We start from the raw sequence: 72,089 nt of genomic DNA on the forward strand, positions 1-72,089 counted from the left end.
CGGGTATAAAGTAAATGATGTCATGTCAAAAATATGATTTAAGTATGAGAAGGGATTGTAACAGGAGGTGTGAAAAGGAGGAAGCAGAAAATGGCAAATTACATCACAGGAAGAAGTACAAAACTATAGTAGAGAGAAAGAGGGGAGGGAGATGAGCATTGTTTGGAGGTACTCTCATCTGATTTGTTTAAAGGAGGGAACAATAATCTTAAGTAGATAATCCTAACTAGCTCTACAGGTAGTAGGAGGGGAAGGGGGAAGAAAGGGGAGGGAAGCTAAAAGGGAGGGAAGAAGCAATAACAGTAAAGGGGAGTAAAAGAGAGGGGGGCTAAAAGAAGGAGGGGAAGGCTGTAGGAGGAGGGGGTGAAAAGTGAATACTGTTGAGGAGGGGAAGGGAGACGGGAGAGCTTAAAGCACAAATGGTGGGAAAGAGGATGGAGGGAAATACACAGAGTGTAATCATAACTGTGAATGTGAATGGAATGAATTCTCGCATAAAACAGAGACGGATAGCAGAATGGATTAAAAGCCATAATCCAACAATATGCTGCTTACAAGAAACACATTTGAAACGGGGGGATACACATAGGATAAAGGTCAAAGGATGGAGCAGAATATATTGTGCTTCAGCTCATGTAAGAAAGGCAGGAGTAGCAATCCTAATCTCAGACAAAGCAAAAGCAGAAATAGATCTAATCAAAAGGAATAAGGATGGAAACTACATCCTGCTAAAAGGCACCATAGACAATGAAGCAATATCATTACTAAACATGTATGCTCCAAGTCGTATAGCATCCAGATTCTTAGAGCAGAGGTTCGGGGAGTTGAAGGAAGAAATTGACAGCAAAACAATACTAGTGGGGGACCTCAACCTCCCCCTCTCTGAACTCAATAAATCTAACCTCAAAATAAACAAGAAAGAGGTTAAGGAGGTAAATAAAAATCTGGATAAGGTAGATATGATAAATCTTTGGAAAAAATTGAATGGGAATAGAAAGGAATATACCTTTTTCTCAGCGGTACATGGAACATTTACAAAAATTGACCATGTACTAGGACATAAAAATCTCACAATCCAATGCAGAAAGGTAGAGATAATCAATGCATCCTTCTCAGATCATAATGCATTAAAAATTACATGTAATAAAAGGCCATGGAAAGATAAACCAAAAATCAATTGGAAACTAAATAATCTAATCCTAAAGAAGGAATGGGTTAAAGAAGAAATCATAGAAACAATCAACAATTTCTTTCAAGAGAATGACAATAGTGAGACAACATACCAAATCTTATGGGATACTACAAAAGCAGTTATTAGGGGAAGTTTTATATCTTTGAATGCTTACATAAATAAAATAGAGAAAGAGGAGATCAATGACTTGGGCTTGTAGTTGAAAAAGCTAGAAAAAGAACAAATTGAAAATCCCCAAGTAAATACCAAATTAGAAACACTGAAAACCAAAGGAGAGACTAATAAAATAGATATTAAGAAAACTATTGAATTAATAAATAAAACCAATAGTTGGTTTTATGTAAAAACTAATAAAATTGATAAACTTTTGGTCAATCTGATTAAAAAAAAGAAAGAAGAAAATCAAATTACTAATATTAAAAATGAAAGGGGTGAACTCACCTCCAATGAGGAGGAAATTAAAGCAATAATTAGAAACTACTTTGCCCAACTTTATGCCCACAAATTCAATAATCTAAATGAGATGGATGAATATTTTAAAAAATACAAATTGCCCACATTAACAGAAGAGGAAGTTGAATACTTAAACAACCCCATCTGGAAAAAGAAATTGAACAAACCATCAATGAACTCCCTAGGAAAAAATCTCCAGGGCCAGATGGATTCACAAGTGAATTCTATCAAACATTTAAAGAACAGTTAATTCCAATACTATATAGACTATTTTTGAAAATCGGGGAAGAAGGAGTCCTCCCAAATTCTTTCTATGATACAAATATGGTTTTGATACCCAAACCAGGAAGAGACAAAACAGAGAAAGAAAATTATAGACCAATTTCCCTAATGAATATAGATGCAAAAACTTTAAATAAGATTTTAGCAAAACGAATACAGCATCTTATCACGAGATTAATACATTATGATCATACCAGGCCTACAGGGCTGGTTCAATATTAGGAAAACTATTAGCATTGTTGATCACATCAACAACAAAACTAACAAAAAACACATGATTATCTCAATAGATGCAGAAAAAGCTTTTGACAAAATACAACACCCATTCCTACTAAAAACATTGAAGAACGTAGGAATAAAGGGAACTTTCCATAAAATAATAAGCAATATCTATCTAAAACCTTTAGCAAGCATTATATGCAATGTGGATAAGCTAGATGCATTCCCAATAAGATCAGGGGTGAAACAAGGATGTCCATTATCACCACTATTATTCAATATGGTACTAGAAATGTTAGCTGTAGCAATTAGACAAGATAAAGACATTCAAGGAATAAGAATAGCCAAAGAAGAAACTAAGTTATCACTCTTTGCAGTTGATATGATGATTTACTTAGAGAATCCCAGAGATTCAAGTAAAAAATTACTTGAAATAATAAACAACTTTGGCAAAGTTGCAGGTTACAAAATAAACCCACACAAATCTTCTGCATTCCTATATGTTAGCAACAAAGTCCAACAGCAAGAGATAGAAAGAGAAATCCCATTTCAAGCTAGGGTAGACAGTATAAAATACTTAGGAGTCTACCTGCCAAAACAAACCCAGGGATTATATGAACAAAATTACAAGACACTTTTTGCACAAATAAAGTCAGATTTAAGTAAGTGGAAAAACATTAGTTGCTCATGGGTAGGCCGTGCTAATATAATAAAAATGACAATTCTACCTAAATTAATTTACTTATTTAGTGCCATACCAATTAAACTATCAGACAATTATTTTCTAGAGCTGCATAAAATAATATCAAAATTCATTTGGAAAAACAAAAGGTCCAGAATATCAAAGGGACTAATGAAAGGAAATGCTTGGGGAGGTGGCCTAGCACTACCAGACCTCAAACTGTACTATGAAGCAGCAATTATCAAAACCACTTGGTATTGGCTAAGAAACAGAGAGGTAGACAAGTGTAATAGACTTGGCACTCAAGACGCAGTAGGCAAGGAATATAGCAACCTCCTGTTTGATAAACCCAAGGACCCCAGCTTCTGGGATAAGAAATCACTGTTTGACAAAAATTGCTGAGAAAACTGGATAACAGTGTGGCAGAAATTAGGCATAGACCCATACCTGACACCATACACAAGAATAAAGTCCAAATGGGTACATGATTTAGGTATAAAGATTGATACCATGAATAAACTGGAGAAGCAAGGAATAGTGTATTTATCAGATTTATGGAGAAGGGAAGAATCTTTTACTAAAGAAGAGATAGAAAGCATTATGAAATGCAAAATGGATAAGTTTGATTACATTAAACTGAGAAGTTTTTGCACAACCAAACCCAATGCAACCAAAATCTGGAGGGATGTAGTAAATTGGGAAAGAATTTTTACTGCTAAGCTCAGGGATAAAGGCCTCATTTCTAGAATATATAGAGAACTGACTCAAATGTATAAGCATACAAGTCATTCCCCAATTGATAAATGGTCAAAGGATATGAACAGGCAATTTTCAGAAGAAGAAATTAAAGATATCTATAATCACATGAAAAAATGCTCTAAATCACTATTGATTATAGAGATGCAAATCAAAACAACTCTGAGGTACCACATCACACCTATAAGATTGGCAACCATGACAGAAGAAGAAAATGATAAATGCTGGAGAGGATGTGGAAGACTTGGAACACTAATTCATTGTTGGTGGAGCTGCGAGCACATCCAACCATTCTGGAGAGCAATTTGGAACTATGCCCAAAGGGCTACAAAAATGTGCATACTCTTTGACCCAGCAATATCGCTACTAGGACTGTATCCCCAAGAGATCATAAAAATGGGAAAGGGTCCCACATGTACAAAAATATTTATAGCAGCACTCTATGTAGTTGCCAAAAACTGGAAGTCAAGGGGATGTCCATCAATTGGGGAATGGCTGAATAAATTATGGTATATGAATGTAATGGAGTACTATTGCGCCATAAGAAGTGATGAACAAGAAGACTTCAGAGAGGCCTGCAAGGACTTATATGACCTGATGCTGAGTGAAAGGAGCAGAACCAGGAGAACTCTGTGCACAGCAACGACCACAGTGTGCGAGAGTTTTTTCTGGTAGACTTGGAATTTCGTAATAAAGCAAGAACTTCTTAAAAAAAAAAATCCCAGTGGTGGTTCTCAAGGCAAAATGCCTTCCACACTCAGAGAAAGAAATATGGAAGTGATTCGCAGAATGTAGCAGATCATGCTTGTGTATGTGTATGTGTTTGTGTATCATGTTTTGATTTGTTATATGATTTCTTTCATTTATTTTAGTCAGACTACATAGCATGACTATAGTGAAAATGTACTCAATAGGAAAGTATATGTAGAACCTATACAGAATTGTATGCAGTCGTGGGGAGGGAGGGGGGTAGTGAGAGGTAAGTGTGGGGGGGATAAAATCTCAATTGTATGGCAGTGATTGTTAAACATTAATAAATAAATAAATGAATGAATGAATGAATGAATGAATGAATAAATAAATAAATAAATAAATGAAACCCCTTCTTCAGTTGGAAGTTCAGCTAAGGAGATACTGACTTCAACCTGAGGCAAATGGTCAGTGGTCTCAGTATTGATTGTTGATGGTCTGTTGAGAACACTACGGAAGTGTTCATCCCTTCTCTTGAGAATCATGTCCTTATAAGTAATCAATGTGACTCCATCAGCACTGAGTAATTGTGATGTACCGTAGGATTTTGGTCTATAAATAGCCTTCAGGGAATCATAAAAGTGCTTTGAATTGTTACTAGCAGCATAGACCCGAATTTCATCTGCCTTCTTAGTGAGCCAGGAATCCTACGTCTCTCTAAGCTTTGCTTGCACTTTGCTTTTGATGGAATTAAATGCTGCCTTCTTACAGATAGATGAACTATCCTGCTGGTAAATCCTGTGGAGTTCACGTTTTCCTTTTAGCAGCTTCTGAATTTCCCCATCGTTTTCATCAAACCAGTCTTGGTGTTTGTGCATGTTCTGTCCCACATGAGGAAATGCAGCGCTGTACACCAAATCTCTGAGAGTTGCCCACTCCTTTTCTGCTCCAATGTTGCCAACTGTATGTGGGTTCACCTTTCCTCCAAGTCAGCAGCAAACTGTTCACACTCAGAGAAGAGCTCTTATTTGTTGACCTTAATTCTTCTGGTAGTCATTTTGCCTTGGACGTGGTGCTTTTGATGAATGGGGATATTTAACTTGGAAAGGATAAATCTATGATCAGTCCAGCATTCTGCATCACACATTGCCTTTGTCCCTCTAACATATTGTCTGTCTCTTCTCCTTATAGTCACATAATCTGTTAGTTGCCAATGTTTGCTGCAAGGGTGCATCCAAGAAATTTTATTGAATTTAGGTAAATGGAAGACACTGTTGGTGATGAGAAAGTCATGAAATGCACAGATCTTTAGCAGTAAATGACCATTGCTGTTGCTGTTTCCAACTCCATTCCTCCCTATGACTCCCTGCCAAGTCTGGCAGTCTGGGTCTACTCTAGCATTGAAGTCACCCAGAATTATAAGCTTGTCCTCTTTTAGCACATTGACTATAAGGGTCTCTAGGTCTACATAGAATTTTTCTTTTAATTCATCAGGGTTTGTCATGGTGGGAGCATAGGCACTGATGATCGCATTTTCCTGCCAGTTTTTCCTGGCAGGGGTGTAGGGTGTGTTCAGGGAGGACCAGCACCTTTGGTGTGATGGCTGCCAAATTCTTTTTCAGACTTCTTCCACCTTTGATGTCCACCTGTTCTGCCTAACTCTCACCCGTTGCTCCAAGAAGCTGCAGTATGCACAGTGGCCACATCCCAGTAAACCATTTTGGCAGACAGGTCATACCAGGTTGAGGGTAACCAAAGGTTCTTAAACCCATTGGTGAGTTAGGGGGATTTCTACCCCAAGCATGTGAAGTCTTTATCTGGTGGAATGGGCAGATGAGAACAATTTGTTCCAACGGCCATGAAGGCAGATGAAGCAGGCAATGTGGAGCGCTCAGAAGTTGGTTAGACACTGAAGATGCCAACCTCATCCACTGCATCCTGAGCTATCACCTGCATCTTGACTCTGTTCTGCCACTGGACTATGATGACTCAGCCCCTGATACTGTATCACCAAAGCATTATTCACAGCACTGATGGTGACTATGAATATGCCAGGATAATTCTCAATCACAATGTATAACAGACTCTCCATATAGAAAACAGAAGAAAAAGATTTATTCAGCCATAGGAAAGCCAAATCCCCAAACCAGAAAGCCAAATGAGTCATAGTAGCCCAGAAGTCAATACACATTAGTACTACAGGGGATAAAGGCATTTCTAAGCCTTCTCCCCACCCCCAGCTTGCTGTAAACTTCCCAGCAACAAACACTCATGAGCCTAGCTATCTGCTTGCCTGTGTCCTTCCCAGTTCTGAAAAGCCTGACCAACTTCCTCCCAGCTGTGTTCCACCCTTCCTGCTCCACTCATGTAGTAAGCTTCTCGCACCATGTATGATTTAGCTTTCCATGTAATTTAATCAGGTCACATGGCCTATTAATGAATGGGAAAGATTTTCCCATTTAAATTACCATTACAGATACTTAAAATATCAAAATTTTCTTGTATCTTTTTTCCCCTATTTTACCTTCCCTATTTTCACTTTACATTTCAAATAAAATAAAAGAACTATGCCAATTCAATTCTGTTCTGCTTTGCTTCATCTTTTAGAAATTAGATGTAGTTAAATGAATAACAATTTAACCACATTTCAAACAGATAGTAAAGTGATCCCATTATCATACAGAAGGAACCCCTCTCCCCCATTTTTGCAGCTTCAAAGACTTTGTCTTATATCAGATACATTGATTTAATATAGGCACAAAATACAATTTTTTAACCTTTAGGAGCTAATCAAATCTTAATTCAAAATCCTCAGTTATCTTTTTTTTCCTCTCAGCACCTGCTTCCTCTGGGATGATTCTTTACCAGTTCTAAAAAGCTGCTGGTTATTTAGTATCTAATTTTAGTCTGGTATCATAGCTTGGGCAGTGTTGGGACCCAAAAGTCAAGAATTTTAATCTTCCCTTGAAAGCCTAAGGTGGGGATTCTTTCCCAGTGTTCTCCCTCTCTAATTACAGACCTTAGAAATTTCTCACCATAAAACATAAAACATTTCTCAAACACACAGACATTTGACAGATAAGACAGAACAATGCTCATGAAAAACCAATTTAGAAATCAATTTGGAATTCGAATTCAGACAGGTCAAGAACTCAGAGTTATAATTTGACTCTGACTTTAAGCCAGTTTCAAAAGGATCCTTCCCAGACACCCCTTCCACATTTCTGCCCTCCCCCCAGCACCTCTGACATACTGGGATATTTCAACATCTCCTTTCCTATGTCCCACACATTAATATTCTCTTGAGGTTCTAAATGGGACCTAATACAAGCCTCAAAATTCATCAGGGGAATAATTCTTTCCTTCCTTCTTCAACTTGGGACACTCTCTTTTGAGTGTTTGCAACAACAGAAACATCTAGCATGTGGGATAGGGCAAACAACGCCTTTGTGGCCTCTTTCTTTACCAATACTCCTTTGTTTTTCACCACCTTTATACTTATATCCTCCCTGTTCAGGCTTTTTCCTCAGAAACTCATTCATAGCTGCCACCATAATCCTCACCTTCTGTCTTTGCGTTATTTACTGCAATACACTCTCTGTGCTTCCCTCACCAGTTCTTCCAAAGACTTATCATTCCAGTATTCTATCCTTAGTACTTTCTTTCTTATGTCAGGCCATGACTTAGTCACAGAGTGTGCTTTTAAGAGTTTTTCTGCCATTGGGAACTTAGGATTCATTCCTGAGTATTTAATCATTTTGTCAGCCTCTGTAGGAAAGTTGAGGGCATTTCCTCCTTAAGTCTGCTCTACCTCAGATATAGTATTCCAGCATTTTAGCATTTTTCCAAAGGGATTCTCTGGAGTTATGCCCGCAAGAGGATCCTTTCCTTTTTTGCTTAAGGAAGTCTTCCCGTTTTTCCTCTGCAGAAGAATCACCCTCCCCTTCTAGAGCGTTACTTCCTTTATTCCCCATCATGCTAATTTGTCCAAGACTCCAAGTCACCTTGTGTCTCAGCAGGATTCCTCAGTCACTAATCCTGGCATCTTTGCCCCTGTTTCTACTTTAATCTTTTCAATTTGCCCAAGGGTTCCAGTTTCCTACTTACTTACCTTTTTCTTTTTCTTTCCTGTCCCACATACCTACTTTATTTCTTCCCCTATTGTTTTTTTTCCTCTTCTTCATAGTGGCTTATTTTAATTCTTAAGGTTCTCATATTCTGAGTAGTCTACAAGCAAAAGAACCATTTAAAATTAATGGGACATGTTTTTCTTGTCTTCTAACATTTTTGGCTTCAGATGTTTTTTTAAGATCTCAACCTAAGCCCCAAAGTGTGAGAAATAACCAAGAATCTATCTGGCCATGAGTGAATTTAGAAAAAAAAGTTTTATTTTACATCTGAGAAGACAGGGAATTGGGCCTCCAAGCACAGCAGCTCAAGACCTTTAATGCTATTTATATGTCTTTTATAATTCATCAACATTCCAATTTTGCACTTGAACACCATTGGTCAGCATTCCAGGGTTCACTAAACTTAACCTCTTGATTACATGTTTATTCTTCATAATTTTAGTCTATTTGTCTGCATCACACAGCAGACAAATAGAGAGGAATTTTCAATTGCTAAGGGAATTGACAAAAGCTATGATTTTGGAGATATATTAGTGACAAAGGTGGTTTATTTCTCTTATCCCCACCCTTTGTGAATTATGTCTGGCCTGGAAGTTGTACAGGAAGGGGCCTTTTCAGAAAAAAGAGAGATAGTAGATATGCTCATTTCCAGTATCCAGCATTTCCTTCCCCACTGCCTTATACAAGGAGATTTTTTTTTTAATCTCTGATATTAACCATAGGTATGAACAACTATTTTCAATAATTTTGTGGAAACAAAATTCAATCATATATTACAATACGAATTGAAGTAAAGAGAACCTGTAAAATATTATACACAGAAGTAGCAATATAGTGATTTGAGCAACTGTGAATGATAGCAGCTGGGATCAAGACAAGGACCCATGACATTTCCAAAGAACCCATGATGAGAATGTCATCCATCCCCAGGGAGAGAACAGATGAACTCTGAAGATTGACTGAAGGAATATATTCTCATTTTCTTTATTTTCTTTTTCTTTGATGTGTGTGTCCATGTTTTCTTCTATAACATGGTTAATATGAAATTATACTTCACTTTATATGTTAAATCTTGAGACTCCATTTCATGGGCTAGAGAAAGCAATTCCCCTCAAATGCTGTGCTGTCACATGTTCTGCTGCTTTGTTTCCTTTAAAGTGCATAGTCACTGTGTTTCACCTTCTGTCTTATGGATGTATGAGTGAGGAGGAACGAATAGGATTAAGAATGAGTGTCAGGAAGTTGGCAGAGTATGTCAGGAAACTTTCAGCTCTCCAAATTTCCTCCACAGAATAAACAATAGAATATTTCCTCAGAGCAGCAGAAACAAACATGGGGTAAAGCAATTATCCTGTTAAGATGCTTTGAGAAAACCCCTGGAAAAAACAGACCTGAGTGATAAGCAAACACTTCAGGCTGACTCTGAAGAATCAACAAACAACAATCCTTTGGGACAAATGATTGAGTTAGAATCAGTCTTAGAAAAGTCCATCCTATGGACTGTGTAGGATGTGACTCTTCTGAGTAGGAGAAGACTGAAGGTCCTTCCAAGGTCGAGAGATATCAAGCACAGCTGTATTGACCAGACACGTCCACGTTTACTTGGTGAATGCCACAGTAAGGGTCAGGGACCCTGTTAACTGTAGGCACTTGCAGGAGAACAGCCCTGGGTTTCAGCTCCAGGACAGAGAAAAAAGTTGTAGTTTGCAGTCACCACAGCCACTTGAGGGACTACAGGGAACAAGGTCATTTGCAGGACAGTGTGACTGGAGGCCCTAGCTATCATTTAATAATGGAGAGGAGAACTCAAGGTTAGGCCCTGAGACAGACCTGATAAAATAAGAGAAAAAAGCACTTGAGATTTGGGGCATCATCCCCCTCAGCTCAGAAGTACAACTTGATTACATTAATAACTACTGAAAACAAAATAAACCAATAAATAAGTGAATGAATAATTTAATGAATGAATAAAAATCAGTAAGTAAAGGAGAAAGAACTCATCCATTCATATTCAGTAGAAGACAATGGAGCTTGCAAAAAGAGGTCTCAGAAGAACTTAAAAAGGAGTTTCAAAATCAAATAAGGAGATTGAGGAAAAATTAGGAAAAAAATATATCAGCAATGCATGAAAACAAAGCAAATTATGAAAAGAAAGTCAACCAACTTGAAACAGACAATCGAAACCTTAAGGAAGAAAGTGATTCCTTGAAAACTAGAACTAGGTAAGGGAAAGCTAATGTCATTCTAAGACACCAACAAACCATAAAACAAAATCAAAAGAATGAAAAGGCAAAAAAGAAAATGAAGCATTTCATCAGAAAACCAACTGATCTGGAGATCAGATCAAGGAGAAATAATACAAAAATAGTTGGACTACCTAAAATTTATCATTAAAAATGATCTTGATACAATTGTTGCAGGAAATTACCCAGGAAAATTACCCTGAAGTTCTAGAACAAGAAGGCAAAACAGAACTAGAAAAAGAAAATCACTGACCAACACCTGAAATAGATCCCAAGAAGAAAACTTACCAAAGTATCACAGGTAACTTTGAGTCCCTAGCTTAAGGAGAAAATATTGGAAACAATAATTAAAAATTATTTAAATGTCATGGAGCTACAATAAGGATTACACAACATCTAGCAGTTACTATGTTGAAGGACTGTAACTCTTGGAATACTATATTTTGTAGAACAAAATAGCTGGGGTTGTAAACAAGGGTGACTTGCCCAGCGAAGTTAAATATAATCCTAAATGAATAAGAAAAGTGGATATTTAATGAATTGAAAGATTTTCAGGTATTTCTGGGGGAAAAAGTGAACTTTAAAAGAAATTCAACACATAACATCCAGCAAAAATACAAAGTAAACATTAAAGACTAATTATAAGGCACTTAACAAGGTCAAATTATTTGCTTGACATATGTGAAAATAGCAATACTCATGATTTTCCTCATTATTTGTGTAGTTTGAAAAAAAAGTTTGGCCTGAGCTGATACGATGGGGTGATTCTAAATTTTAAAAAGTGCAGGGAAAGAAAAAAAGGAGTAATTATCTCATGCAAATGAGGCATAAAAACAAAAAAAAAATGATAGAAAAGATACTAGAAGGGGAAAGGTGGGCAGTACTGGAAGCTTATTCTCACTAGGACTGGTTAAAGAGAGAGAAATATATGTGTGTGTATGTATATATGTGTGTGTGTGCATATATATATGTGTGTGTGTGAGTGTGTCTGCATGTATGTGTATGTATATAAACATATATGTATGTATCTTTGTGTATGTATTATGGATATATGTATATGCACATAGAAGTATATACATAAAAACCTAAAGACACGTAAATGTACATATATATGAACATACATACATATGTTTTCTTAATTCAGAAGGAAATAAGAAGGAAAGGAAATTGGGGGGAAAGAATAAGGACTTTTAAAGAGTGGATTGGTTAAGGAATAAGAGGGCAAGTTAGTGAGTACAAGTAAAGCAGAAGAGTAAGAAGAGATGGGTGATATGGTGAGAAAAATAAGGAGGAAAAATAAGGAGGAGAAAAATAAGCAGGTAAGTGTAGCTTAGAATGTGAATGGCTCAAATTTACCCATAAAACAAAAATGGATTGCAGATCAAAAATTTAAATTCAGCAATGTACTGCTTTCATGAAACATTAAAAAAATGAGAGATACACACAAAGATAAAGTAAAGGGCAGGAGTAGAATTTATTTTGTAACAAGAAAGTAGGGATAGAAATCATGATCTCAGACAAACTTAAAATAGATGTAATCAAATTGAAATATTGTTGTTTTACATCATTTAAAATCCCTAACCAATACAAAATATCTGAATGTATACCTGCCAAAACAGAGACAGTAAGTATATAGACACAAATATAAAACAAGTTTTACACAAATAAACTCAGATCTAAATAATTGAAATATTACATATTGCTATTGGTAAAGCCAAGAAAATTTTTTAAAAATTACAATTTCACTACATTTATTGAATGTCACCACAATTAAATTACTCAAAAATTGCTTTACTGAGTTAGAAATAATTACAATAAAGTTCATTTGAAAGAACAAAAAGTCAGGAACTTCAAAGTAACCAGGGGGAATATATATATATATATATACATATATAAAAGAAGTAGATTCTTTAGTATCAGACCTTAATCAATTTTATAAGGGGGGACAGTGGAAGTATAAAAGATAAATGAAATTATTTTAGGTAAAAATGTTCCTGTAGAAGTAAAATCTAAGAAATCAAGAAGAGAACGAATGCAGAAAATTGGCGGGGAGGGTGGGGTGGGAATTTCCTCTCAGATAGGATATCACTGGTTTGGAATATAGTTGTGGTGAAGGATATGATAGCTGACTTAAGAAAAAAAGTGCAAAGTCTTGGACCTATTAAGGAAAGACCTATTTAATCCACCTTCAGAGAAACAGATGGAAAGTGAAAATAAGCACAGTATCATCTTACATATATGTATATGGGTGTATATGTACATAACTATGTATGTACATATACGTATGTATTTATGCATGTACATATGTAAACTTCCATCTTTAGAGTGGGAGGAGAGGGGATGGATCAGAATAATAAAATAAAAAATGCACAGCAGAGAAAAAAGAACACCAACAAGGAAGCAAAGTAAAGCTTGGCAGCTTTGAGAACACAATGTGTACTATTTGTCCTGTGTATTTTCTTGAAATGGAAATGTATAGATTTATATTGAATACTCTCTTATGATTTGCTGTACAGGGCAATGTCGTTTTTTGGGGGTTTTTTGTCTTTAAAAAATCATGAACAAAATAAACACAAAAAACAAAGCAAAATAAAAATGAATGGTTCTCAGAATGGGGAGGAAAGAAATAACTAAAATAAATGATTGTATCACTAGTAAACCAAAACCTGGAATCTTTCATGTTCTTTCTGTGCTAACTGCAGGGAGCAGAATTATTTGCATGCAGGTATTGTTCATGCATACTTTTTCTTATTTCATTTATCCGGTTATGAATTTTACAAAATTTTTATTTACTATAATTTTTTTCATTTTTGGTTACATGAGTGCAGCTGTGTATGTTGGTTCACACCCACATCTCAACCCGACCTGAAAACTTAAAATAGCTCCTTTTTAATATTTATATAATCAAAAAATAATTTTAGAAAAATTTAGAAAATATATCAATATTGTTCACATAGGTGTAGTTTATTCTTCAAGGAGAGTAGATTATCTTGTTGGCAAGAGGTGAACAACTTCATCAGTATTCTAGAGTAATAATTGACTGTAGAATTCATTGAACCTATTTCTTAAATCTTCAAAGAGCTATTCTTTATTATCATCATTCAATCTGCTGTTCCTCATCATTTTATGGATGAATTCTTTTTTTCATCCTTCTCTGTCTCTCTGTCTCTCTGTCTCTGTCTCTCTGTCTCTGTCTCTCTGTCTGTCTGTCTCTCTGCCTCTCTCTCTCTCTCTCTCTCTCTCTCTCTCTCTCTCTCTCTCTCTCTCTCTCTCTCTCTCTCTCTCTCTCTCTCTCTCTCTCTCTCTCCTTCTCTTTTTCTCTCCAAAATCTAGATCTTCCATTATTCATTTTAACAAATATGGCTAGAATTGGGATATATTCAATGATGTAGACAGTATATTCAAAAATAATTTAAGGGGTACAAACATAAGGAAAATTTATCATTACTAGTCACATCTAGAGAAGAAATGGCAACAAGCCATAGTGGATAGGTGTGGGGTCTTTCTCATAAGCAAAAGCAACATTTACCGTTTCCCTCAGAAATCATCTGTGTAATACATTGGTACTTTCGACTATAATTTAAGTGTTAGGAATTTGGTGGCCATTAATATGTTTTCCTAATGAAATGTAAGACCAGGGCTTGTTACCAAACTTCAACGAACATTTCCACCTCTTCTCTTGTATTCCATATTTGTTGTTGTTCCAGGTAGAATGACTCATATATAAACAAACTTACCTTTGAGGAAACAAAGTAATATTTTTTTTAATGTATAAGAACTTGATTCTTTGCCCAAAGATTTCCATTTTCAGAATAAGAACTATGGACAAAGTTAGATTTCAAAGAGTTTTTGTTTTTGTTTTCTTTCTTGATACTTCCACTGCTCTCTGGTTTGACATATTTACTCTGAGATCTTAATTGATGTGAATAAAACTTTGTCATTCTTTTGAGAGCATTACAACAAGTCAGTTTCTTGGAGTCGCCACTGATTAAAACAAAAGGACTAAAAGTTGGGTAACACAAGTTCAAAAGAGCAGAGATGTCTATCACCCACTGCTTTGTATCTTTTGAATTATCCATTACAATAATAAAGATGGAACTGACTGAATAAAAGACGACAAAGATGCTCACAAGAAACAGGATGACTTTGGTGGCTCTCGTCTCTGGGGAAGCAATGGGGTTGAGGCTGCTATCATGAAGATGTTGGACTTGCCTACGGTGTCTGTATAAAACAAGCACCACGTAGCTACTGGTAATGGCCATGAATCCCACAAATATAGCATCATAAAATGATTTCCAAATCACAAGTTTCAAGGTATTGAAAACATATCTGTTTATAGAACAGTAACCTAGGTTCCTATTCAGTGTAGTATTTGTAATAGGACCAGTCACATACAGGGGCACAATCACATCTACCAACAGATTGAGTACCCACATGAAGACACATGTTGGAACAATATATTGTGGAGCTCTGGTTTTGAGCTCTGCCCATTTGGAGCTGCAGGAAGTGAGGGTGATGGCTTGAAAGAAGCTCATGAGGCAGGTAGTACAAAGGGAAAGACCTCTGGAAACTCTTTGCAGATACACTATGATTTTACAACCAATGTCACCCAGCAAAACTTTCTGGATGCAAGCCTGGATTGACCATGGAACTCCCTTGAAGAGAATCATAAAAATGTTGGAAATGGCCAAATTAATGAAAAGCAAGTCAATGGGTCTTGTCTTTTGGCTAGCAATTAAACTAAAGCCATACAGGTGAAGGAGGAAACCATTGCCCAGAACTCCAAATGCGATTTGAAGAATGTAGATAAGGCAGAGAACATCATCATAAGAATGCATTGCTTATCTTCCTGAAGAGAAAAATGGTAGTCTGGTCTAACGTGACCTGGGAGGGAGCAGAAAGTTTTCTGTGATTCAGTCAGTTTTATCAAATGCGATTCTACCCACTTGTCACCAATAAGATGATCTTCAGTAAGCCTTGTTTCTATATTTTATTTATTTATTTAGCATTGTAAAACAGCTGCACCTCTAAGCAAGGGCCATGATTTTATTGTATTTTTTCCTTCTCCATGAATGTGTTTGTTTATTTAAATATATATATGCCATTTTTAAAAAGTCATTGATATTTTAGAGATCATATAGAAACTGATGACTGGGAAGATAGAGGACTTAGAGGAAAAATATATGCTAGAATGTGTGTTTCAAGGCAATTGAAATGTCTAGTCTTAAGAAGAGATGGATTCAGGGAAGCTAGGTAGGAAATCTGAGAAAAGATCTCTATCCTTTGGGCAACATGCATTTCATTTTAAAAGTTAACATTTCAATGCGGAAATCAAATTATAAAAATTCAATGTCAAATTGGGTGACAGATGAGCAAGCATTTTAGAGAATGTCAGAAAAGAGTCAAATGTGAATACCTCATAGGTTTAATTTTTTTTCTGTTTTGTCCCCAAAGTCAGAACAGCAGCATTATTTGACATAGAAGAAAAGCATATTTGAGCTTGATGAATTGATTTAAACTCCAGAGAATTTTCAAGGAATGAACTAGGTTGTACTGAGAGATGGTGAGTTCTCTTTAACTAGAGACATGTATGTAAAGGTGGAACGACTACTCATAAGGAAGATTTACCCAAGATTTCTTTTTTTTACAATATGGGTTGGATGAGAGTTCCCTTATGTTTTAGGAAAACTTTTCTTAGATCTTGAATTTCCTTCCCATTACTTATGAAACCTACCTTTAAAATGATTATCAGATCAATTAATTAAGACAAGTACCTTATGTATCTTAAAGACCATCTGAAATACTTTATGACAACCAATTCCCTCTCATTCTTCCCTTGTTTATTGATGTAACTGTGATGGAAGGGTCAGGAAATATCAAGGTCATTGTGCCCAAAGATGTTGGTTGACATTGACTTGTTTTGACCTAGGTATCAAAGGTGAGCAGCCACTATTTTTAGTTTCTGTAGTCCCTATTTAAGGACTTATGGCATTCTCTTGCAATGTTGAGATGAGAAACAAAGACTACTGGTTTCAGATGTAGGCTGTTTTTATAGTGATCTCTTGTGTCCTTTCTCTTCAAGGATGGAAGCCTCCAATATGGGCACATCCACGATTATGGAGAAACATTGACTAGAGGAATTAATGTTCCAAATGGAGCAATGTCAGCATTACTGACATTGACTAATCACTTAGAAACATTGCAGCAGAAGCATGTGCGTATTCCAAAAGGAGCACAATTGTGGTATTGCCCACATTTCATTCATTTCTGTAGAAACAAATGTGAAATGAGGAAAGTTTGTCAATAAAAAAATCAGCAATTCCTTTACAGTCAACATTCACAACCCTCTCTTCACTTATCATGAAGTGTTGATTCACCGGCCCCTTCTGACTCTCATCAAATACTTGAACTTTGACTATTGACTCCTGACGTGGGTCACTGGTTACTCACAGCTGTTCTTCTGAATCTTAATATATTTCTAAGTTGGCCCATTATATTGCTATGATATGGTCTACAGCTAATGAACTCTTCATTTTAGCCAAAAATGCTGTTCCCAGAACCAGTCACATAGAGGGGCACAATCACATCTATTGATAGATTGAGTACCCATATGAACACACAGGATGGAACAATATATTGTGAGGCTCTAGTTTTGAGGTCTGTTGATTTGGAGCTGCAGGAAGATGGTGATGACTTGGAAGAAGTTCATGAGGCAGGTACTACAAGGGGAAAGACACCTGGAAAAATTTTGCATATATCCTCTGATTTTAAAACCAATGTCATCCAGGAAAACTTTGTGGATGCAAGCCTGGTTTGTGCATGGCAATCCCCTGAAGAGAATCATCAAGATGTTGGAAATGGCCAAAGTAATAAAAATTAGGCAAATGAACCTTTTCCATTGCCCATCAATTTTTTTTAGAATCATAAAGATAAAGGAGTTAAAGTTTTATTCTTTGACCACAATGTAAATTTCCATGTTTATTTCATAACACCTTTCTTTCTTCCTTTGCTAACTATATTTTATGCTCCTTAACGGTGAAGAGCCAAATTCCTGTGCTTCTTTTTATGTCCCTTTTTTCCCTGTCATACTTGGTGCCCTATTTCCATTTAATGTAGCTGTACTCAGTTCTCCATAGTGCTAAAGAGTTAGAGTTCTTAATTTTTGGTGATATACTCTTGTGGAGGATAATATTCAACCCACATCGAATCAAGAACATTTGAGAACTTTCTACCCTTGCTGAGGATCCTAGCCTTTTCTGCTAATACTCTTTACTAGGAAAGCATTTGTTTGTTTTTTCCCTGTAGTCAGCCGTTGGATGACTTTAACTTTGAACATCTTTTAATTCAACCTACTTTCAAGTCAACAGAGTTTTGAAATCTATAATATGTCTCAAAGAGACATTGTCATTAAACTTTAGTGACTTATTAAAAATATGACAAATCAATGTTTCATACACACACACACACACACACACACACACACACACACCATTTTGTCATTACCTTGCTCAGATTTTGCATTCTTCACATATCTTTTTCGAGTTTTACTTCACATAATGGAGATTAGTATCTGTCCTTTTGCTTTCAGTCCATTTGAGGTTCTTTTCAATACCTGATGAGTGCCAAGAGTTATCCAGATTTATTATCATCACTACCTTCCTGCTAAATATAAATATATAAATATATATATATATATATTGGATTTTTGTTTTATATTTCCCTCTAAAATATTCTCCACTTCTCAATGTGATCTGATTTAAAGAATTACAGTGATAAAACACATGACACTGCTGTTCAAGATCTATTAAATTCAATAGAATTTAAATCCATGTTTTACAACTTTAGGTTATGCACATTTATTACATATCTATTCCTGATTATTTTATATGTGCATGTTTATTTATATGTTTAGCATTTTAGGCTTGGTAAATGCATTTTTTGTTACTGTTAAAAAAAGACTGACAACATATATTCTGAAGTGGAATCTGATATATACCTACTGTCTTTAGGAGTCTCTCCAGAGTATAAAACTAATGCTTTACAAACAGAAAGTTCATGCAACAAAATGAAATAGTCCCTGAATTTCTTACAAATGAATTTTGCTGTATATGAGGAAGAAAAGATGACAAGCTTAGTAAAATTCTTCATTGAACAAGTTTGATTAGATGTTTAGACCTTGAAGAGAAGTCACAGCAATCCACATAATAAAACAAATTTAATAACTGTTGAATGTAATTATTGTCAGTAGGGTTATGTTACAGAACTATGAATCCTTTCCTAAGACTATAGTTGACTACAAAGAAGATCCTAGTGAGTTTGTATTTTCTGAGAACATTTGACTAAAGAAACTACTCCCACCAAAGGTTGAAAGCTTGTTAAAAAAAAGAGAGACTATTTAGTCTTAAAAATGTTGAAATAACTTGATCCTAAACATAGAGATGAGAGTATAGTTGATGAGTAATTCTACCAGTCTCCATCAACTTTCAGATTGAGATCTAAAGCGCAAAGACCACAGAATCAATATTGCCACATGGAAGTATAAATAAAAATCAATTTACTGAGTAAATATGAAAGATTCAAGGGGTGAGATATCAAAAAACTTTTCTGCAAAATCATTACCAACAAAGGACAAAAGACCAGAATTATATTCTGTTATCATTGTGGCCTATATCAACAAATGTGCGATGTATGTACATGCAGATTTCATGTGGGAGTGACTTAATTTCTAGGCATCACTATGCAGAAAGGAAAATTTGTTATGTAGGTGGTCTTAAATCCCTGAAAATACTAAGAATGACCATAGCTCTACGCAAATCACAACCAATACCATTTCAACATCAAGGTAAATTCAAAAACAGATCTTTTTCATCTGTTGCAAAAGTGGTCCAGGTGAAGATAAATCTATCCAGGACACTTGACAGGAGAATTAACTCTTGGTTCTGAGGAAGCTGATATCTAAGTGATAGTTATAGAGAAATAATCTTTGGCCTGCAGACTGAACTAGTTATAAAACAAAATGACTGACTTGGGATATGGATAATCAGCTAAAAGAAGTTAAACTTGCATTTTCTCAAATAAATGGCAATATGAAATACAGCGAAAGTGTGATTTACAAATATATTCCTTTTGTGGATATAGAGAAAGTTGCTAAAACTTGCCATCAACTACATATAAGAAGATTATATGTTTTTAGAAAGTTGTTTACCTCTTAATACAGTAGTTCTTCAATATGGAGGCCCAGGTTTCATCCAAGTCAGAACAGAGAACTACTCAAAAAAAGAAATACTTTGAGAATAGCAGACAACATAAGTAAGAATAGAATGACTTTGTTTCAGACAGAGGACAATCAACCAGAAAGGCAGCATCATTTCTGCCCAGAATACGAACTGTAGTCTACTAAAGTAATGAGAAAAACCTTTATCGTCAGCCCTTATACAAATAGTAGGCATACCTTGTCTTGTGTGTGTACATATATGGATATATGTGTATACACACATTTATGTGTATGCTTACATCCACAATGCATCAATGATTAGCATATATCCCTATAAGTATGTTTATATATAATGTACATTTACTTGTGGCAAAAAGAATATTGGAAGAAAACAGTAAAAAAGGTTGGTGGAGGGAACAAAGGAAAGAAGGAGAGGAGGAGGAAAGGAAACATTTAATAAGCAATTATTAAGTGTCTCACAATTTGTGCGTACAGAACATATTTAGGAAGTAGATGAACTGTCGTTCCCTTTATACAAATGAGGAAATTCAGAGAGATGTTGGAGACTGGATTAGCATTTAAGTCTCCTGACAATAGATCCAGTACTCTTATGTATTGATTCACATAGTGTAGTGGTAGATGTTAAGACAGAGAGGGTGAAAAGGAGAGTGAGACAGCTGAAAAAAAATCATGTTATCATCATGGATATTTTTATTTCAGATGAACATTATTTTTAAATAACAATAAATAATGACAAACAATAAATTATGTTTTATTTCAAATTAATGGTATTTATTATGGTTAGGACTCATGGCCAATTGATTATTGAACTAGGATGATATGCTTATAATAATAAGATAATATTTAAATATATTCCTTCAAAGTCATAGAATCTAGGAATCAGTAAAGAAAAATGGCTTGTACAAGTGGAGAGAAGAGGGGGAATTCCACAAGGAAGGACAAATTTCAAATCCTACTTTACATCAGAATAGCACTCTCTACATCATAAGACTTCCTTGTCATATGAGATGTATGATCCATTTCTGTGAAATAAATTCCTGAGGCCCTTTTCCCCTTAAAACCCATCCAGCAGATTATTTCAGTATTTCCTATAGCCCTTTGAACGTGAAGTTTGCTTCATATAAATGAATGGAATAGTGACCAAATAAAGAGAACTAAGAAAGCATTGTTGGCCTCAATATGTTGTAACCCAGTTTCCTAGGTTCCAGGCTTTGAAGAGATGGCAGGGACTGCTCCAAAGCCTGCTACAATTTTTAAATACAGTGGAAAAGACCGTTCTAACATTCTAAAGTAGACAGTTCTCTCACTGAAGTGATTTTTTCCCTTTCCCACAAAGGGTGTCTAGTTGAATGCAGCATCAGTGTTTAATTGAATGCTGCAAAAACACTTATGTGCTTCCCTTGCACAGTTTTATGTCAGCTCCTCCCAAGCTACATATGTCCCGATCCATCACTTTGCATTAGAGGATTGTTAGCTAATATGAACTGCTGAGTATCAGGCTATTCTCCAAAGAATCTGGGCAGTCCTGCCTCTGCCAAGTAATTGCTTCCATATTAAACTATATCTGAAAGGATTTTTAATCTGTAATCGGATTAATGGCCTCTTTATCAATAATGTTACTATTATTACTGTTAAAATCTGAAATCAGACACCTACAAAAAATGACTTGATCTCTTCAAGGCAGTGCAGGGGAAGCAGCAGAGTCTGATTCTGAATCCATGTACTATGCTTCTAGTTTGTGTTCCTTTCCCATTTCCCCATGATTCAAAGACATCAATGGAATCTCAAGTATAAAGTAGAAAGCTGGCTTTTCTCAACTTATTAAAAATATTTTCTAAATTGTAGCAAGTCACAAAATCTTAGTTTAATCATAACTATAAGGTGGGGAGGAATGAAGATCTTGGAAGAAAATAAAGAAAAAGCTAAAAGAAAGGATGAAGGAGACAGGAATGAAGAGTCTTTACTGAGAATGAACTCCAGTTTCGCAATGTAAGCTACACTGATACTCAAGAGGCATAGAAAACCACCCTAGAAGCAAAATAAGGCAGTTGATCTAGGGCTGCAATGGGAGTCAGAGAGCACCTGGATTCAAATACAGTCCCCATCAACCAAGACTTTGTGTGACACTGAAAAATTAACTTTCTCTGGCCTCAGTTCTCTCACCTACAAAATGATAGCTTTACATCAAGTGCTCTGACTTCTTCTGTGCTCTGATTCTCTGAGTTTGCATGACCGCACAGGTAGAGAGATTAGTCTGTGGAGTATCTGCTTTAATAATCCCCACAGGATCTCTCAGCCTGTAATCTACATTCTGTCAGACCCTGCAATGAGGAGGAGTGAGTGAGGAGGAGACAGGCTCAAGCTGCAGGGCCTGAAGCCAGTGACAGAAGTAGCCAGGGCTCGAAGGTCCATAGTGATTTGCCAAGGCAAAAAGTCAAGCAGAACTCTGAACTGGCACAGTCATGTTGTTGGACAGCACACAGTCAGGTTTCTCACACATTGAGCCTGAATAAGTGATAAGAGCCCTCTGCTACTCCTTGGCTTGAGCTGAGATTCAGTATTTGCAAATCCCATCACTGATCTCATCAGAAAGATAATAATCAGGACCCCGTTTTCTCCCAGGATTGTTTCAAGTGCAGAATCTCCAAGCCTCTGAATCATAACTTTCTAAATGCTGCAGCTACATCTGCATGTACATGCTGCAGTACTCCTTTAGACTAATTGGGCACCACAATAGGGAGGGAACAGAGGCAGAAATGCTAGACTAGTACCCATAAAAATAAATCGCTGCGTTTTAAGGACAGAATAATATCTACTTGAGTTATCATCTACAAGGTCCCTTCTCTACCCCAAGAACTGAGAGAAATTATTCTATTCTCCAAGAAAAATATTTCTAGGAATCCTTATATCCATGGCCAGCATATAAAGTTACTCACCAATTTGAGCTGTGCTGCCAAAGCATGGGCTGGAGTTCAGTGTAAGTGTGTGAACATGTATGTATGTGTGCATGCATGTGTGTGTATACATGCGATCTTGGTAATGGCCAGGATTGCATTTATAGGGATAGCCTTTACTGAGCTCATGTCCCCCAAGGGCTGTAATTAACATGTCATGTACAAAATAATGTCAATTGAAGGAATCTGGGATTTGTCTGAAGAAGAAACAACTCTTTGTCTCAGGTGAAAAATAGGCAACAGCAAATAAGGCGACTAACTAGAATCTCTGAAGGAGTAAATGGACATTTGGGAGAGAATTTTTTTCCGCTGCCTGATAACACGAAAGAAGAAATGAAGGGCTTTGAAGGCTTTTGGAGAAAAGGAGATAGTAATCTCTGAGCACTGATATGTGAGGATACCCCTTCCTTAGTCTAGAGCTTCTGAAGGCTTTTGTGACAAAAAAAAAAAACAAAAAACTGAATTTGTTCTTACTAATATGTATGTAGTGCTTTATTTTTGCAATGAAGTCATGAATTTACTGCTTTTATTATGTGTAGATAAATATGTTCAGAGTTAAAGTTTCATGACTTTAGGTACTGGGATACCGTCCCTGGCTTGTGGACTCTTCCTTGTTACAGCCATCATGTTGATCTTCTCAGGATCAATTAATGAAAAGAAAAAGAAAAATGATTAGAAACAAATAAACCAAAAACCTAAGAGCTGTGTTAGAAGAGATAGTATCAAAATAGCCTTATTGACACCTTCCTCTCTGTTTCTGTCTCTATGTCTCTCTGTGTGTCTTCCTTTTCTCATTTCCTTTTTTCCATCTCCTCTCTCTAAGCACTTTTGACACCGAAAGAGGAGAAACACTGTCCACGTTCAAGAAGACCTCACTTAAGAGAGTTAAGTGGAGAACAGGCAATCAGATAAATTCAAAGCAAGCTTTAAATAGGGGAAATAAGAAATTACTAAAATAGGAAAAACGCTAGAATTAAGTGAGGTTGGATATGTGTGTGTGTATGTGTATAGTTTACATGAAATTAAAAAGATTTTACAGAAAAAATACCAATGCTGCCAAAATTAGGAGGAAACCAGGAAAGTGGGAACTAGGATACTATCTCATGCCACTCAGATTGACTAACTTGACAGAAAAAAATAAATGTGAAACAGTGGAGGGTATGTAGAAAAATTAGGACACTAATACACTGTTGGTAGAGTTGTAAAGTGCTCCAAACATTCTGGAGAACAATTTGGAACTATACCCAAAAAGCTATAAAGCTACATAAACCCTTGATTCGGCAGTACCACTACCAGTTCTATATCCAAAAGACATAAAAGGAAAAGGACCTATTTAAAAATATGTTTATATTAATAGTGTCTCTGTTTATGGTGGCAAAAAACTGGAAACTAAATGAATGTCCTTCCACTGAATTACAGAATAAGTTATGGCATATGATTGTGATGGGATACTATTTTACTCTAAGAAATGACAATCAGTAATTTTTCACCCTACGTGCAATAAAGAGAACCAGGAAAATCTTATATATAGAAGCCGTAATATATTGATGATGTTCATCTCTGAAAGACAGCACCTCTGATCAAGACAAAGACCTGAGACAATTCCAAAGGAACCACGATGAGAGATGCATTCCATTTTAGAACAAGAAAGCAAAACAAAACTACAAATAGACAATCACTGATCAGCACCTGAAAAAGAACACATAACAGCATCATAGCCAAGTTTCACAGTTCTCAGGTTAAGGAAAAATATTGGAAACAATGAGGAAAAAATAATTTAAATGTCGTGGTGTTACTATAAGGATTGCATAAGATCGACCATGTTGAAGGGCTGTAGCTCTTACAATAGTATGTTTTGTAGAGCAAAAGAGCTGGGATTAGCTCCAAGTGTAACTTGCCCAACAAAGTTAAGTATAAGCCTAAATGAAGAAGAAAAAAAATGGAAATTTAATGATCTGAAAGACTTTCAAATATTGGGAACAAAAAGAACAGAACTTAAGGAAAATGCAACATGTAACATGCAGGAGAAATATAAAGTAAATATTAAAGACTAATTCTAAGGCACTCAATAAGGTCTCAAATTATTTACCTCAAATATATGTGTATATATATATGTATATATATATATATATATACATATATATATATGAAAATGTTAGCAATATTTATGATTGTCATCATTATTTGGTTAGGTTGAAACAAAAGTTTGAACTGAGCTGAATATGGTGGGGTGATTGTAAATTTAAAAAAGAACTGAAGGGAGAGAAAAAATGGAGAAACTATCTTATGCAAATGAGGCATAAAAGTAAAAATTAATATAGAAGCTAGAAAGGAACAAGGTGAGTAATGCTAGATCTTTACTCTCAGAAGTAAAGGATTAAAGGTGTGGGGGAATAGGTTAAGGAATACCAGGGCAAGGCAGTGGATAGAAGTAAAGTAGAAGAATGAGGAGAGATTGGGTCAGTAGTACAAGAAAGATAATGAAGAAAAATAAGGAGAAAAATGAATAATAGTGTAATATAGAATGTGAATGGTTCAAATTTGCCAATAAAACAGAAAAGAATAACTGATTAAAAATATGAATTCAACAGTATGTTGTTTTCAGGAAACATTACAAAATGAGAGATACACACAAAGATAAAATAAAAGACAGGATTAGAAATTATTAAGTAGAAAAGTAAGTAAGGATTGAAATCACAATCTCAAAGTTTAAGTTAAAATAGATTTAATCAAAAGTGAAAAATAAAGAAATACTCCAGTTGGTAGTATTATTCAATATTATTTTCAGCATTATAATGTTAATTAGTGTTAAAGATCTTCTCCACCCATTAATAGGCCTCAGATATCTTTGGTTAACTTTTCTTTTTGTTAATTTATTTGTTTTCAGTTTTCAACCATCACTTTCATATGTTTTCAATTCTCTCCCACTTCTTCCCCACTCCATCCCCAAGATGGCATGCTTGGCTTCTATACATACATTCTTATGAAACGCATTTTCACATTAGTCATGTTTCATAGAAGAATTAAAATGAATGGAAGTAATCATGAGAAAAACCAAAATGAAAACAGAACATAACAAAAGAGAAAATAGTATGCTTCATTCTGCATTCCAGTTCCATAGTTCTTTGTCTGGATGTGGATGGTATTTGGCATCAAGAGTCTTTTGGGAATGTTTTAGGTCCTTGCATTGCTGTGAAGGGCTAATCTATCAGAAACGGTCCTTGCACCCTGTGGCCGTTAATGTGTACAATGTTCTGCTGGTTCTTCTCATTTCACTCAGCTTCAGTTAGGATAGGTTTTTCCAGGTATTTCTGTAGTCCACCTGTTCGTCATTTCTTATAGCACAATAGTATTCAGTTATATTCATATACCACAACTTGTTTAGCCATTTCCCAATTTGAGTATTTGCTCAATTTTCAGTTCATGGCCACCACAAAAAGAGCTGCTATAAATATTTTTGTACTTGTGAATGCTTTTCCCATTTTTTTGATCTCTTTGGGATACAACACTAGGATCAATATTGCTGGGTCAAAGGGAATGCATATTTTCATCGCCTTTTGGTCATAGTTCCAAATTACTGTCCAGAATGGTTGGATCAGCTCACAGCTCCACCACTTTTTTAAATTTCTAATGAGGCACTGAATCATGAGGGTTAATGCCCTTGGGCACTGCACAGTGTATATGTACTCTGAGGTGAGGATTTACTTTAGGGCTTACTCTTTGGAAGAAGGTTCCTGTGCCAGATGAGACTCTGGGTAACTGTAAAAGAGCGCCCTGGTTTTGAAAACCCAGATGTTAGTGCTTCCCTCTCTAGTGTCTATGTATGTATATAATGAATAGTTCGATCTATCTGTTGATCTGTTATGTATGTATTGCTTGTGGTCAGACAGTTAGAAGCCCTGTCTGTTAGTCTTAATTGCTATGCTTGTATTTTTTCTGCTGATGAATACAATTAAAATAGATTATTGACCCGTCAAAAGTTGCTTTCCTTTTAAAAAAGCAGATTTAAGAACGTGTGCCCTAGAACCTCCTTTGTATGCTGGGGTGCTTGCTGTTTCAAGTATTTAAAATTCTTATCCAGTATAAAATACCTGAGTGTATGCCTGCCAAAACAGTCATGGGAAATATATACATATCAACATAAAACAATTTTTATACAAATAAACATATCTAGATAATTGAAATATTACATATTCCTGGTAAAGCCAATATGATTTCTAAAAATTACAATTTCACTTCATTTATTCAATGTTATCCCCACTAAATTACTAAAATATTGCTTTATTGAGTTTGAAATGATAATACGATGTTCACTTAGAAGAGCAAAAGATCAGAACCTTCAAAGTAACCAGGAAAAAAAAAGATAGAAAGGAAGTAGACTCATCAGTATCAGACCTTAAACAATATTACAAAGGAGAATATTATTTAATTGTAAAAAGATCAATTCAATTATTCTGAAGTAAATTCTTCTTGTATATGTAAAGTCTTTGTAGCCAAGAATAGGGGGAAATGCAGGAAAGTGAGGGGGAAAATTCTCTTAGGTAGGATATGATTGGATTGGAATACTGTTGTGGTATAAGATATGATGAGCTGTTTGATTTAGGATATAAAGGTATGGAAAGATTTTGACCTATGAAAGAAGAGTCAATCCACTTTCAGAGAAACAGATGACAAGTAAAAATAAGTGAAGCACCATCTCACATACATGTATATGAGTGTATATATGAATAACTATGTATGTGTGTGCATGTATATATGTGTGTATATATGCATACCTCTGTCTTTAGGGTTTAAGGAGAAGGGAGTGAAAGGAAAAATAAAGTAAAAAATATACAGCAAAGAAGAGGGAAAAGCAACAAGGAAACAAAGAAAAGCTTGGTAGCTTTGAAAATGCAATGTGCACCATTTACTACATATATTTTCTAGAAATGAAAACTTACTGTTCTACATTGAATTCTCTCTTATGGTCTGCTTTATACACGGTGATTTTTTCTTCTTTTCTCATTTTTTTCTTTAAAAATTATAAAAACATAAACAAAAGAAACAAAGCAAAACAAAAATGAATGATTCACTGATGGGGAGGGAAGAAACAAGTAGAATAAATGACAGCATCACGAGGAAACCAAACTTAGAATTTTTCTTGTTCTTTCTGTACAGTCTGAAGGTGGGGGAATTCTTTGCTTGTATGTGGTATTCATGCAACATACTTATTTCTTGTATCCAGTTGTTGTTTTTTTTTTACTAAAAAATTTTACTAAATTTTAATTTACTGTCATTTTTTTCATTTTTTTGGTGACGTTAGTACCATTAGTCATGCTGTTTCACACTCACATCTCAACCTTACCTCTTTACGTAAAATATCTCATTTTTAATCAATATGTAGTAAAAGAAAATAACTTTACATATTAATCTTCTGCAAAGATATGTGGTTTATTCTATAGGGATAGTAGGTTACCTTATTGGCAAGAGGCGACCAACTTCTTCATCAGTATTCTAGAGTTATGATTGTCTATAGAATTCATTGAACCTAGTTCTTATGTCTTCAGAGTATTATTTTTTATTGTCATTATTCATTCTGCTATTCCTCATCGCTGTATGGGTGAATTCTTCTCATTCATCTCTCAATCTCCCTCTGTCTGTCTGTCTTGTTTCCTTTCTCTCTCTCTCTCTCTCTCTCTCTCTCTCTCTCTCTCTCTCTCTCTCTCTCTCTCTCTCTCTCTCTCTCTCTCTCTCTCTCTCCTTTAGCAAACTCCATCTACCATTATTTCTTTTAACAAATATGGTTAGAACGGGATATGTTTGGTGATGTAGGTAACACATTTAAAATATTTTGAGATACAAATACAAGGAAAATAAGTGATTATCATTGTGATCGAGAGAAGAAATAGCAGCAAGCCAGAGTGAATAGCTGTGTGCTCTTTCACATAAGGAAAACCAACATGGTAAACCTCTTAGATACTCAGTGGGTTACTCATTGGTTCTTTCAACTGAAATATGAAGGTTATGAATTTGGAAGCCCTTATTGTATCTTCCTTCTATGAAAGACAAGAACACACTGTTACCAAAAATTACCAATGAACACTCCCCTTTTCTCATGTCTTCCATATTGTTGTTCTAGACAGAATGGTCTACACATAAAAGATCATATCATTTAGAAATCAAAGTAACATTTTTAATGTGTAACAACTTAGTTCTTTGCTCAAACATTTCCATTTTAAGAATAAGAATTTTGAACAAAGTGAGATTTAAGAAGATTTTTTGTTTTTTTTTTTCCTGATCCTTCCATGGCTCTCTCGTTTTACATATTTGCTCTGAGAAATTAATTGATTTGAGTAAAATATTTTGTTCTTTTGAGAGCATCACAACAACTCAGTATCTTGGAGTCACCACTGATTAAAACAAAAGGACAAATGGTTGGGTAACACAAGGTGAAAAAAACGGAGATGTCTATCATCCACTGCTTTGTATCTTTTGAATTTTCCATTACAATAATAAAGATGGAACTGACTGAATAAAAGAATACAAAGATGCTCACAAGAAACACGATGATTTTGGTGGCTCTGGTCTTCGGGGAGACACTAGGGTTGAGGCTGCAATCATGAAGGTGTTGGACTTGCCTGTGGTGTCTGTACAAACGAAAGACCATGTAACCATTGGCAATGGCCATGAATCCCACAAACACTGCGTCATAAAGTGATTTCCAGATCACAAGTTTCAAGGTTGTGAGAGCATTCTTGTTTATAGAACAATGGCCAAGATTCCTGTTCAGTGTACTGTTTGTGTTGTCCCTAGGAGCAGTCACATACAGGGGCACAATCACATCTACCAACAGATTGAGGACCCATATGAAGACACAAGATGGAACAATATATTCTGGAGCTCTAGTTTTGAGGTCTGCCCATTTGGAGCTGCAGGAAGTGATGGTGATGGCTTGGAAGAAACTCATGAAGCAGGTAGTACAAAGGGAAAGACCTCTGGAAACTCTTTGCAGATACACTATGATTTTACAACCAGTGTCACCCAGAAAAACTTTCTGGGTGCAAACCTGGATTCCACATGGCACTCCCCTGAAGAAAATCAGCAAGATGTTGGAAAAGGCCAAATTAATGAAAATCAAGGCAATGGGTCTTGTCTTTTGACTTGCAATTAAATTAGAGCCATTCAGGTTAAGGAATAAACCATTCCCCAAAACTCCAACTGTAATTTGAAGAATGTAGATAATGCAGAGAAAATCCTCATAAGAATACATTCCTTATCGTTTTGGAGAGAAAAATAGTAATCAAATGTAATGTGACCTGGGATGAAAGAAAAAAATTTTTGTGATTGAATCAATTGTTTCAAATGGGATACCATACACTCCTCAACAATATGATGACCTTCAGTAAACCTTGTTTGTTATGAAGATAGATTTTTAACAATATTAGAATGTTGTTCCTTCCAAAATATTGTTCATTCCATCATTTTTTTTGAGATTAGTCCTACCAGTATTCTTATCCTCCTCCACTGTAAAATGACTGGACTTTTAAGAAACATTATTTAAATATATATATATATATATATATATATATATATATATATATATATATATATATATATATATATATATTAAAATAATGGTATATATATGTATGCGTGTATGTATGTATATGTATATATATTTTCTTCTCTATGTGTTTGTTTATTCAAATCTCTCTGTGTGCCTCCTTTTAAGAAGTCATTCATATTTGAGAGGTTATCTAGAGACTGAAGACTGAGAAGATAAAGGGCTTAGAGGAAAACAATATGGTGGGATGGTCTCAAGGGAAGTGGAATGTATATTCTTAGGAAGAGATGCTTTCAGGTAAGGTAGATAGGGGATGTGCGAAAAGATCTCTAAACTGCAGACAGTCTGCATTTCATTTTACACTTGCTCAATATTTCAATGTGGAAACCAAATTATAAAAAGTCAGTATTAAGTCAGATGATAGATGAGCAAGCATTTTAGAGACTCTTAGAAAAAGAGCAAAATACAAATGCATCATAGGTATTTTTTTTTCTGTTTTGTCCCTAAAGTTAGAACTGCAGTATCATTTGAAATAGAAGAGAAATACATTTGAACTTGATGAATTGATAAAACTCCTAAGAATGTTCAAAGAACTAACTACACTGCCCTGAGAAGTTATGAGTTGGCTTTTACTAGAGACATGTATTCAAAGGTTGAATGACTACTTGTAGGGAAGGTGTTGTCATTTTTTGTAAATATAGGTGGAACTAGGGTCCAGTGTATCTTTGAAAAACTTTTGTTAATTGTTGGGAATTTCTTCCCATTACTTATGAAATCTACTTATAAATTATTACCATATCAACTAAGTAAGTGAAGCACTTTATTTATCTCAAAGGCCATCTGAAATTCCTTTAAAGCAAGCAGTTCCCTGCCATTCAACCCTTTTTTATTAATGACACTATAATGGAAGGGTCAAGAAATACCAAGACCTCTGGAAACTCTGTTGTTGGACCAAAAATGTTGTTTGACCTGCACTTCCTTTGGGTAGATAGCAAAGGTAAGCATCTGCTCTTTGAAATTTCTGTAGTTGCTCAATTAAGTATATATGCCATTCCCTTACAATGCTTGAGGTAACAGGCAAAGACTACTAATTTCAGGTGGAGGTTGTTGCTATTGTGAGTCTCTTATATCCTTTATCTTCAAGGATAGATGTCTTCAAAACGGGCGTATTCATGACAATGGACATACATGGAGTAGGGAAATTATTGTTACAAATGCAGCTGCCACTGAAACTCACCTATCACTCAGAAACTTTGCAACAGAAGCCTTTGCATATTCAAAAACCTAATTCAGTTCTGTAGAGACACACGTGAAATAATGAAAGTTGGTCAATAAAAAATCAGCAATTCCTTTGCAGTCAGCATTCACAATCTTTTCAGTTCTCATCAAGTGTTGATTCACTGGCCCCTTCTGACACTCAACAAATGCTTAAGTTCTGACTAATGCTTCTAGACATGGGTCATTGTACATTCACAGTTGTCCTTTGGAACATTAATAGATTTCTAAGATGGACGATTAGGCTTCTGTGACTTGGTCTATGACTCTCATGAACTCCTCATTTTAACAAAAACATTCCCCTTGGTTCTTTTCCTAAAAAGGGCTTTAGTATTTAGTTCAGGCAGAATCATAATTAGACTAATGGATATGACATTTTCTGACATAGCCTGTCACATTGCCAAACATGGACAAATTTGGTATTATTGTAAAATTCCATTGTCAGTCCTTGGACGTGTATACTATGAAATTGCTAGCACATATTCATATTAGGAAAATGAATTTCTGAAAACAAAATATTCAACACAAGGCAGCATAATGGTAAATAAAATTGTAACATAATAATTTCAGAAATCCATAACCTTTTGTTGGTCTCAGAAAATAATAGGCTTTTTATCTGAAAATAAGCAAAAGTCAACGGTTTTTCTCAAAGACTTAATTAGTATTTTGCTACGAGAATTGAATGAAATTTTAAGAGAATTAGAGTCTGTGATTCATCTTTAGAGGCTTTTGCCCATATGCAAATAACTCTTAAGCAAAAATTCTTCTGACTCTTTAGGTTACATGACCAACAATTATTTTGGGTCTAGGTACAACCTTAACAAAATGGCTGAAGAGTTTCTGTTTCTTGCATCCCTCCACCCCCCCAAAAAAATTAAACAGGCATAATTTGGCGATAAACTAGGAAATAAAATTCATGGAGAACAAAAGATTCACCAAAAGACTCAGCAAAATCTAATTGACGTTTTTGGCATTCTTAGTCTTTGAAACAAAGAAATTGTAGACTATTATAACATATGTCTAACCACATGATTATGATCACCAAGATAGGAACTTTTAGTGCTTCCTGGGAAACCATTTTCTTCACCCAAGAAACTGAAGACAAAGGTTTATGGAAATAGTTATGTATCTCATGCCAAAGTGGGAAATGATGGCTTGCTTACAAAGAAGAGATTGAGCTAATTTTGGAGAGGGCTTTAGAATTCTAGTAAACATTGCGTTGGTATTCATATGTCCATTTTGAACTAGAAGTTTTGACTGTTCTGGACATTCATTAATTTCTTTCCTCCAGACATTGGGAAGAGAAGAAAAGCAATTAGAAAGGAATACATTTTAACAAGTGTTATAGTAGTTACTCCCAGAAAATCCTAGGAATTTTTAAAAAATAAAATAATACTATTTCTCTGATTTTGGACAACTCATTTAATTTTAAGTTTTTGAGCTGTCTCTTTAAGACATTTAAAAGAAATAATCACTGGGGTGGCAGAGCCAAGATGACAGAGTAAAAGCACAGACTTGCTAGTGCTCTCCCCCCAAACTCTGCCAAATACATGTAAAAAAATGACTCTAAACAACTTCTGGAGCTGAATAACCCACAGAATGACAGAGTGAAGCAAATCTCCAGCCCAAGACAGCCTGAAAGGTCGCTGGGAAGTGTCTATCATGCCACAGTGGGACCAGAGCACAGTGCAGTGTGGGCCATGCCAGCACAGAAGGGATCTGAGCAGGCTTTGAGGGGACTGAAATGACTTGGTGGTACTTTTCAGATTTCATGACCTCAAAATACCAATGAAAAATTGGACGGTCTATGGAAAAAAAAAATCTGTGTGACAGTATAGAACATATTGCAAGCAGCCAGAAAGAAACAACTCAGGGTATTGTGGAAATGCTATCAGGATAACACAACATCTAGCAGCTTTTACATTAAGGCATCACAGGGCTTGGAATACGATATTCCAGAGGTCAAAGGAGCTAGAATTTAAACGAAGAATCACCTACTCAGCCAAACTGAGTATAAAGCTTCAGGGGAAAAAATGGTCATTCAATGAAATAGAGATCTTTCAAGCATTCTTGATGAAAAGGCAATAGCTGAATAATAATAATAATAATAATAATAATAATAATAATAATAATAATAATAATAAAAGACTTTCAAACACAAGAATCAAGAGAAGCATGAAAAGGTAAACAGGAAAGAGAAATCATAAGGGACTTACTAAAGTTGCACTGTTTACATTCCTAGAATGAACGATCATATTTGTAACTCTTGAGATTTTTCTCAGTATTGGGATTGTTGGAGGGATTACATACATATTGATAGAAGGCACAGGATAAGTTGAACAGGTAGAGATGATATCTAAAAAATAAAATTAAAGGGTAAGAGGAATATATTTGGAGGAGAAAAAGAACAATAGAATGTGGCAAATTGTCTCACACAAAAGATGCAAAATGAAGCTTTTACACTGGAGGGAAAACAAGGGCAGTGAGAGGGACAGTGTGAACCTCACTCTCATTGCATTTGGTTTAAAGAGGGAATTACAGGCACACTTAATTTGGTGTGAAAATCTACCTTGCACTACTCGAAAATAGGGGAGAAGGAGATAAGTGAAGTGTGGGGGAATGATAAAAGGGTGGTCAAATGAGAGAAGGGGGTAATTAGGAGAAAACCCTTTTGAGGTGGGATAGGGGCAAATGAGATAATAGAATAAATGGGAGACAGGACAGAATGGAGGAAAATATAGTTATTCTTTCACAATAGGACTGTTATGTATAACTTATATTGAATTGTTTGCCTTCTCAGTGAGGGTGGGTGGGGAGGAAGGAAAGGGGAGCAGTTGGAATTCAAAGTTTTAAAAACAAATGCTGAAGATTGTTTTTGCATTCAACTGGGAAATAAGATATCCAGTTAATGGGGTATAGAAATCTATCTTGCCCTGCAAAAAAAAAAAATAGAGGGGATGAAGATAAGAGAAGGGAAGAAGGGAAGGCAGATTAGGAGAAGTGGTAATCAGAATGCACACTGTCTTGGGGGTAGATGGAGGGGAGAGATGGGGAGAAAATTTGGAACTCAAAATCTTGTGGAAGTATCTGTTGAAAATTAAAATAGATGAATAAATTTTAAAGAGACAGCCACAAATTAACTTTAAATAACAGAGTATTAAAAATTAATCGTTATGGGGGGGTGGAGCCAAGTTGGCTGAGTAGAAGGATGAACCTACTCTTAGCTCTACACCCCAAACCCATAAAACACCTATAAAAAGTGACTCTAAATAAATTCTAGAGCTGCAGAACCCATTAAATGACAGAGTGAAAAAGATTTCCAGCCCAAAGCACCAAGGCCAACAGGATGGGTCTGTCACACCAGACTCAGAGCAGAGTGCAGCCCAGCCTTGCCCCTGTCATGGCATGGATAGGGTAAGAGGAGGCAATAGCAGCTGCAGTTCCCAGATCCCTCAACCCACAAATGCCAGAGACACCTTCAAAGGTAACTGAGAAAACTCTTTCACCTGGGTGAGAAGGGAGCAGGGTCTGGCCCCAGCCTTAGGCCCATAGTAGCAGAAGTCACTGTGGCACAGCATCCATTTTTGGAGACCTCAGCCTAAAGACTCTGGGAGAATTGATCTGCTGATCTGAATCTCAACCATGAGTGGCAGCCCTGAGGTGAGGAAGAGCACTGGCATGGTGGAGTTGGAGGCAGTTATGGAGAGGAACCCCTACTCACACATCCTGAGCAGAAAAGCTTGTGGTTGCTCCCAGACCAGAGTGCAAGCCAGGAAATGAGTAAACTTCTCTCCCTTTATCATGATACCTTGGAGGAACTGAGAACATACAGGTCCCTAGAGTTTGCCATCCACTTGAAAAAGGACTCAAAAGTCAAGTAACTGGCTGGGAAAATGACCAGAAAAGGGACAAAAAATAAGACTATAGAATGTTACTTTGTTGATGAACAGGTATTTTCCTCCAGCCTTTTGAATGAGGAAGAAAAAAGCATACCATTAGAGGAAGACATCAAAGTCAAGACTTCTTCATCCAAAACCTCCAAAAACAATTTGCAATGGTCTCAGGCCATGGAAGAGCTCAAAAAAGATTTTGAACATCACGTAAGAGAGGTGGAGGAAAAATTGGAAAGAAAAATGAGAGCAATGCAAGAAAATCATGCAAAGCAAGTCAACAGCTTGCTAAAAGAGATCCAATAAAATGCTAAAGAAAATAACACCTTTAAAAATAGACTAACTCAAATGGCAAAAGAGATCTAAAATACCCATGGGGAATGCTTTAAAAAGCAGAATTAGACAAATGGAAAAGGAGGGCCAAAAACTCACTGAAGAAAATAGTTCTTTAAAAATTAGAATGGATCATTCCCCAATTGATATATGGTCAAAGGACATGAACAGGCAATTTTCGGAAGAAGAAATCAAAGATATCTATAATCATATGAAAAAATGCTCTAAATCACTTTTGATTAGAGAGATGCAAATCAAAACAACTCTGAGGTACCACATCACACCTATAAGATTGGAAAACATGACAGAACAAGAAAATGAAAAATGCTGGAGAGGATGTGGGAGAGTTGGAACACTAATTCATTGTTGGTGGAGCTGCGAGCCCATCTAACCATTCTGGAGAGCAATTTGGAACTATGCCTAAAGGGCTACAAAAATGTGCATACCCTTTGACCCAGCAATAGCGCTACTAGGGCTATATCCCCAAGAGATCATAAAAATGGGAAAGGGTCCCACATGTACAAAAATATTTATAGCAGCACTCTTTGTAGTTGCCAAAAACTGGAAGTCAAGGGGATGTCCGTCAATTGGGGAATGGCTGAATAAATTATGGTATATGAATGTAATGGAGTACTATTGTGCCATAAGAAATGATGAAAAAGAAGACTTCAGAGAGGCCTGGAAGGACTTATATGACCTGATGCTGAGTGAAAGGAGCAGAACCAGGAGAACTCTGTGCACAGCAACGACCACAGTGTATGAGAGTTTTTTTCTGGTAGACTTGGAATTTCGTAATAACACAAGAACTTCTTAAAAAAAAATCACAATGGTGGTTTTCTAAGGCAAAATGCCTTCCACATTCAGGGAAGGAAATATGGAAGTCATTCGCAGAATGTAGCAGATCATGTGTGTGTGTGTGTGTGTGTGTGTGTGTGTGTGTGTGTGTGTGTGTATCATGTTTTGATTTGTTATATATATCTTCCATTTATTTTAGTCTGACTACATAGCATGACTATGGTGAAAATGTACTCATTAGGAAAGTATATGTAGAACCTATACAGAATTGTATGCAGTCATTGGGAGGGAGGGGGGTACTGGAGGGTAGGTGTGGAGGGGATAAAATCTCAATTGTATGGCAGTGATTGTTAAACATTAAAAAATAATAATAATAAAATTTTAAAAAAATTAGAATGGAGCAGATGGAAGCTAATGAATTGATAAGAAACCAAGAAATTACAAAACAAAACCAAAGAATGAAAAAAAAAATTGAAGAGAATGTGAAATATCTCTTTGGAAAAACAACTGACTTCGAAAATAGATCCAGAAAAGACAATTTAAAAATTATGTGGCTACCTGAAAACCATGATGAATAAAAAGAGCATAGGACATCATCTTTCATGAAATTATCAAGGAAAACTGATCTGATATTCTAGAACCAGAAGGTAAAAAAAAATACTAAAAGAATCCATCAATCACCTTCTGAAAGAGATCCAGAAAGTAAAATTCCTAGTAATATTGTAGCCAGATTCCAGAATTCCCAGGTGTAGGAAAAAATGCTGCAGGCTGCCAGAAAGAAACAATTTGAGCATTGTGGAAATACAACCAGGATAACACAAGATCTAGCAGCTTTTACATTAAAGGATTGAAGGGGTTGGAATTTGGTATTCCAGAAGTCAAAGGAACTATGATTAAAACCAAGAATTACGTACCTAGCAAAACTGAGTATAATACTTCAGGGGAAAAAATGGTCATTCAGTGAAATAGAGGACTTTCAAGCATTTTTGATGAAAAGAACAGAGCTGTAAAGAAAACTTCACTTTCAAACACAAGAATCAAGAGAAACATGAAAAGGTAAGCAGAAAAGGGAAATCATTAGGAACTTACGAAAGTTGAACTATTTACATTCCTACATGGAAAGATAATATTTGTTACTCTGGAGACTTTTCTCAGTATTTGTGTAGTTGGAGACATTATATACATATAGACGGAGGGCAGAGGGTGAGTTGAACAAGAGCAGATGACATGTATAAAATGAAAATGAAGGGGTCAGAGAGGAATATACGGAGAGGAGAAAGGGAGAAAGAGAATGGGGCAAATTATCTCTCATAAAAGAGGCAAGAAAAAACTGTTTCAATGGAGGGGAAAAGGGGGGAGGTGAGAGGGGAAAAGTGAAGTTTACTATTATCACATTTGACTTAAGGAGCGAATTACCTGTACACTCAATTTGGGATGAAAATCTATCTTGCACTACAGGAAAGTAGGGGAGAAGGAGATAAGTCAGGTATAGGGGAGATGGTAGAAGGGAGGGCACATGGGAGGAAGGAGTAATTAGAAGTAAACACTTTTGGGGAACGACAAGGTCAAAAGAGAGGATAGAATAAATGGGGGAAAGAATAGGATGAAGGGAAATATGGTTAGTCTTTCACAACATTACTATTATGGAAGTCTTTGCATAACTACATATGTGTAGCCTATATTGAATAGCTTACCTTCAAAGTGGGGATGTGTGGGGAGGGAGGAAGGGAGAGAAGTTGGAACTCAAAGTTTTAGGAAGGAATGTTGAGAATTGTTTTTGCATGCAGATGGGAAATAAGAAATGCAGGTAATGGGGTATACAAATCTATCTTGCCCTACAAGAAAAGAGAGAAAATGGGGATAAGGAAAGGGAGGGGTATGATAGAAGGGAGTGCAGATTGGCAGAAAAGGCATTCAGAACACACTGTCTTGGGTTGGGGAGAGAGGAGAGATGGGGAGAAAATCTGAAACTCAAAATCTTGTGGAAATGAAAGTTGAAACTAAAATAAGTAAATTTAAATTAAAAAGAAGAAAAAATATTTGGGTCTTTACGGGGATAAAACAAAATCACAAATGCTTACGATTGATTTGGGCTAAGAAATTGTTATCGACAAAGGCAAGTGGACAAGAAGTTTTAACCACCTACTATATGTTAGGCAATATGACAATATTTTTATAACAATAACTTTACAAGTATTAAATCATTTTGATCATAACAACCCTAGTATGTGGGTGCTATCATTATCCATATTTGAGAGATGAGGAAACTAAGGAATATATATGTTAAGTGATTGTCCCAGGCTGATACAGATAATAAATACCTTAAGCCACATTTGAACTCACACCTTTCTCACTTCAGATACAGAGCTCTATCCACGGCATTAAACACCCACAAATTCATCAGTTTTGATTTTCTTTCAGTATTCCTATTTTGTTAATATTTTCTTCATTTCTATTAATAATTTTGACATAATATGTTATATGTTTTCATATTTTGCTATTTCTATTTGTAATTTTGGCATAAAGTAGGCAGTTAGGTGGCACAATGGAATGAGTAACATGCCTCATATCAGGAAGACCTGAATTAAAATCTCATCTCTGGCATTTACTAACTGTGTGACCCTGGAAGGTCACATAATGACTGTTTCCCACAGCTGTCATATTTGTAAAAAGGAAATAATACTAATAATAATATCACCTAACTCCTTGGTTTTCCTAGGATCAAATGTTACAATACTTGAAAAGCAATTAACTCAATGTCTTGCTCTTAGTATTCTGCAAAATTTTGTTGTTATTATTATAATTATATTCATTGTTGTATATTATTATTATAATGTTGTACTATTTTATTAAGCAACTAATCATGACCTGTGACTTCTTTTAATTTCACAACAATGTAAATAGTTCATTTTTATTTCATAACTCTTTTTTCTTCCTTCTTTTGTTAACTATATTTAAGACTAAATGAATGACATTTAATAAAGGTGGGTCTCATGGGCAACTGACTAATGAATTAGAAAGATATTATAATTACAATGACAAATAAGAAAATATCAAAATATAACCCTTCATTGACTTAGAATCCGGAATGTGAATAAATAGGGGGAATGAATGATGAATGATGGTCCCATCTACATATAAGAAAGGTCAGCTTTCAGAGTCCACTTTATGATATGATAGCACTCTGTGCACAACAAGACTTCTTGATCATGAAGGATATGTTTTCTATTTCTCTTAGCTGTATTCCTGAGGCTCCCATTTTCCTCAAAACATATCTAGCTGATTTTCTCACTCTTTCCTATAGCCCTTTAAACACTGAATATATATATATATATATATATATATATATATATATATATATATATATATATATATATATATATATATATATATATATATACATATATGTAGCCCCTTATAAAATACATAAACTTGTTATCTAATAAAGCTAAATAAGAAAGTATCCTTTACCTCTGCTTTTTGTAACACAATTCCCTACTCTTAAGGCTTTGAGGAGATGTCAGAGCAAAGTTCCAAGATTGGTTGCAACTGTGTAGTGAAAGAACACCATGCCGATATTCTAAAGTAGGCACAGAGTTCGCCTGTTTGATCTTTTTCCTGACCCACTGAGTTCAGCTGAGAGTAGCTTCTCACAGTCCTTGCAATCAAAGTTTAAATAAATGTTGAGAAAACACTTATATGCTTCACATGCATAATTTTGTGTTGTCCCCCCCTTTTGCATTCTCCACTCCACTACTTCACCCAAGATAATTCTTGGTTGACAAGAATTGCTAAGTACCAGACTTTCTATTCTACAAAGACTCTAGGGATTTTATATGGCCAGAATCTCATCTTTTCCAAGGAGACAGTTCAATATGAAAAATATTGCTGGAAGCATTCTTAGCTTATAGCTGGTTTGGTGATTTTTCTTTCCAATATTGTTATTTTTATTACTGTTAAAATTCAAAAGAAGAGGCCTAGAAAACGGAAACAATCTCCCCAAAGCAGCACAGGCAGTAAGTACCAAAGTCTGAATCTGAAGCCTTGTCATGTGCCTCTAATTTGGATGGTTTTCTCATTTCACCAGGATTTATGATTATCCATGGCATTTGATTCAGAAAGGCAAAGAGTTGACTTTTCTCAATTTATGAAAACGTAAGTTTTAAAATACAAGAAGACAGTAAATCTTATGCGAAACATTATTTTAAGTGCAACAGAAGTAAGGAGTATGTAAAGAGTAAAGAAAAAAGGCAGAAGAAAGCATGTAGGAGATAAGAATGAAAGGGTAACTTCCATTTTGCCAATCAAAGCTACATTGATATCAGACATAGAATGTGACACAAAAGCAGAATAATGCAGTAGATCTAGGGCTGCAATGGGAGTCAGAGAGCATCTGAAATCAAATACAGTCCCCATCAAGTATGACTTTCTGTGACTCTGACTTTCTGGGTCTCAGTTGCCAAATCTGTAAAATGAAGGCTTTATATCAACTGGATACGACTTCTTGTCTGCTCTAAATCTCTGACTCTGTAAGACTCTGATTAAAGGAGAGAGATTAGTCTGTGGAGCATTTGTTTTAACAACCCCCACAGGAACTCTCAGTCAGTCATCCACATTCTTTCAAAACCCTGTAGCCTGAGTGAGGGAGGAGGAGACAGACTCAAGCTGCAGGGCCTGAAGTCAATGAAGTTAGCAGTCAGGTTCTAAGGCCTCTAGTGCTCTGACAAGACAGCAAGTCAGTCAGGACTCTGAGCTTGCACAGCGAGGTTGTTGGACAACTTTTCTAAAACACTGAACCTGAATCAGAGATCAGAGCCTTCTGTTGCTTCTTAACTTGAGCTTAGACTCAATATTTCTAGCTTCAATCCCTGAGATATTCAGAAAGAGAATGATCAGGACCCAGTTTTCTTCCAAGACTGCTACACTGAAGAATCTCCCAGCATCTGAATAATAACATGCTGAATGTTGAACCTACACACACTTCCCTTAGTCTCTTTGAGCACCGCAGCAAGGAGAGGACAAAAACAGAGGCACTATCCAAGTACCTAGTACTATAAATTACTGCATTTTTAGGACAGAATAACATCTACTGAGGCTGCTTCTACATTGTCTCTTCTGTATCCCAAGCACTGAGAGACATAATTCCATTTTCCCAGAAGATGTTTCTAGGAATCTTTACCTCTGTGGCCAAGGCAAGAAGTCACTCACCAGTCATATCTGTGATGCCAGAGCAGTGGCTAGAGTCAGGTGTGGGTGTGAAACAGGGTGTTTATGTGTGCATGTGTGAGTGTAAGCATGTGTTTTGTGGAGATGGTCAGGCTGGAGTTATAAAGAGAGTTTTTACTGAGCTCATATCCCCCAAGAGCTGTAATTACTCTGTCAAACAGAAAATAAAGTCAATAGAAGGAATCTGGGATTTGTCTTAAGAAGAAACAACCCCTTGTTTCACTTTTAAAAAAGCAGTTATTAAAATCAGAGATTAATTAGAATCTCTACAGGAATAACTCTGGATGATTGGGAAAGAGACTCCACCCCCACTCCTACTCCATGTTTTTCAACAGGAAAGCAGGGCAACAAACCTTTCCTAGCCTTGGGAACAAAGGAGGTCATAATCTCTGAGCACTTATAGGTGAAGACCTTGGTTGCTGTAATTCTGGGCTCCAGAAGACTTTTTTACAAAAAAATTACTGAAGCTGTTGTTTCTAATAAAATTTATATACTTCTTTTAATGAACTCATATGAAAATAGTGCTCTTATTATCTGTAGACAGATTTGTTCAAAGATAAAGTTGCATCACTCCAGCTGCAGGGTATACTATTCCTGGCTTGTATAATCTTTTCTTTAAATAAAAACCACAAGGTTACTAGCATCAGTAAGCAACCCAACATACACAGGGCTCCCTGATGTCACAGGTTCTTAGATCTGCATTCATAAAGAGAAAGGCAACTTTTGAGGTGTTAACCATCACTTTAATCAAGCACCGGTATCATTCCTTTAACCAAGCATATATATCATTCACCTATTTCAGAAGAGTCAGCAACCTGAACTTCACAGAAAATACAGAGAAATCAAAAGATCAACAGACATATCTTCCTCTGCCTGAATTCAACAGACAATTGGACCCCAACTGTCTGACCATAGTTACCAGAGAGGAAAGCACAACATCTGGGTTCTCAGAGCCAGAGGGCTCCTTTAGAAGCTTCCCAGAGTCCTCATTTCACTAATCAAACCCTTCCAGTCAGTTAGCCCCAAAGTAAACAACAGACATGACTTCTTCTGCCTGACCATAATTCAATAGACAGGTACAACTGTCTGACAAAACCAGAGAGGGAAGCACACCATTTGGATTCTCAAAGCATAGAAGGCTCCTTAACAACTTCCTAGATTCCCCATCTGACACTCAAACCTTCTTACTGAGAACTAAGGCCCAAAATAAAACCTCAGCTCAGAGTATTTATACCTTTTTAAAGCCAGAGGTCATCACAACCCAACCCAATGCCTCAATAGAAAAAAATAGGGACCCTCCTACAAAACAACTCCCCTAATCACACTTTCCACAATGGGTACTCCCATAATGGTGTGGGAAAGACTAAAATAATTAACAATACAAATACATACATTGTTTCTAGTTAAGAAAAAGCAAAGTTGTTTCTGTACTTTACTCCTTGTAAAGACTCCTGATTGATAAAGGCAAGATTCAATTAGAGGCACTTGATTATACTAAAACAAAAACAGAAAAAGATCTCATTTTGATTGCCATCACAAATGGTAAGTGAGAAATACACAGGGTAGGGTTTACCAGCAACAATTAAGAGAGACAGATACCCTCTAGTTCATCCATCTCTAACAAGGTGGCATTTAACTCCATTAAAGTCCAAGTGATGCACAGGTAGATGCAGGGTTCTTGGCTCAGTAAGAAGACACATGAAATTCAGTCCTATACTGATAGTAATAATTCAAAATACTTTCATGATGCCCTGGAGGGTATTTATGATTCATCTCAACTACTCAATGCTGATGAAGTCACACTAATTGGTGATAAGGACATGATCCTGGAGAAATGGGCTGAACATTTTCATAGTGTTCTCAACATACCAGCATCAATCAATGCTGAAATCATACATACCTCATGTTGAAGGCAATCCCTTTCTAGCCAAACTTCCAACTGAATAAAAAAAGTTTAGAATGTCATTAAACCCCTCTTTTGTGGCAAAGTACCTGGTGCTGGTTCTATTCCAGCTTAGATTTATAAGGTAGGGGGACCCACTGCTTATACAAAAACTGACTGAAATCTTCCAGGCTATAAGACAAGAGCAGGTTATCCCTCAGGAGTTTAAAAATGACTGCATTGTCCATTTCTAAAAGAAAAAGCTAATAGTTTATCCTGGGACAATCTCAGTTCAAGAGTTGGGGTGGAGATGTCTGTCTCTCTCTTAGTTGTTGCTGGCAAGATTCTTGCCAGAGTCCTTCTTGATATACTGATCCTTCACGTGTAAGATTGTCATCAACCGAAGGGTTGTGTGACTTCAGAAAGCGCTGAGAATCAGTTCATAGGAATTTTGTTGCTCCACACAACTCCAGGAGAAAAGTCAGGAATAGAACAAACTATTAAACAGCTGTCACTTGGGAAGGCTTATGACAAATCATGGCATGATGTGGTTGTCTGGAGAAGTTCATCACTATTGTATGTCAGTTTCATGAGGGTCTCCTTGAAAGAGTTTTATATAATGCACAATGCTCCAGCACTGTCCTAGTCCCTAGTAAAGTGAAGCAAGGCTATGTACTTGCTCCCATGCTTTTTAGTCTGATGTTTTCAGCAATGTTGTAGGTACTTTTCCTTTTTCTTTCATCTCTTGGGGCTACAGACCCAAAAGTGGTATTGTTGGGGCTAAAGGTATGCACAGTATTACAGCTATTGGGGCACAATGCCAAATTGTTCCCCACAATTCTTTGACCTATTCACTACTCTTCCCCCTTTTTTTCCTCATCTCTCCAGAATTTGTCATTTTTGACAAGTGTGAGTAGTACTTTACATTTGTTTTAACTTTCATTTCTCTAATCAATAGGGACTTAGAGCATTATTTTCTCCAGTAGAACTATAGATAGCTTTGATTTTTTTTCTTCTTAAAACTACCTGTTTACATTTTTTGACCATTTATCAATTTGTGAATGGCTTTTATTTTTATTAATTTGTCTCAGTTCTATGCCCAGTATACATTTGAGTAATGAAGGCTTCATCATACAAACTTGATGTAAAAAAGAATTTGGTATCACTTCTTTGTCTGTGGTATCTTTTAGTATAATGTCGTTTCTTTTTATTAGGTCTATTTTTACTTTTTCTTTTTCTGAGATCAGGATATCTGTTGTTTAATTCTTTAAGCCATATCTAACTCTTTGTTACTCCTATTGCGGTTTTGTTGGCAAATATATCAGGGTAGTTTGCCACTTCCCTCTCTTCTCCAATTCATTTTACATATGAGGAAACTGAGGCAAACAGAATTGAGTGACTTTATCAGGGTCACAGAGTTAGTAAGTGTCTGCAGTTTGATTTGAACTCAGATCTTTCTAACACTAGGTTGCATCATCTACACTGTGCCCTTAGCTGCTCTATCATGATTTCTGCCCTTGCCATTTTCACTGTAACTGAAACATTATAGGTTCTGCTTCAGTCTTTTAACTCTAAGTCTGTTTCAGATGTGTCTCTTGTAAACTGTATTGTTGAATTCTGCTTCTTAATCTACTCTGCTATCTCCTCTTTTATGAGTGAGCTCATCCCATTCACACACAATTATGGATAATTGTGTATTTTCCTCTATCAATTTTTTTCTTCTGTTCTCTCTCTTTTTGGTTATATGCTCTGATCTTCCATCTCAACAAAGTAAGATTCTATACTCTGAGTTCTTTTATGCTGTTTACTCATCTTCCCAGCCAAACTCTTCACTTTCTAATGCTTTCTGAAGGTAGGACTCTGCTTCCCGTGGTGGTGGTAGTGGGGGAGAGTGTACTGTTCTTTAATTCTAGGGTTCTTTCAACTACATACTAGACAGTAAATCAATTACCTGCCTTCCTGACTATGAAGGGAAAGTTATGCAAGGATATATCACGTTACTGTTATAAAAAGTAAATTGCTTTTAAAATTTCTGTTGGTATTACAATGAAGCAATTAAAGTAGACTGTGGGAAAGATTAATCATAGATACATTCACATATATACATAAATGTGTACGTAGGTATAAGTTAGGAAAGATTTTAACTTATGTCTTTTCATAAATTATGTTGCTTTTGCTGGTGTCCAGCATAAATTATACACCAGTAAAGTGTGGTTCAGAAAGCTTTGCATTGCAGAGCAGCAGATAAATGGGTTGAAGTACTCTTCACAGCTCAATATCGGCATGATTACTAATATATCACTTCATTTCTATATGTCCCACATCTACATCAGTAAAATGTGGATAATTGACTTATAAGTTTTCTAAAAGGATCAAATGATGTCATACGTGAAAAAACTTTGAAACCCTTGATGTACTTTCAATTTATTTCTTTAGGTATACATGAAGAATCATAAAAAACAATCAATTTTTTTGGAGGTCAGCATTCAGAACCTTCTATTAAGACTCCTTTCAATGACGATTCACTGTCTATTTCTGACTTTCAACAAATATTTAGACTTTTACCATTGCCTGCTGACAATTTTCCCTGGTAACACAATTATTCTCTTCTTGATTTTAATAGATTTCTAAAACAGCCTAGTAGATTTCTATGATTTTGTCTATCTCTCTCATGGACTCCTCATCTGACCTAACAAATCTTCCTGAGCTCTTTTCCTACTTTAGTATCTGCTTCATCCAGATCGAGAGTTAGACCAAAGTATAAGACATTTCCTGACATTGCCTTCTCAAATATCAGCCAATATGGCACTATTTTAAGAGTCATTCTCTGTTCTTAAATGTATGTGCCATGGACTTGTGCAATAAACGTTCACATATGTGCACTGAATTTGTGAAAACAAAATTGTTAAACAAAATGCAGTATCATAATCAATAAAATGATAATCTAGTAATTTCAGATACGAATAAATATTTATTGGTCTCTGAACATGTGAGTCTTTTTATCTGAAAATAAGCTGAAAGAAACAGTGTTCCTCAAACACAAAACAAGAATTTTGCTGTGAGAATGAAATGAACTTAAAGATATATTGTCTATGACTCATCTTTAGAAGCATTTACTCTGATACACATGCCTCCTATAAAAAATACTGCTTACATTGAGGCCACATGGCAAAAAAATTCAACATGTCTACACACATCCATAGCAAAATGATTGGAGAATCTTTGTCTCCTCACCCCCTAGCAAGAAAGGAATATACTGAAATATAAACTAAGAAATAGCTCAAGGATGGAGGCAGCGAGGTGGTGTAATGGTGAGAGTCAGGAGAACCTGAGCTCAAATCTAGGCTCAGACAATTATTGGCAATCTGTCCCTGGACAAGTCATTTCATCCTGTTGGCCTTAGCTCCTCCTCTGGAAAATGAGCTTCAGAAAGAAATGACAAGCTTTTCTGGTATTTGTACCAAGAAAACTCTGAATGTAATTGCAAAGAGATAGACACAACTGAAATAACTCCACAATAGCAATTCAAGGAAACCCAAAACTCATAAAATGACTCCTTATGGTTTCATTGATTTCCTAGGGCTCCTTTGTCATCCTCAAAAAGGAATTACTGTACGTGATTATGCTGCCCAAAGTAGGAACTTTTAGTGTTTACTAGGGACCCTACTTTCTCACTCAAGAAACTGAGAACAAGGCTTTATGGAAATGGGCATGCAACACAGGACAGAGTTGTAGGATATGGCTTGGTTTTAAAGAGGAAACAAAACTAATTTTGGAGCCAAACTGAGAACTCTGATAAATTTCACTGCAGTGTCCATGTGTCAACTTTAGACTGGACATTTTGACTATCTTGGACACTCATTCACCTGATCACCCCACTCATTGGGAAGAGAAGATAAGAAATGATTACAGAGTGTTTAGCTGAGAAAATCATAGTAGTCACTCCCATTAAAGCCTAGGAGCTGCCCCCTCCATGGAAAAATTACCCTCTGTCTGATCTTGGACAAATCACTTAACTATGAGTGGTGCTTAGAATGATCTAAAACTTGTCTATTGTTGATCATTAAAAATTAATATCTTTATGGGACATGAACAAAATCAGAAATGTTTTAGATAAATTTATTTTGCTTGAGATATCTTCACTGAGTAATGAAAGGGATCAAGTAATTTTTTAAGATCCTACTGTATGTCAACAATGTGACAATCACTTCAGAAATATTTAAGGATTATTAAACTATGAAAAACTCAAACAAATGAGTGTTGTCATTATCTGCATTTGACAGTTGAACAAACTGGGGCAGATAGAAGTTAAGGGTCTCGCCCATGGTTATTCACATAATAAATGTCTGCAGCCAGGTTTGAAATCATATGTGTATGTATGTGTGTGTGTGTGTGTGTGTGTGTTTCACATAGGAAAATTAGTTTAAAACTTCTTGAGTGGAATTTTTGTCAGTAGGATTAATTTACAAGTACATGAACCCTTACTTAAGATTATAGTTGTGTAGATAGGAAAAGATTCTACCGACTTGGTGTTTCGTGAAAACATCTAAATGAAGAAAAAACTATTGCGAAGGGCATGAAGATTATCAAAAGAAGCATATTATTTTCGACTGGAACAAATTGGGTAATAAATCCTGAATTCCTGAAAGTAATAAGAATGACCTCTTCTTTACTGAAATCACAGTCAATACAAGTCAATTATTCCAACATCAAGGTAAACTGTGAAAAGAGAGTTTTTCATCTGTTGTAAGTGTGGCCTACATGAAGATAAATCCATCAAGTACTTTTTGATGGGGGAATTGATTTTTGTTGCAAAGAAATCTGAGGTTCAAGGAGCAGATATGGAGAAATAATCACTGGTAGACTCAATGAATTTCTTATAAAGTACTGAATCCAAAAGACTAAATTGGGAAAAAATTATAACTAGGTAGAAGAGATTAAATCCGAGGTCTCTAAACTGAAGCAATTACAAGGTGAAATACAGCAATCATATGCAATAATAAATATATTCGTATTATGGATAAAAAGAAAGACCTCAAAGCTTGTCCTCAATTCCACATAAAGGAGTTATTTTTTAAAAAGTTCAAGAGAAGCTATTTCGTTAAAACAGAAGTTCACCCATCTTGAAGCCCATCTTGCTTCCCGTCAGAACAGAGACCTGCTTAAAAGAAATTGCTCTGACATTAGCAGACAATGTAAATAGGAACACAGTGAATTTGTTTTAGATGGAAGAGGATCGAACACAGGGGCAGATTCAATGCTGCCCAACAGCATAAGTTGTACAGTCTTCAACAGTAAAGAGGAAAACTATAAACTTTAGAAACGTTGATTAGCATCTCATATTGTGTTTGTCCTTTGTTTTTGAAGAAGACCATGACATCAAAGAAATGATGACATGACTTGCACTTGACTTTGTTTGGAGTGATGGAGGACTGTACAAGGTCACCAGCCTCACTTTCTTCTCCTGGCTTCTAGTATACAAATAAAAGGAACAACATATACATATACACATCCATGCATATATGTGCACATATCTGCAAAGTATGATTATATATAGTGTACATCCAGGCATAGCAGAGAGAAAGAAGTTTGGAAGGAAAAGAGAAAGGAGAGATAAAATGAAGAAAACAAGGGAAAGAGGTAGGAAGTATTGAGAAAGTACCTACAATGTGTGGGTCAATTAACTAAGCAAGCAAAACTCTGAGTAGATGCATTGTTATTCCTATTATATGATTGGGGAAACTGAGGGAGATAAGTTTCCATGACTTTTCGAGGGTCACATAGCTCTTAAGTGTTTGAAATTGAATTAGAAGTCAAGTTTGCTGAGTCCAGATCCAGTCCTCTATCCACAGCTTCACATAGTGTCTTGGGGGAGAGGGAGAAAGGACTAGAGGAGAGGGGAGAGGGAACTGAAGAAAACCTTATGGGAAGAGAGCTTTATATAGTTTGGAATTGTTGGTGTTGTTATTGTCATTTTTAATTAATATTAACATTAGATTTAATTATGTAAATAATTACTTAAGAAATGAATAATCTTTAATATCAACTTAATGATATTTAATATGGGATCATGGCCAATTAATTCATTAGAAATATGTTATATTATAGAAAGAATAAAAAGATATCAAACTATGAAGGATTTCTTTGTCAAGCAGAATACATAATCTGCTTCTGTAAGATTAATTTCTGTACTCCCTATATTCTCGTAAACATATCGATCCAATTATTTCACTTTTTCCTGTGACCTATAAGCACTGAAGTTCACACCATATAAAATACGTTAAATAGTCATCTAATACGGAGAAATAAGAAAGACTCACTGGCCACTTTTTTTTTTGGAAACAGAATTCCCTGTGCACCTTATTTTTAACATCCAGTGGAAGAGACTATGTCAGGACATTAAATCTGGCCCAGTGTTCACTCCCGGCAGTTCTCAGCACTCCCCTTTTATTATCTAGTCTAGTAGAATTCAGCTTCCCAAAGGTCTTCCACTCAGCATTTAAATAAATAACTCATTCACAATTTTATGCCAGGCTCTCCTTTTGGTACTCACCCCTCCACTGTTTTAACTAACAGAATCTTTGGCAGACCTGATTACTTAATATCAGCTTATATATTCTTTTTTTTAGCTTACATGTTCTTAAGAAAAACACTGTAGATTGAATAGGGACAGAGTCCTTTCCCTGACAAGGAGAAACTCTGATATTGAAACTACTGCTGGAAGGGTCCTCAGGCTATAGCTAGTTCAATGGCCTCTTTATCAGTAATGTTACTAATATTATTGTTAAAATTTCAACCCAAAATGTAATGATCTCCCTGAAACAGCACAGGTAGCAATCCAATGCAGATTCTGAACTTCAATTCTCTGCTTTTCATTTGACTGACCATGCATTTCACTATGACTCATGAGCATCCAGGGCAGCTGAGGCACAAAGGCAGAGAACTGGCTTTTTCCAATCTGTAAAACATAAATTTTAAAATATAGAAGGACGCTAAATCTTAGATTGACCATGATTATTAGAGTGGCAGAAGTTAGGGTCATGGAAAGGAGTAAAGAAAGAGGCAGAGGAAATGATGTAGGAGATAGAAATGAAGGGTCAAAAACTTTGTATCGAGAGCACCTTCCAGTTTACCAATCAAAGTTACATTAAATCTAACAGGCACCAAATGTCATTTGGGAAGCAGAATAAGACAGTAGAAGAAGGCTACATAGCAGTCAGAGACACATTCATTCAAATACAATCTTCATCACCTATGATTTCATGTCACTTTGAAAGAGTCACTGACTCTCTCTGAGCCTCAGTTCCCTCACCTGTAAAATATGGGCTTTCAAGCAACTTCTCTGACTTCTCATAATCTCTGAATCAATATGACTGGGGCAGGCGGATTCGTTAGACTGTGAAACATTTGCTTTAACAATTCCCACAGGAACTCTCAGCTTGTCATCCACATTCTTTCAAAGCCCTGCAGCCTGAGTGTGGGAGGAGACAGGCTCAGGCTGGAGGACCAGAAGCCATTGGGAGCAGCAGCCAGGATTCTAAGGTCCATATTGTTCTGCCAATGCAAGAAGTCAGTCATGACTCTGAGCTTGCACAGTGAGATTGCTGGACAGCTCCAACATATTGAACCTGAATCAGAGGTCAGAACCTTCTTCTGCTCCTCAAATTACTGATCTAATCAGAAAGAGAATAATTTTTCTCCCAGGATTTTCTCCCAGTTTTCTCCCAGGATTGCTACAGTGCCATATCTCCCGACATCTAAATCATAACCTTTTGAGTACTGAACCTACACACACTCCCCTTTGCCTGATTGGGGAGCACTTTGGGGAGGGGATAAAATCAGAAAAAACTAGAAAAGTATCTAGTAAGGGATAATATGAACTGGCTGTAATGTAAAGACAGAATAATTATTTTTGAGGTTTCATCTACAAGGTTTCTTTTGTATCCCAAACACACAGAGATGCAATCCCTTTCTCCTAGGTGATATTTTTAGTAAACTCTATCTCTGTGGCAAGAGTAGAAAAGTACTTACCACTGTGATTTGTGCTGACAAAGCAGAGGCTAGAATTGGGTGTGGGTATGTGAATATGTGTGTGTTACATCTGTTTACGTATGTGTTTTGTGGAGCTGTAGTTATAGGCACAGCCTTTACTGAGCTCATTTCCCCAAGAGTTGTAATTAATATGTCACCTTATAAACAAAAGTTAGCAGAAAGAATCTGCCATGTGTCTGAAGAAGAAACAACTCTGTCTCTGGTAAAAACATGCATTAGCAATTAAAAGTTATTAATTAGAATCTCTAAAGGGGCAACTCCTTACATTTGTGGGAGATAGTTTTGTTTTGTTTTGTTTTGTTTCCTGTTCGCCTGATAATATGAAAAGAGGGAATAAAGGCCTTTCAAGGTCACAGGAACAAAGGAAATGGTTATCTCTGAACACTGATATGTGAGTGCTCCTCTTCATGAAATCTAGAGATCCTTGTGATTTTTTTTCTACAAAACATTAATTGAATCTGTTCTTACTAAAAATAATTATGATTAATTTTACAATACAATGATAATCACAATAATCTTGTAAAATTAGTATTTTTATTGTCTCGAAAGAAAGTAATTATCTTACTTTTTAGAAGTTTGTTTAAAGGAAAAGAACTAGATGACACACTAAGGGAATAATAGGATAAGTTACATTGTATGTATTTTTGCATGCATGAATTTTGATAATGAAGCAAAAAGCAAAGCAAAGATATATCAAATTAAAGGTGATGAGGAAGGAAACTATATCTTGTTATGTGGATTACAGAAAATGAAGTGATATCAATACTAAATATATACACACAAAATAGTATAGCCTGTAAATTATTAAAGGAGAAGTTAGGTAACAGGAAAAAATACACAATACACAATAAAACTTCAACTTCCCCTCATAAAAGCAGATAAATGTAATCAAAAAATAAACAAGAAAGAAGTTAGAAAGATGAGTTATCCATTTCATATCATACAATGCTCTATATCTCTTGTTTGACCATCAGCTCTTCTGTTCTCCTTAAATCTGACAGGTAAATCATTCCTAGATCTCCTGATTTGCTTATGGTATCACCCTTTATGTCTAAATCACATAGTAATTTTGACCTTATTTTGATATACGTTGTGAGATGTTGATCTATACCTAGTTTCTGGCATACAGTTTTCCTGTTTTCCCAACAGTTTTTGGCAAATAATGAGTTTTTGCTTATTAAACACAAAATTACTACGGTCATTTACTAATCCACATATACCTAAAATATTCCTCTGATTCACCACCCTATTTCATAGAGAATTCCAGATTGTTTTGATAATTATTGCTTAATAATACAATTTGAGCTCTTGGAAAATAATTTTGATGAGTGTCCTTTGCCTAGTTCCCCGATGCCTCAGCCATTTAATATTTTTTTGAAATATGATGTCCATTCACATTTTTGAATCATTGTTTTCAAGTAGTTCAGAATTTTTTTTTAAACAATCTGTTCTTAACTTATTTTCTCAATCAATTTTGTCCCTATGAGATATATCATGTTTTCTTCTATTTTTCTGTCCTATTACTTTGTTTTATTGTTTTTTGAAATCTCGTGGAATGATAAGCTTTCACTTGACGTGTTACAATTTCTAAAGAAATGATTTTCTTTCATGAGGACTCTCGCTTCTTTTGTCACTTATTTTTAAATTTTCTTTAGTATTCTTCAATATTATGTTTTAAACAGTTAATTTTCCTTTCATAATTTTTTTCATTGTTCTCATTCCTTATCTCAGTTTTTCCTCTACTGATTTTACTGAAACGACCTTTTTTTTTTTTTCTTTTTTATCTTTGCTCTGTTTCTGCCCTGGGACTGCAATTGGTGCCCCTGCTTATTTGTGATAGCAAGCACTGTTCACTCTAGAACTTCAACCCAGAACCTTTTAATGGGAAATGGAGTGGCCGAGGATAGTACTTGCTAGGGTAACTTTTAATCTCTTTCTGACAAATTGACCAATCCCTTTACCTTTTCTGGGTTTTGAGAGCTCCTTAAACAGTTGCTGCTGCTACTGCTGTTCCTGCTTACTGCTCCTGCTGCTTCCTCTAACGGCAACATTTGGTATTGTCAGCACTCCTAGACAGGCCAGTATTCCAGTACCACAAATGTCTCTTTCCAACCTTCCAAGTTATCATGGGCTAGAAAAATATCGCATGTCTAAATTTTATTTGTTTTGTTGCTCCAAAATATGATTTGATGCATATTAAAATTGTTTGTAAAGTAATGATGGGAAGCTTCAGCTTAAATATGCCTTATACTCAACCATTTTGTCTCTCCCTTTTCATATTATTTTTTAAAAATATATTTAAGCTAGAATTTTGCTGTATCTGTATTTTATGAGTTATATATTTGTCATAAAAGGCATTTATTTGGCACAATGGATACAGTGCTGTGTGTGGAGTCAAGAAGACTTATCTTCCTGAGTCCAAATCTGGTTTAACTCACTTACTAGCTGTGTGACCCTGGGCAAGTCAGTTAACCCCATTTGCCCCTTTTCCTCTGTAATATGACCTTGAGAAGGAAATGACAAACTTGCCATGGAATGTCAAATTTCCACTTTTTGTTGTGATTTCTTGACCCACATTATCCCAAATTTTAATATATGTTCATGCTTTCTGGGTCTTTAATCTATTTTTGCACATTCGCTCTTCTGTTTTTATGAATGTGGAGAACTTAAGCTACCCAATTCCCCTGTTTGAGCATTATACACACAATTTTACAAATTGAGTAATTTCTGTTTTCAATCTTGATTTATTTATCTATCTATTTATTTTGCTTTACAGGCTTTTGGATGCTAAGATTTTATTTTCTCCATAACAGTTGGGAAATACTTCTGACTGATACTGATCATGGTTAGTGGTTCATTGTTACTTACAATACTTTTTTTTCTGAAAAAATTAGTTTGGATATATGTGGGTGTGTATATGTATGTATATGTGTATGTATAAATATATATACACACACATACATATATACACGCATATACATATACATGTATGTGTATACATACATACATATGTATGTACACGCTTACATGCACATAAATACATATATTCTTGGCTTTGAATTTTAGCTATGACTAGGATGTTTTCATTTTTAGGTTATTACTATGTGTTTAGCTTGCTTTTTAAAGATCATTGGGACTTTTTATTCCTTTTATTTTATCTTTCCTCCTTATTGTTCAAGATAGTCTAACTCATGATTTCTTAAAATTTCATCTCCAGGTATTTTTTTTATTGCTTACTCAAGGTTTAGAATAGAAAGATTTCTTTGTCTTAAGTTGCTTACTTTCTCTTCTCTTTCTGACACCACTGACTTTTTTTAAAAAAAAAGTATGTTACAAACAATATAAAAAGGCTTTCCTCTACTTTTCTACTTTTCCGAAAATTACCCAATTTTATTCCCTTCAAAATGTTAGCTTTTCATTATGTATATGTATGTATTTCATCATGTTAATATGATGTCTACTATCATGTACAGTATATTTAATATTAATGATTGCGGTATTTTTTTTCTTTTCAAGATGTATTGAAACATATATCTTGGAGGTTCGGTTTTTTTTTTTACATAATTAGCCATTAAATGGTAGCAAGATACAGATATTTCAGAAATCTTTGGAGCTGAAAAACACTGAATTCAAGTATCTCCTCTAAAAGATACTTGTTATATGTACCTAAACAGGTAAATAAAAATGTGTTTATATATACACTTATATATGTCTTTATCTTATATGTATATGTGTATATGTATAAGCATGTGCAGGTGTGTCTATGGAAAAGAGAAGGTTGTAGAAAACAAGCATTTATATAGTACCTACTATGTGTAGGAACAAACTGGTTTTTGCAAATATTATTCAATTTAATCTGCACAATAACATGAAACGTAAATGCTGATATTGTACCTATTTTACAGGCAAAGAAATTGAAGCAAATAGAACAAATAGAAGTTAAAAGACATGACAAGAGCTCACGCACCTAATAAGTGCCGGAGGTCAGATTCTAGTCTTCCTTAGTCGTCCCAAGTCTTTCTAAGTCCTAAGCAATTCTTTTTTCTTACCAATATACATACACATAGATACATTTATGTATATTTTTGTGTACATGTATATATTTTTCTGTGAATATATACAGATACATACACACATGTGTGTATGTATACACATATGAGTATATATATACACATACACATACACATATATATACACATACATACACAAACTGCTTTTTTCATTATTTCATTTTTTAAAAATCACTTAGTATTTATTAGCACAGTAGATATAATTATTTCTCATATTAATAACAAGTTATTAAAATTGAAAAGACCCAAGTATCCCCCTCTCTCTTATTTCCTTTTCCAATCTCTCAAGGTTAGGGCTAATGGAAGTAAGAATTAAGAGTCTCCTCATTCTGGGTGTTGCTATTCTATGCAACTAGATCAGACTTCTAATCTAAGCAGAAAACCCCTTCTGGTCAGACTTAGGTGGGATAAATTCTTTAAACAGATTTCCCAAGGTTACTGGCAACTTTTTAGTAAATGACATAATCAGATTTCATTAGAATAAGTTCAGTTTCACATTATAATATACACTTTCCCATTAATTGTTAACCGGTCAGAGTTGATTGTCACCCTCAGGAATACCCCTTTTTCAACGGCATATAAGCCACCAGTCTGCTACCATGGTGGACATTATAAGAGTGTCATTAGGCTTTTATTAAAAATGCTGATATTATTAATAAGATGACTAATTACCCAGAAATTATCTTTTTCGAACTTTTAAAACATAATCACAGATATTAGATTATGTTTCCTTCTTTTCCTGACATGTGTATTATATATAACATATATACATACACACATTTTTATACACACCGATTGATATGTATAGACAGATCTCTATATAGAAATATAGATATAGATTTCTGTCTATATGTCTAGATAGATATAGAGAGATAAATAGATTGACAGATAGATATAGATATTATATAGATGTTGACCATAATATTACTTACAATTTTGGAGCATAATTGTGCTTCTGTTTTAGGTATTATTTCAGGTTGCTAACTGAATCGGGTGACAGTTTGAAATTGATTCTTCTGTACAAGATGTTTTTTCTATTTGCCTGTTTTTGTTTCTTTTGCTTTCACCTAAGTTTACATTGGTATATGGAGGACTAAGGAAAGAACTTCTTCTATAATTTATGATGTCCTAATCTGGGACTATTTTACGAATTGTCTATGTGATCGTAATATATTGGTTTTACTGGACCCAGACCTACATTAGGGCCTCCTTTGTAAATAGGCAAATTGCTTAGCCTCTCTACAACTTGGTGAGGTGTATCTTTCCATCTATTTGACATTTTGTATGTCTCATATGTACTAAAATTACATAACAGGATTATTTCACCTTGTTAAATGTCCTAGAAATGAACACAAATAGTCTAGGAACATTTATGTCTTCGAATATTCCTCTTGGCTGATGTTCTAGCCTTGTTGGTGAGTTTCAGTTTTTTTTCAGCTGAGACTCTATCTACAGTATCTACTTCCTCAGACACCCAAAGATATAGGTCAAAAGATCATTGTGACTTTAGTTTAGCCATCAATATGTAGGGAATAAAACCATTTATATCATTCCCATTAGAATTCTGTATATGTACCAGAAAAGTCACATGCTGGTTACAGGGAGCTTCTTCTGATTTCAGTGTCCCTAATATATTCAACAGAGTTCATTTAAAACTTCTTAATTATGGGTCACCTTCTGGATAACATCTGAATGTCTGAACATCGTGCTGTGAAAATCTTTACCTTCTTTTTAATTGATGTTGAAATGTATATCATATAATAAGATACTATCACCATAACACCTTTGCAAATGTAGAGGCTTTTAGGTTCCTTGTTGGGTATGCTTGGCATACTGAGTAATGAGATCCATGATCCTTTATATGTGACTTATCTTCTTTATGTCTCATTCTAAAATTAGGAAGACAATATAGACAAGTATCAAAAGTGTACTATGACACAAACTCAGTAATCACCCATGAGTCAGTAGTGAACTTTTTACACATGGCAGGCAGAATATTCTACTTTTAAGTGATATTTTGTGCTGCTTTGACAGTAAAATATTTCTTCTTAATCCAAGAGTATTTTCTTGATCCATATGCTCAACACAATTATGTAGAACTTTCTTACGTGAAGAGTGATATACCCTGGGTCATAGCAACTCCATCCTGTTACCAATAATAGCAGGAGAAATGGTCTGCTACAGAACTCCATTGCACAGCTTCAATTTCTTCCATTGTCCCATCAAAAAGAGCCTTCAGAAGACAGACGAGTGTTTTGTCAACACCACCTCACATCTTTTAAGTTATAATTTCTCATAGCCCTTAGTCCACCATATGCCATCTGTTGTGCAGGCCTGATGTAAGATATATACCTGGAATACAGGGCTGATTCAACATAGGAAAAGTATCAGCTTAATTGGTCACATAATAACAAAATTAAGAAAAATCATATTATTTTCTTAATAGAGGCAGAAAAAGCTTTGAATAAAATACAATATACATTCCTACTTAAAAAGAAAAACAAGAAAACTTTGGAATAAGTGGAGTTTTCCTTAAACAATAAGTAGTATCTATCAGAAAACTTTAGCAATTCCAAATGGTTCATATGTTGAATATATTTTATTTTTTTCCAATTTGTCCTTGAAGTAAGAAAATGAACATTATTTGGAACAAGAAAGAAATGTTTAAGTTTGATGAATGGATAAATATGTCTAACAGCTTTTCAAACAATGACTTAGTGTGTCCTGAGAGGTGATGAATTGTCTATTAACTTCAAGTCATTTTATTAATAATGCTAGAATTGCAATAAAAGTGGTCGATGGCAGTCTTAAATACCAAAAGCCTCCATGGAGGTGGACTCATGGCTTATATGCCCTTGGAAAATGTGTCTTCCAGAGGGTGGCAATCAACTCTTGTTGGTTAAAAGTTAATGAGATGGACTTTACAAAGAAAAGTGGGCTCTCTCCACTGAAAGGTTGAGAGTCACATCATGCCACTCTTGCACTAAACGACTATGTCTACTCTGAGACCACATCCAATCTTGGACAATTTAGACAAAGTGCCTATTTCTACCCAAACTTGATTGAGTAGAAGTAATGGGCAGGAAGCCATCTTAGGTTACAGATTTCATGTAAGGTTGGGTGGGGTCTGACCAAGACTGAGGAGAAAGTTAGTTGAACCTCCAAAGACTAAATTTTTGAAATGAGAATTTTAGAAAAAAGGGGAAATTCTGAATTTTCCCAAACGATTGGCTATTAATAACCATTTCTCTCAGTTCTCTGTCCTTCTTTTCCTGATATATCTATTTTATTGTTGTTATTGTTGCTGCTGCTATTGTTGTTTGGTCACTCGGTAGTGTCTGCCTTTATATGACTGATTTAAGGTTTTCTTGGCAAGTATCTGGAGTGATTTGGCATTTCCTCCTCCAGGAGGGATATGTGAGTTACATGGTTTATGCAAATACACATATACATATATGTATGTATGTGCATATGTATTATGTATTTATAAGAGTGTATATGAATAAATATGTAAAACTTCATATAGACAGACATTTAAATAAAAAGATAGATGTCAGATACCTGTTCAAACAGAAAAAAATATCTCTTGCTCTCTCTCCCTGTCTCTCTTCCTGTTATGTTTCACAGAGATATTGAGAGTCAAATAAAGTTACTGTTTTTGAGGAATGATACACAGATTATTTGTGCAAGGAGAACTCCACAAAACATTTACAGAATTGCTTCCCGATAAAACCTTAAGATTAAGCTTATATTAACATGGATTAATTTTCATACAAATTAATTTTTTTAAGTGAAACAAAATAAGCCAGAAAGGATTTCATTTAATTTTAAGGTGCAATACAATGGAGAATAAACTTTGAAAATATGTGTTTCTGATGGGTGTTACTAACTTGAAGGTATGGAAAATTTGGAGACTAGAAAGAATTATTTAGACTTGGCTGGAACCTTGGATTTTGATGAGTCCTACTCTGTATTTTGTTTTCAGACCAAAGTCTGAAATGAACAGACTATAGAGGACTTGTCAGTGGCTACAGAAAAATAAGTAATATAACCAGAAGGTGGACCTTGAATGTCTGCCTCAGAATCAAGTAATCTTATTTCACTATGGCACATGAACTGCCATACTATCTAGACTGTCAATTCTTTTCAAAATATTCATTAATTTTGCTGAGTTAACTCTCTCTCTTTCTCTCCCCTCTGATTTTACCTCTCCCTTATTATAACCCCCATATCTTGTTATTTCTCTTAACAATTGTCTTCAGAATTTGGATATATTTCATGAAGAAGGAAACATTATTTTAAATCTCATAATTTTAAGAGAAAAAATATTAGGAGCATAAATAATTACTAACTAAATATAGAGAAGAGGAGGCAGCAAGACATAATGGGCAGATCTGTAGATTTTAGAGGAAAGAAAAACATTTAAAATTTCTGTCAGATACTCACTATCTGTGTATACTTGTGCAAAGTCACTAACCTCTCTGGCCATCCATCCTTAAAAGTAATTGCATTAAACTTGGTGACAATTAAGATATTTTTCTTCCATGAGGGATATGACCACAACTTAAAAATTTTTACCAACCTTCAGTGAATTTTCCCCTCTTTGCTTTTGGACACCAGATTTGTTGTTATGGACAGAGTGATACACGTATAAAGTAGCAATAACTTTGAGAAAGCAAAATAATCATTGTCTGCTTAAGAAGAACTTGACCTTTGTTCCACTGTCTTATTTTATAAATCAGAGATTTGGAGTGAGTTTTTAGAGTTTATTTTTTATATTTAAAATTCCATGACTTTATGGTTTAAATGAGTTTATTCTGAGATCCTAATGAGTGGGGGATAATAATTTTTCATCCCTTTGAAAATATTACAACAATTGAGGATTTGTGAATCAGTGCTGACTAAAACAAAGAGATTGACTGTAGAGTAAGAAAGAGGTCAAAAAAAAAACCCAGGGATATGAATCGCCCCCTGATATGTATCTTTAGAATGTTCCATCATAATAACAAAGGTGGAACCAATTGAATAAAAATATACACAGATAATCATGAGCAACAGGATGACTTTGGTGGCTCTCTGGGGAGGCAGTGGTGTTGACTAGTGTTCTGAAGGTGTTGGATTTGCCAATGGTGTCTAAACAAAACAAACACCATGTAGCCACTGGTAATGGCTGTGTGCCCTAAAAATACTGCATCGTTAAGTGTCTTCAACATAATAAGCTTTGAAGCAGATATAGCATGCCAGCATATATCATAATACCCTAGATTCCTCTTAAGATTACTGATTGGATCATTCCTAGGACCACCCATGTGTAGAGGCACAACCACATCTGTCAACAAATTGAGTACCCATATGAAGACCCAGGATGGAATAATCCACTTTGGGCCTCTGGCGTTGAGCTCTGCACATTTGGGCCTGTTGGAACTGATGACAATGGCTTGGAAGACACTCAGCATGCATGTAGTGCCAAGGGAAAGACTCTGGGACACTGTTTGCAATAAATTATGATTTTATATTCAATATCATTGAGGAAATATTTCTGGAAGCACACTTGGATTGTCAATGGAATTCCCCTGAAGAGAATCTTCATGATGTGGGAAAAGGCCAAATTAATGACAATTACAGCCATGGATCTTATCTTTTGTCTAGTAACTAAATTAAAGGAATAGAGATAAAGGAGTAAAACATTTCCAGAGCCTCCAATTATAATCTCAACAGTGTAGAGGAGACACAGGATATCATTGTGAGATTGCATTTTTTATTCTCTTAGATAAAAAAAGGTATTCAGATCCAAAGTGATCTGGGAAGGAAGAGAGATTTTGTTATAGAACCAGAAAAAGAAAATGAGATTCCACACATTTCTTACCAATGTGCTAAGCTTCAGTTATTCTTGCTTGTTTATGGAGATAGAAGTTTAGAAAATATTTTACTCATAACAGTTTTTGAGTTTGTTGTTGCAAGAATTCTTATTTTAGGCCAGTGCAAATTGGTTATTGGTTGTATTAAATAGAAACTATTTTTTATTCTGTTTTCTGCCTAATTTGTCTCTGTGTTAATGTATTCAGTTCTGTGTGTGGATATAAATACATGCAAGCCTCATTTTAAGAATGACAAGAATACTTTATAGATTATCTAAAGATTGAACAACGACATGATGAAGGTTTTATAGAAACAAAAATAAATTTAGGATACATGTTACAAGAAAATTGCAAAGTTTAGCCTCAGGAATGGAAGGCTTCAGACAAACTACATAACAAATGTGAGAAAAGATTCCTACTCTAAAGGAGTTCCACATTAAATTTGAGAGGTGAAAATTTCTATGATGCTATCAAATTACAGAAATTAAGATTATGTGAGGTGGTAGATGAACAGCCTTTCTGGAGAATTTTAGGAAATAATCAATTATGAATAGCTCAAATGTGAAAAAAATGCTTATTTTTTCCTGTTTTATCTGTATGTTCAGAAATGAAGCAATTTGGGGAATAGCAGAGAAACATATTTTAGCTTGATAATTTGATATTTTTTTTTTATCTTTGGACTTTTTAAACAATGGACTAGGCTGCTCTGAAAGGTGATGAGTTACCTTTTACCAAAGAATAGTTTTTAAAGCTTGACTTCAAACAGAGCAGAAAATTGACAAGATTATTTTTACAAGGATTGGAATAGACTCCTACTATTTTTTCAAGTCATTGATTTAGTCTTGTACTTGCTTCCCATTCTTTATGTAATCTGATTAAAAATATATCACTAGATCAATTAATAAAATCAAGTACTTTATGTGTCATAGAAAACTTCTGAAAATATTACATATAGTTCTGCATAATTCCACTCTTAGTTTTGGATTAACGTATGATACATTTTTCAGGCTCATCAAGGACATTTTGGCCAGGGATGCTGATCTACCCTCACTTGTTTTGATTAGATATCATAGAGGAACAGCCCCTCTTTTTAGTTTCTGTAGTTGTTTAATGAAGTATTTAAGACACTTGTGATGTCAGGGGAAAGACAACTAATTTTAGGAGTAGGCTATTGTTATTGCAAGTCTCAGACATCCTTTCACTTCAAGGATTATGATCCTTCTAATATAGTCACATCCATGACAATAAAGATACATTCAAGAGGAATATTATTGTCAGAAATGCAGCTGTTACCAACTCTAAGCTGTCACTAACTATCTTCCCAGTAAACATTTTGGCTATTACAAAGGTCATATCATTCTGAGGGTATGCTCTCAGATCTGAAGAATCTTCCAAATCAGGGGAATATAAACACTGGCTTGGAAGAAGATACTAGGCAAACTGCTTTCTCAAGGGTGCTGTTGCCCACCTGATGGACTTTTCTCTTACTCCACTGACTCACAATACAAGCAACTTTGACCAGTGCAGAACATAAGCTTGAGTAATAATTGTTTTTATAGGTTAGCTGAAAACAGTTTTGAAGGAGGAGAGATGCTGAAACCCCCTCAATTTTATGGTACTTACAACCACATACTAGACAGTAAATAGCCTGCCTTACTGATTATGAAATTGGTATGAAATGAGCTTCTCTTGAAAATTTCTCTTCGTAGGAGAGTGAAGGAATTAAAGTAGGCATTGGGCAAGGTTAATCTGGAAGGAAATTATGCTTAGGATTTTAATTTATATTTTTTCATACTCTTCAAAATATTGTGTCCTTATCAATAGGATCTTATTTAAAGAATTACAGTCATAAAGTACATGACACTGATTTGAAGATCAATAGCATTCATATACCTACTGTTATGATTTTATATGCATCATGTTAATTATAGGGTTAGCAATATAGGCTTTATCAATATAATTTATTATCAGTACTTGACAAAAATGATGCCTAGAAGTTTATAAGGGTAGTTGGAATACTAAACCCAGAGAATAAAAATATTGCCAAAATATGAAGCTTGTTTCAAAAAATGAAATAATAGCTGCATTTTTGACGCATGAAATTCACTGATATATAAGTAAGAAAAGATGAGAAGTTTAGTGAAATTCCTCAGTGAAGAAGCTTTGTTATATGGTCATCTCTTGAAGAACATCACTCATGGATTCACATAGAAAACTGGTTTAAAACCTACCAAGGGGGGATTATTGTCACTAGGATTATGTTATGACTTCAGGAATCCTTTTATAACGCTGCAGTTGAGTTTCAAGAGAAACATCCTTACTGACTTTGTATTTTGTGAGAACATTTGACTAAAGAGACTATTACTACCAAGAGCAACAAGATTGTCAAAAGAAACAGATTGCTTTAAGTTGGAGCAGTTATAAAATATCTTAATCCATAACCTCAAGATAAAGGAGTTTCTGACTAACATGGAACAATACCAGTGTCCATCAACTTTCAGATGCAAATCTGAGACCCAAAGCCCATAGACAATATATTGAATATGGAACTATATAGACAAAATGATTTAAATGATTGAATAAAGATGAAAGTGATGTCATAACAATGTGGTGAAAATATATAACAAGGCGGTAAAAAGTATCAGAATGATATCTACTTGAGTTCTGGCCTAGATAGACAAATGTGGGATGAATATTAATGCAGATTTCCTGTGGAAGTGACTGAATTTCAAGGCATCAGCTTCAAGAAAGGCAAATTATATAATGAATAGAGGTCATCTGGTTGTTTTTGAAGAAAGACCGCATCTTTACTGAAATCACAGTCATTTCGTCAATAACTCCAATATCAAGGTGAATTCACAAAAGAGATTTTTTCTGTTGTATATGTGGACCAGATGAAGACAAATCAATAAAGATCATTTGACAGACCAATTAATTTTTGTTTCAGAGAAAGTTTACGATCAAGGAACACGTATGGAGAAATGATCGTGGGTATGCTGACTGAGTTACTTATAAAGTATTTAAAGAAGATGTCTGAACTGGAAAGATGATAACTACGTAGTAGAGATAAAATAAGATCTCTCAAATGAAGGAATTACAAGATGAAATATAGCAGAATCCTGCACTAGTTTTCATGTTGTGGATAAAAAGAAGCACAACAAATCTTGTCATAAGCAACATATAAAAAATTGCTTTTAAAAAATGTTCATGGGAAATTGTTCCAATTAAAATAGAAATTCAATAACATTGAAGCCCAGATGGCTTCACAGTAAGAACAAAGAACTACTAAAAAAAAGAACTGTTTTGAGAATACAAGACAATGAAAATTTTTTAAAAAACTGATATTGTTTCAGACAGATGATGAACAACAACAGAAGCAGTAGATTTGCTGTCGACAACATAAGCTTTAATCAACTAAAGATTTAAAACTATAAACTTTGGAAACATTGATTGTTAGACTATACAAAAATCATATGCATATATACTTCTATGCATATTTGTGTAGCATATATGAAAAATTATATTCACATAAAATGTACACTTAGATATAGTGAAGAGAAATAAGATAGGAAGAAAGGAAGAAAAGAAGGGAAGAAGGAAGGGAAAGAGGAAGGAAATGAAAGAGAAAGGAAGGAAGGAAGCATTTATTAAGTACCTGCTATGGGCCAAGCAGTTTGCTAAGTAACCAACATCTCTGGGAACTAAATGCATTGTTCTGATTTGTGTTTTTCACATTTTACAGTTGGGGAAACTGAAGGAGTAGAGATTGAGAGACTAGTGCAGGGCCACACAGCTATTAAATGTTTTAACTTGGATTAGCATTCAAGTCTTCTGACTCTGGTTCCAGTACTCTATCCACTGCTTCACATAGTGTACTGTGGGAGGGGGAGACAGAGAGTCATGAGATGTGGAGAGAGCTAAATAAAACCTTACAGGAAGAAAGTTTTATCCAGCTTGTAAATTACCATTATTGTTGCTATTGTGAATGTTATTGTTATTAGCATTATTATTAAGTGATGACAATAAATTGTATCCACTCAATAAATGAATTGTATTTAATTTCTAATTAATTGTATTTAATATGGACAGGAATAATAGACAATTGATTAGTTAAAAACATATTATAATAATAATCACATGTAAGAAAATATCAAAATATATTCCATCGTTGTCTTAGAACTTAATATGAAAATGGTCAAGGAAACATAGTCAGTAGCAACTGGAAAGATGAGTGATCATCCCGTCTACATGTAAGGAAGGCCAATTTTCAAATCCTCCTTTATAACAGAATGGAAGATTGCACACGATAGGACTTCTTTCTTATGTAGGATGCATGCCCCATTGCTGTCACATGAGTTCCTGAGGCCCTCCATTTTCCCTAAATCACTTCTGGCTAGTTATCTAACTGTTTCCTATAGCCCTTCAAACACCAAAGTTTGTTCCATACAAATTACCTGAAATAGCCTTCTAATAAAGAGAACCAACAAAGCATCCTTGACCTCTATTTTTCTAACCCAATTTCCTATGGTTTGAGAAGATGACAGGACAAAGTTCCAAATCGTGTTGGAAATTTATTTCACAATACAATGGGGGCCATTGCCAGTCATCTTGATCTATGTCTTGCCAGTGAAGTCTAAAGACTTTGGGGGATAGTCACAAAGTTTTAGATTGACCATGATTATATGTGTGACAAAATGTAAATATCATGGAAAAGATTTTAAAAAATGACAGAGGAAAGGTTATAGTAGACGTAGACAGGAATGAAAGGCCAAAGACTCTGCAGTGAGAACACTTTCCAGTTTCCCAATACAAGCTACATTGAAATCCAATAGGCATTGAATGCCATCGCAGCAGGTATAAGGGTTGCAACAGGAGTCAGAGAGCACCTGGATTCAAACATAGTCCTCATTAACTGTGATTTTGGGGTCATTTGGAAAAAGTCCATGATTCCAACTGGGTCTCAGTTCCCTCACCTATCAAAGGGTGTTAGATCAGCTGCTGCTTTCTTTTCTGCTCTGGATCTCTGTGTCTTATAGACTAAATACTGTAGATTCTTAGAGAAACTCTGACACAGGGAGAGAGGTTAGGCTGTGGAACATTTGCCTTAATCCCCACAGGAATTCTTAGCCACATTCTTTCAAAGCCCTGCAACCTGAATGAGGGAGGAGGGGAAAGGTGCAAGCTGCAGGGCCTGAAGCCAGTGAGAGTAGCAGCCAGGGCTCTAAGGCCCATAGTGCTCTGTCAATGCACCAAGTCACTCAGGACTCAGACGACACAATGAGGTTGTTGGACAGCTCATGGTGAATTTTCTAATACATTGGAGTTGAATTAGAGATCAAATTCTTCTGTTGCTCTTTGGGTTGAGTTAAGACTCAGAAGTTTCAGCTCCTTCTCTTGATGTAATAATAAAGGGAAAAAATCAGGATGTTGGGCTTACTCATATTCCCCTTAGCCTAGTTGGGGAGCACTTTTGGAAAGGGAGAGAGGCAGAGACACAAGACAAGTTCTTAGGACAGGAAATATGCCCTTGTTGTATTTTAAGGACATAGTAATATCTTTTGAGTCTTATTCTACAAGATTCCTTCTGTATCTCAAGCACTGAAATAGTAATACCATTCTCCTAGAAGAGGTTTCTGGGAATCTTATCTCTGTCTCCAAGGCATAAATTTGTCACCTATGTGATCTGTGCTGCCAAAGCAGTGGCTAGGGTTGAGTATTTATGTATATGTATGCTTGTTTTGTACATATGTATGTATATATACAAGTATATACAAGTATTTGTGTGTATGCATTTATATACACATTTATTTATACCTTGTTTTGATCATTATTTCATTTTTTAAAAAGTGATTGATATTCATTTTCACAGTACATCATGAGTTCTCTTTTCTTCTTTTCCTATCTAGCTGTTAGAACTATATCTAACTCTCTTTATGTGTACATATGTATATATGTGTGTGCGTGCACACATGCATATGTGGATATGTATACAGACACAGATAGATAGATAGAGAGATAGATAGAGAGATAGACAGATAGATAGATAGATACATACATACATACATACATACATACATACATACATACCATCTATGACCTCTAGATATTGCCTTATTTTCTGCATATACATGTATAGATAGATAGAAATAGAAAGAGACACAGACAGACAAATCATGTAGATGTTGATCATTTCTCAATTTTGGAGAGTAATGCTGTTTCTGATATTATATGAGGTATTATATGAGGCAGCTGAATGACTCAGATTATATCTTTAAAAAGCAATTTTTATGGACAACCATTTTTCCATTGTTTTTATACATTGCTTTGACCTATACTTACAATGCTATAATGAGGACTTCAGGGAAAACTACTGCCTCTAGAATTGTACTATATCCAGACCTGGGAAGCTAATGAGTTTACCAGTTCTAAATATTATGATAAATTGGTTCTATTAGGCCTTGATTAGTCTTATGTGCTACTTTGTAAACAGGCAAATTGCCTAACCTCTGTACAACTAGGCATGGTGTAGTTTTCTGTCTGTTTGCCTTCTTGCATATCTCATAAATGCTAAGATTTCTTAACAGGACTATCTCTTCTTGCTGGATTTTCTGACAAAGAACATCAACATCATAGAAACATTAATTTCTTTAACCATTTCTCTTGGCTGGTGATATAGTTTGTTGGTAAGTTTCTTTCAATTTGTCTCAGTTAATAGGCAGGTTGGCCATGAGGAGAGTCTCTCCAACCTCAAAGACAGAAATATATAGGTCAAAATATAGTTGTGGTTTTAGTTCAACAAGCAGTATGTAGGGTATAAAACCACTGACATAATTCCCACTGGAATTTTAAATATAGATCAGAAAAATCACATGGTGGATGCAGTGAAAGTCTTCTACTGGTTTCAGGGTCCTTAACATATTTTACCGAGTTTATTGACAGCCTTCCAGTTACAGATCACCTTGCAGATAGCAGGTGCTAGAGCCAAAATCTCTTTCAACATTGTATTTTGAAAGTCTGTACCTTGATCTGAAATGGTCCTTAAAAGACAAATTCAAAGAAATATCATACCCTTAATTATTTGGCAAACGTATAAGCATTTAGGTTCCTTGTTGGATGCTCATATATACTGAGTAATCTGATCCGTCAGTATTTGATTTCTTTTTGTTTCATTTCAGAAATAGGAAAACAATGCAGACAAGTCTGAAAAAGTATGCTAATACTTTTATTGTTTAAAAATTAGCTTGAGTCAGTAATACTTTTCTTTGCACAGAACAAGCATAACATTCCACATCTAAGTGATATCCTTGGACTCATTGGCAATAAAATCTGTTTCTTACTAATTCAAGCATCCTTTCTTGGGCCATATGTCCAACGCCATTGTGTAGAGATTTCAGAATCAAAAGGTGATTTGCCCTCCGTAGAACCAACTACTTCCTGCCTTCAATAGTAGAATCAGAAACGGTCATGGCACAGCTTCAATTTCTGCCATTTTCCCAAAGTAAAGAGATGTCATAAGACAGGTAAGAGTGCTTTGTGATTACCACTTCACTTCTTTTCTGGTAATACTTCCCACAGTCCTTAGTCAATCATCTGTTCTCCTTACTAATTATCCACAGATGATTCAGGCAAAGAGTATGGATTGAATAAAACAAGATTCACCTATGCTGCTAGAATACAGTCTAGTAAAAAATTAGTGCATTTTTATAGATTAAAATTCATTCTGCAATAGTTGGGATTTTACTTATAAACCCCACAGCTCTCAAATGTATCAGATTAATTCAAATTTATTTTTTCTACCATACATTAACCAACAAACAAATAAAACTTACTCTTGCCTCAGTATTATTGGGAGGAGAAAATTTTTGAAAATTTAATCCATTGCAAACATATACCCATTATTGTTTATGACTTCAATTATATTTCATTCTAGGACTTCATATACCTTGACTTTTTAATCTCTACTCAGCTCTTTACCTGAGATATTTTGCCTGTTAGGAATCGGGTAACTTTTCCTTTATTTTTCAGAATGATTCATCCCTTAAAAAAAATATTTGTTTTTAGTTTTCAACATTCACTTGTATGAGATTTTGAGCTCTAAATTTTCTCACCTTCTGTTTACTCCCTCCTTACCAAGACAGTGTGCCATCTAACACAGGCTATATGTGTACAATAATATTAATCATATTTCCACACTAGTCACGTTAAAATGGCTCACCTCTGAAAGAGCAGAGAATTTTTTCCTGTACACTTTACTTCTTTTTTTAGTTTTACTTATTTATTTTTAGCATTCAACATTCATTTCCACAAAATTATGAGTTACACTTTTTCTCCCCATCTCTCCCCTCCCTCCAAAACACCTTGCATTCTGATTACCCATTCTCTCAATGTGCCCTCCCTTCTATCACACATTTCACCCTTCCCTTATCCCCATCTTCTCTCTTTTCTCGTAGTGCAAGATAGATTTCTATACCCCATTACCCGTATTTCTTATTTTCCAGTTATATGCAATAACAATTCTCAACATTCGTTTCTAATACTTTGAATTCCAACTTCTCTCTTTCCTTCCCTCCCCACCCATCCCCACTAAGAAGGCAAGCAATTAACAGTCTATATATGTGTCATTTTGCAATAGACTTCCATAGTAGTCATGTTGTGTAAGACTAACTATATTGACCTCCATCCTACCAGTTTCCCCCTTTCTTTCTATTCTCTCATTTGACCTTGTCCCTTCCCAAAAGTGTTCACTTCTAGTTACTCCCTTCTTTCATTTGCCCTCCCTTCTATCATCCCCCCTCATCCCACTTGTCCCCTCCTCACCCCCTTTCCTCTAGTGTAAGATAGATTTTGATACCAAATTTAGTGAGCATTCCCTTCTTAAGCCATATGTAAAGAGAGTAAGCTTCATCTTTCCCCTCTCACCTCCTCCCTTTTCTCCTCCATTAAACAAGATTTTTCTTATTTCTTTTATGAGTGATAGCCTATCCCATTCCATTTCTTCTCCAAATATTTTCCTCTCTCACCTCTTAATTTAATTTAATTTTATTATGAATATCATCTCATTTGGTTCAACTCAACCTGTACATTCTGTGTGTGTGTGTGTGTGTGTGTGTGTGTCTGTGTCTGTGTGTCTGTGTAATGTGTGTGTATAATCCCTCCACTTACCTAAATACTGAGAAAAGTATCAAGACTTACAAATATTATTTTTTCCATGTAGGAATGTAAACAGTTCAACTTCAGTAAGTCCACTATAGTTTCTCTCTTCTGTGTACCTTTTCGTGCTTCTCTTGATTCTTGTGTTTGAAAGTCAAATTTTTAATTCAGTTCTGGTCTTTTCATCATGAATACTTGCCTCCATATCATTGAATGACCATTTTTTCTCTTGAAGTATTATACTCAGTTTTGCTGGGTAGGTGATTCTTGGTTTTAATCCTACTTTCTTTGACTTCTTGAATATCCTATTCCAAGCCCTTCGATCTCTTAATGTAGAAGCTGCTAGATCTTGTGTTATCCTGATTGCATTTCCACAACACTTGAATTGTATCTTCCTAGTATCTTGCAATATTTTCTCCTTGACCTGGGAACTCTGAAATTTGGCCACAATATTCCTAGGAGTTTCTCTTTTTGAATTTCTATCAGGAGGTGATTGCTGGATTCGTTCAGTATTTATTTTGTCCTCTAGTTCTAGAATATCAGGGAAGTTTTCCTTAATAATTTCATGAAAGATAATATCTAGGCTCTTTCTTTGATCATGGTTTTCAGGTAGTCCCATAATTTTAAATTGTCTCTCCTGGATCTATTTTCCACATCAGTTGTTTTTCCAATGAGATGTTTCACATTATCTTCTATGTTTTCAATCTTTTGATTTTGTTTTGTAACTTCTTGCTTTATTGTATAGCCATCAGCTTCCCTGAATTCCACTCTCATTTTTAAAGAACTATTTTGTTCAATGAGCTTTTGAACCTCCTTTTCCATTTGACTAATTCTGCTTTTTAAAGCCTTCTCCTTATTGGCTTTTTGGACCTCTTTTTCCAATTGAGTTAGCCTATTTTTGTTATTTTCCTCAGTTTTATTTTCGTTTCTCCTTTATCAAGCTGCTGACTCACTTTTCAAGCTCTTCTATGGCCTGAGCCCATTTCATATTCATTTTGGAGGCATTGGAGGCAGAAGCCTTGACTGCCTGTGACAGTATGTATTGTTCATCCTCATCTGAAAGGATGGAACGAGATACCTGTTCACCAAGAAAGTAACTTTCTATGGTCTTATTTGTTTTCCCTTTTTTGGACATTTTCCCACCCAGTTGCTTGACTTCTGAATCCTTTGTCAAGAGGA

General features: G+C 35.3%; 2 protein-coding genes across 4 annotated transcripts; both read right to left on the reverse strand.

Moving 5' to 3' along the window:
• Positions 1-14,411: 14,411 nt before the first annotated feature.
• LOC140511007 (vomeronasal type-1 receptor 4-like) lies at positions 14,412-15,514 on the reverse strand. The gene has a single exon (XM_072619976.1). It carries the CDS (start codon positions 15,483-15,485, stop codon positions 14,412-14,414), a length of 1,074 nt encoding a protein of 357 aa, XP_072476077.1. The 5' UTR covers positions 15,486-15,514.
• Positions 15,515-16,412: 898 nt separating this feature from the next.
• Positions 16,413-30,085, reverse strand: LOC140511557 (vomeronasal type-1 receptor 4-like). Of its 3 annotated transcripts, XM_072620684.1 has the most exons (5): positions 29,372-30,085; positions 27,777-27,847; positions 19,853-19,913; positions 18,151-18,259; positions 16,413-16,914 (listed from the first exon to the last, which is right to left on the reverse strand). In XM_072620684.1, the coding sequence occupies exons 1-3, from the start codon at positions 30,083-30,085 to the stop codon at positions 19,901-19,903; spliced, it is 798 nt and encodes a 265-aa protein (XP_072476785.1). In that variant the 3' UTR covers positions 16,413-16,914; positions 18,151-18,259; positions 19,853-19,900. The 3 variants fall into 3 exon arrangements, with proteins under 3 accessions (XP_072476785.1, XP_072476787.1, XP_072476786.1); XM_072620686.1 differs by lacking the exon at positions 27,777-27,847 and having other exon boundaries at positions 16,414-16,914; XM_072620685.1 differs by lacking the exons at positions 16,413-16,914; positions 18,151-18,259; positions 19,853-19,913 and adding an exon at positions 23,300-23,469.
• Between the last annotated feature and the right edge of the window lie 42,004 nt (positions 30,086-72,089).

Source organism: Notamacropus eugenii, chromosome 6 (assembly GCF_028372415.1).
Source record: "Notamacropus eugenii isolate mMacEug1 chromosome 6, mMacEug1.pri_v2, whole genome shotgun sequence".
NCBI lineage: Eukaryota > Metazoa > Chordata > Mammalia > Diprotodontia > Macropodidae > Notamacropus > Notamacropus eugenii.

Excerpts from the sequence above, each read along its gene's own strand:
- LOC140511007 (XM_072619976.1), bottom strand. The coding sequence starts at position 15,485 with ATGCATTCTTATGATGATGTTCTCTGCCTTATCTACATTCTTCAAATC.
- LOC140511557 (XM_072620684.1), bottom strand. The coding sequence starts at position 30,085 with ATGTATTCTTATGAGGATTTTCTCTGCATTATCTACATTCTTCAAATT. Across the intron at positions 27,848-29,371 it reads CCAAAATCATCGTGTTTCTT|AAAAAAATGAGAAAAGAAGA; the intron begins GTGAGCATCTTT and ends TAATTTTTAAAG.